General features: G+C 44.7%; 1 protein-coding gene across 2 annotated transcripts; it reads left to right on the top strand.

Moving 5' to 3' along the window:
- The first annotated feature begins 12,211 nt into the window (after positions 1 to 12,211).
- Positions 12,212 to 64,663, top strand: SYK (spleen associated tyrosine kinase). Of its 2 annotated transcripts, XM_060101271.1 has the most exons (13): positions 12,212 to 12,613; positions 14,696 to 14,856; positions 28,033 to 28,168; positions 31,576 to 31,657; positions 32,042 to 32,085; positions 33,785 to 33,853; positions 42,698 to 42,779; positions 44,193 to 44,370; positions 47,626 to 47,835; positions 48,679 to 48,868; positions 59,833 to 59,973; positions 61,697 to 61,809; positions 64,591 to 64,663. In XM_060101271.1, exons 1-13 carry the CDS (start codon positions 12,212 to 12,214, stop codon positions 64,661 to 64,663), a joined length of 1,881 nt encoding a protein of 626 aa, XP_059957254.1. The 2 variants fall into 2 exon arrangements, with proteins under 2 accessions (XP_059957254.1, XP_059957255.1); XM_060101272.1 differs by lacking the exon at positions 33,785 to 33,853 and having other exon boundaries at positions 32,042 to 32,091.
- The last annotated feature ends 7,426 nt before the right edge of the window (positions 64,664 to 72,089 follow it).

Genomic DNA, 72,089 nt, shown 5'->3' with positions numbered 1-72,089 from the left:
GTTTATGTAGGCATGATATCAGTGAGTTGTGCTAATTAGGTCGAGGGAGCAATATTAGGTGGACATAGTAAAGAGGTTCTTGAGCATCTCTCGTGTAGTCTGAATATCCAGATGTTGGTGGTTGAGATACATCAGTCTTTCCTTGATGCGTTTTCAGGACCTTCAGGGTTTTTGAAGGCAAAGCAAAAAATCTCGGTTTTGAAGGCTTGGATAATGTTTTCAAGTATTGGAACAGCCCCTGTGTTTCTAAATATTAGTGAAACATCATGTTCTTGCCAGCCTTAGACTTACTTTCTGTTTCTGAAATGTGTGTGTCTGTATCTAAGAAACTGTGCTGTACCACAAATGCAAAGCGGGGGCCACTCCACAGAAGTCACGAAGTATGTTTCTGCCTTGGAAGACCAGGTCTGCAGCAGTATGACCGGCCCAGCAGGCCTCAGGGGGCCTGGGGACAGCCCTGCAGGAGGCCAGCTGGTGTCACTCAGGAAGCCGGGTGGACGTCGGGCCAAATCAGGCTGGGTCCTTGGGTTCTGTTTCTCCGTGTTGTGGCTGCAGATGTGTTCATGAGTTTTCTTTTTTGGCAGCAAAACCCTGTTGCAGAAGGCAGCGCCCAGGGCCCTTTGCAGACTGATGGAGGGCAGTTGTCTGCAGGTGCTGTTTGGGGTGGACCTGCACCATCTGCATCTCCCTTTGCCTGGTCATTTCCTGTAACTAATCAGCCAGTCCCTGACTGACCCAGGAAGAACCCTTCTCCCTCTGGGCCGGGCTCTTTCCTCTTTCTTATGAAAATCAGTCAAACCCACAGATGAAGTTTTTCCTTTTACCAAAGTCCTGGTACTTAATTTTCTCAGCTTCTACCCGCAAAGGAAATTCCCAGGCAAATTTTATCAGGGCTGCTTTGCATTGAGGTGGCTGTGTGGCTTTGAGCATGATAAGCCAAGATATATTTTTGCATCTTCCTGATTTTGTTCCCCTATATGGTAGGGCAATGGCAGAAATTGTCCCCAGATGTTGTTTCCCCAGGTTACCATTTACTTCTTGCCACTGTCACCTCAGTCCACATTATGTGGGGAAACTGTGGCCCAGTGATGAGAAATCAGCCACCTTTAATGTGCTAAGCGCTGTTGAAATGTTCTCCACAGGAAGTAGAAAGGGCTGAATCCTGTAGTCGAGAGGACAGCACCTGCAGGAGCCATGGTTTGATGGGTCTTAAGAAAAGCAGAAGCCTTGAAGCTCAGGTCTGGGCCAGTGATAACCAGGGCAGATAGGGTTTTAAAAAAGAACTTGAAAAAGAATAGACACATGTATATGTATAACTGAGTCACTTTGCCACACACCTGAAATTAATGCAACATTGTTAATCAACTCTACTACAATATAAAATAAAAATGTATTTAAAAATATGGAGAAAAAAAGAAAAAAATGTATATAAGTAAGCAAATGATCATTTTGTAGCTGAAATTTTAGCATTCAAGTGTTGGGATTTTTATGGAATCTATGATTAAGGTATACATTATTATTCAATAAAAATATTCTACACTCTTAAAAAAATTAAAAAATTAAAATTAAAAAAATTAAGAAAAATTTTTAAAAAAAGTACAGAGACATAGGCTACCTCTTCTGGTTCCATGCCAAGTTTAAAAGCACTGAAATGAACACAGATTTAGAGAATAAGAATAATACATTTAAGAGCACGGTCTTATATTAAGGCATCATCATGTATCAGCCCACGAGGTGGGGGCTTTTTGGGGCAGGTTGGGGAGAGTGGAGGAAAGTCACTTATAGTCGATCCTCATTATTCACGGATTCCATTTTTATGAATCCACCGTCTCACTAAAATAGATTTGCAACACCCACATCAATACTCACCACACTTGTGTGGTTATTTGTGGACACACGCAGGGCAGTGAAAAACTTGAGTCGCCCAAGACGTACATTGCCCGCTGTGGTTGAATGAGGAGACACTCTGCCCTCTTGTCTCAGCTCATATGCAAACAAGGGTCCTTTCCATGGTCTGTTTAGTGCCAAGTGTGTTGTATATTTCTGTGCTTTTCTTATTTAGAAGAGCCCCAAGCATAGTGCTGAAGTGCTCTCTGGTGTTCCTAAGGGCGAGAAGGTTGTGATATGCCTTACAGAGAAAACACGTGTTAGATAAGCTTCCTTCAGGTATGAGTTATGGTGCTGTTGGCCGTGAATGCAATGTTAATAAGTCAACAATATATATGAAATAAGTTTCTTTAAACAGGAACACACCTGAAACAAGGTTATATATTGATCTGTGGACAAAATTGTCGTGGACCAGAGGCTCGCAAGAACCTAACCCAGTCTTTCCCCAGGAGCAGTGTTTCAGCATTTGGATATTCATTGTTCACAGTGCCTTTGTAGAGCCTAACTACCGCCACCAAAAATGAGAGCTGACTATGCTTTGTTTTATGCATTAGATGAACAGAGAAGAGAGGCAAGGGTAGCAATATTGACATAATGGAGAGAGGAGGAAGAAGGGAAGGAGAGGATGCTGTGTAGGTGTGTGAGTTACAGTTGTCACAGATAGGAAATTCATCTGAACTTTGGCATCTGCCTCATCCTGGTTCCCAAGCCTTGCAGGGCTTGGAGTCAGTGCCTCTGACAGTCTTCAGCGGGTAGAAATAGGGAATGAAGGAAGGTGGACTGAGATGGCAGCTCCTAAGGACACTCGCCGGGCACAGGTACTTCATTTCCCTCCCTCCTGACCTTAGGGGTTTATATCCTCCTCTTCCTCCCTTCTCAGTACCAGAAACTTTTATTTGGACTCTGCCAGAACCCAGCCTCTAATTACTTCCCTCACTCACTCCCCAGATTTGGGGGCCTTGTTTGTCAACAAATCATTCCAATATTTATGAAGCACCTTTGTTTCTCTCATGTGACCCTATTCCACATGTGGCATTAGTTATCCATTGCTCCATAACAGATTACCCTCCACTCAGTGGCTTGAAACAGCAATAATCATTTAGCATCCCTCACAGTGTCTGTGGGTCAGGAATCTGAGATGGGTTGGCCTGGCTCAGGGTCTCCTGTGAGGCTGCAATCACATGTGCTGCATAGTCTGAAGGCTCATTGGGCCTAGAGGACCCTCTTCTGAGGGTGGCAAGTCCATGCTGGCTGTTATCTGCAGGCCTCAGTCCCCCAAAGAGCTGCTTGAGCATCCTCACGACTTGGCATCCGGCTTCTCCGAGGGTGAGAGACCCAGGGACCAGGGGAAAACTGTAAAGGCCTTTACAGGCTAGGCTCAGGCAGCCCACACTCTCACTGTGCAGGCAGCCCTCAGTCAGTGTGGGAGGGACCACACGAAGGCCTGGAACCAAGAGATGAGGATCCATGGCGGCATCTAGGAGGCTGCCTGCCATGTATACATTCTATAATAATTCTCTACCGAGCTTTGCAGGGTGGAGGCCCATTCTTAGGGTAGCCTCTGTTCTAGGCAGCAGGGAACAATACAGTAAACTTACTGATCCTTATGGAGTATCTATTCTAACGGCTTTCAGGATGCAGACAAGGAAACAATAGGAGGTTATGAAGCTGAGGTGGGTGGGCATGCAGAGCCCAGCCCCCCTTCATCACGTTGACTTCACTCTGGTTGTCCTCTGCTGGGGACGAAATTTCCTTCCACCTGAGTTGTGGGTTCCAGACAGCTTTTTCAGCGACTAGCCTAGATGTGAGCAGCTGTACCTGGTCTTTCACTCAGGCTGCCCCCAGAAATGTGACTTTTGAAAAAAAAATTCGCTCAAATCTTATCTGAAACATTTTGTTTATGATGGCAAGCCTGGGCTACTCCTCTTCATCTATGAAACTGCTGTCTGATAAACTAGAACTTAGTGATATTTTCCAAGCTAAATGCATTTTAAAGGGCAAAGGTCACGCAGGCAGCCTTGGTTCTGGGACTGGGGAAGTGCACTGTGAGAGTCTAGTTGGCAGAGGAGATTGTAACATGTCAGGAAGTGCAAAAGGATACAGTACTGCTTAAATCAAACGAGGAAGACGTGAGAGTGCTAGTTGGATTCAAGGGGCTCATGGTCGGTCACAGGAATTCGTTTCTGCCGGCTCTGGGAGGGCTGCTGGTGGGGCTCCTGGGGGGTGGGGGCGGTGGGCAGCCAGAATCAAAGCCCAAGGATGATATAGGCTCTATTCTAGATGTAACTCCTCAGAGTGCATTGAATGGAGGATGAAGCCTTACCTGACTGGGCAGGATTTTAAAGTAAGAAAACATTGTCTGTGGTTCCATTCAAGCCTCCATCTTGCCTTTGTGAAGGTGTCTACTGGGGATGCGTGCACACACACACACAGACACACACACTCTCCTTTCCAGTGTGGGCTGCCCATACCTCCCCTTCACCCTTCCACCATGAACCACTCCTTCTTTCTTTTATTCGGAACTCCCACTTGTGAGGTACCAGTTGTCATGGAAACCCCTCCACACTCTCCATCATGACTGCGGTGAGTTACGGCGACTTTGGTGCCACCGTCGTCACTCTCACAGGTGAAGAACTGTGATGCTAATGTGCCCAGGTCACACAAGCTGGGATGGGACACCAGCCTGTCTGGCTCCCAGACTCTCTCTGCACCCCTAGCTCTCCTCCAGGGTCAGCGCACATTTACCTCCACGGGGCTCTGATCCTTTCCACCCCTCCCTGTCCTGTGCTCAGAGTGAGCATGGTAATAAATTCGATAGAGGGATATTCATTTATCTAATTTATTGGTGAAGGTGCTCGAGCAATGGAAGGAACACATCAGAGTTGTGGGCAGGCCAAACCGCTAACACAGTGGCTTCCAGTCAAGGGACATTTGGGGACACTGCCCCCAGGAAACATTTGGCAATGTCTGGAAATGGTTGCCATGATTGGAGAATGGGGGGAAGCTGCTGGCATTTGTGGCCAGAGGCCAGGATTGCTGCTACCCCAGCCTATAGTGGACAAGACAGCCCCCAGGGCAGAGAATGATCCAGCCCAGATGTCAAGAGTGCCAAGGTTGAGAAGCCCGGTGCTGATGTAATGAAATGTGACAGATGGAAATGGGTGAGACCAACAAAATGAGTGTGAGAGGGGCAAATGCAGCGGTCTTAGTGTGTAAATCAAGGGTGGGGGACGTGCTTTGACCACATGTGAAAAGGGCGGCTTTTCATTTGCCAGAAACCCAACGTGGATACTGGAAGCTGAGGCCACCCATGGCTGCATTTGTGGGCTACCGACAGCAGCCCAAGAGGGGCCTGTGCACTTGTGTGTTTAGATCTCAGCGGTGGTGGCATTGAAGCCAACTATACCTTTAAGAGTGTCTTGGGCAAATTGGAATTGTGTGGGTCTCGAAGGAGGTTGGACACATGTTCTCCGAGGTTCTCTGACTCTGCAACCATGCTCTTCACCTGGGCAAAGCAGCGGCTGCACAGTGAGAGTTTATATTTGTAAAGCAATGGCATTATTCACTGTAGAAACTCTAAAAAGGAGAGATCAGCAGGTTTCCATTTAATAGGTATTTTGTGAGCCCCTGGGAAGCCCCTAAGTGTTGGGGATGCAGGTCGATACTTCCAGACCTTGGACCTTACCTTGTACGAGGGCAGGCTTGTGGTGAATGTGATGCAGGAAATAAACCTTTTCAGGAGATAAAGATGAACCGGGGCATGAAGCCACCTTAGACTCGGCCATCAGCATGCGCCCCTCTGAGGAGGTGACATGAGCTGAAACCACAGGCCTGAGAAGGAGGAAACCAGCCATGGGGGAAAGTACAGCGGCTGGGACAGGAAGGAGGGTGGTGTGGCTGGATGTGGTGAGCACGGGTGAGATGGGTAAGTGGGCAGGTTGAGGAGGGGGCTCAGGCCAAACCAAGTAGGGCTTGAAGGCCAGAGGAAGAGGGTTTGGGATGTGTCTGGGAGAGGGAGATGGCTTGCTAGCATCACTCTGCCTGCTGTGTGGGGAATGGTCCACGAGGAGCGCTGCGCGGAAGGGAGAACTAACGGGTAAGACTTCCATCCATGTGAGTGAGAGATGATGGACCTTCTACCCAGGGAATGTCAAGGGAAAAAGAGAGAAGACATGGCTTTGGGATATGTTTTAGAGGAAAACTGATAAGAGATCCCTGGAGACCAGCTGGTCCAACCTCCTTTGAGATTCCCCAACCCATGATGGAGCCCATTGGTCTCTGAATGGAGCTCACTGCTTCTCAAAGGGACATGTTCCAGGGTGGCCTGGACACATCTGAAAGAAAACATGTTCTTTTCTGAGCTAGTGGATTAGACATGCATGATGAGTGAAAAGGAGGGATCCTGAAAGTCTCTAGGGTCTCGTCCTGAGCAACTGGTTAGAGTTGGTGTCATTTCCTCAGTTAGGAGGGGCTCAGGGAGGACCAAGCATGAGCCATTGAAAGTCCCACTTTAGGCACCTGAAGGTTGAGTTACCCTTTAGATGTTCAGGTGGAAACGTCAGGTAAGCAGCGTTTAGGTCAGGAACTCAGCCTGGAGAGATGGATGTGGGTTCCACGGGCACGTCGTTGGCAGTGGGGCTATGTGCCGGGAGAAGATGCAGCTGAAGACCCAACACTGGGTTGCAGATTAAACGAAGGAAGGAGCCGTGGACTGGGGAGGGGTCGGCCAAGAAGAGGGACTGACCCACTGAAGTGGGAGTGCTGGGTGGCATCCAGCACTGCTGGGAGGTCAAGCAAGATAGGGCCAGAGGAGTGGCCTTGAGTTTGGCCATTTAGAGGTTGGTGACATTGGCAAGAGCATATTCATGGAGTGTGGAGTAAAGGCCAGGCAGAGGACAGTAGGCAGAAGAGGATGCGGCAGTGCAGAGGCTTTGGCAGAAAATACAAAAGAGGCCAATAAAAGCAGCCAGGGTCCTTCCTCCATACCCACTGTCCTCTCAGACTTTCTGTCTCTTGTCTCACTCTCTCGGTATATGTTATTACATACTTGGGTACATATAACCTTTTAAAAACAAAACTAGATTGCTCTGGACACATTATTTTGAAAGCTGCTTTCACTTAATCATACTGTTACCAAGTCCAAGATCGACGTACGACAGGCCAATACATTGAGAGATGAGGTCCTGGGGCAAGGAAAAGCAACTTTATTCAGACCGAGAAGATGGCACACTACTGTCCCAAAGAACCATCTTACTGGGGTTTGGATGCTAGTTTCTTTTCTAGAGCAAAGAGGGGGAGGTGAGGAGGTAAAGTAAAAAAGGTGACACTAAGTTGTTGCAAATATTTCCTGGTTCTGACCAGACTCTGCAGGCAATGTGTTAATTTCTTCTTTTCCTGCAGCCATTCACAGGTGGGCCTTGTCAGGATATTTCCTGTGAGCTAAACGAAGGTATTTTAGCTTAACACTCAGGCATAGGAGGCAGGGTTCCCAGAGATGGGCCATTATGTGTTCTCTAAGCGATGGGCAACATCCCTTTAGTGATTAACTTGTAGCAAAAGCAATAGAATACAAAGGTTAAAGTAAGAGAAACACATCCAATATGGAGTCAGATTTGTTCTTCCCTATTACGATACCTATTAATCAACAAATATTTTTGACCACCTGCTGTGTGCCGAGACAGGGCAGTGAACAAAGGCATCCTCTTCTCACCTCTCAGAGCTGGCGCTCTGGTGCGGGGACTGAGACAAGAATCCAATTCAACAGCAAGTTACAGTGTGTTAAAGGGTTGTTACCCATGGAGGTGTGCTCTGGAGAAAAACTAAGCCAGGAAGGGAGATAGGCTGCCCAGGCATCACAACATTATTTCATGTTATAAAACATTTTTCTAGTGGGAAATCCACCTCGAACCTGTGTCATAAAAAGGCCCCAGGGCTTCCCTAGTGGCACAGTGGTTGAGAGTCTGCCTGCCGATGCAGGGGACACGTGTTCATGCCCCAGTCCGGGAAGATCCCACATGCCACGGAGCGGCTGGGTCCGTGAGCCATGGCTGCTGAGCCTGTGCGTCCGGAGCCTGTGCTCCACAACGGGAAAGGCCACAACAGTGAGAGGTCCGTGTACCGCAAAAAAAAAAAAAAAAAGGCCCCCGAAAGCAAATGATGCTGTAATGTTATTTTTTTTAATTGAAGTATAGTTGATTTACAGTGTTGTATTAGTTTCAGGTATACAGCAAAGTGATTCAGTTATACGTATATATTCTTTTTCATATTCTTTTCCATTATGGTTTATTACAGGACGTCAAATATAGTCCCCTGTGCTACACAATAGACCCTTGTTGTTTATCCATTCTATATGTAATAGTTTACATCTGCTAGTCCCAAACTCCCAATCCAACCCTCCCCAATGCTGTAGTGTTTTGAGGTGCTCACTTGGCAATAACATGAAGCCTCACCTTACTCAAGAGCTACCTGTGCACCAGCCGAGGCTGTGGGGGCATTTGGGGAGGAGTTGGGGGGCCTGGTCCATGGGGACCAACGGCCTCTTTAGTTTCTCAGTTTTGAGCTTTGGAATAAAGCTGATTTATCACAATAAAGTGATTTCACAGATGACGAAAAATAACTGGGAATGTTGAAATAGACAAAAAAAAAAAAATAATAAGTAGCAAGCTCTAGGCACTGTTGAGGAGAGTATTATCCCTGTGTGTGTTAAACAGAGTTTGAGCTCCAGACTTTCCCTGGGGTCCAAAGAAAAGGAAGATTTAAGCAGTGCCTGTGAGCAAGTGTGGACAGAGAGGGGGCCAAGTCAACGGGCGTGTGGAGGGGAGTACACAGCAGAGCGGGGAAGCTGCTGTCTGTACTTATTTACCATAGTGAGCGAGAGCTACTGTCTGAGGAACAGGGCTGAGAGCAGCAGCGCGGTGACACAGATTCTGTGGCCAGCGGCTGCAATGAAGGTGACCATCTCCCGTCACCGTGGCCTGTGTTGTGGAGAAGGCCCCGGGTGGGCAGTGGTGGGAACCGGTCCTCAGAAGGCATAAGCAGGGCATCGCAGATGTTGTTCATCCCCCAAATTAAATAGCCCAAGAATGTGCCCTAAGCTGTCCTTGCAATAAACCATATCTACTGTCAAAACCACCACCAACGGCAACGGCCCAGTGCATTTTCTCAGGCCCTCACCCAGTGTCACCTCCAGCACAGGAAATCACACCATTATAAAAGGGCTGCTTGGGCTTCCATGGTGGCGCAGTGGTTGAGAGTCCGCCTGCCGATGCAGGGCACACGGGTTCGTGCCCCGGTCCGGGAAGATCCCACATGCCGTGGAGTGGCTGGGCCCGTGAGCCATGGCCGCTGGGCCTGTGCGTCCGGAGCCTGTACTCCGCAACAGGAGAGGCCACAGCGGTGAGAGGCCCGGGTACCGCAAAAGAAAAAAAAAAATAAATAATATAATAAATAAATAAAAGGGCTGCTTGGCCAGGCACTGCTGACACTGAGGGCAGCCAGGCCTCTTCCCTCCCAGGGAAGCCAGAGAGGTACCACCTGCTTAGGGGTGAGTCTGACATGCACCATCAGAGCCATTCAGGAGCATCCCGCATGGGCCTGGAAGATGGGCCTGGCAGGCTGCCTTTCCGCCTGTCTTCTATCTTGTCACGTTGGTTCGCTTCAATGTGGGATTCACGTCAGAGGGCCAGCACCGATGTAAATCTTAGTGGCAAACGGATGAATTTTAAAAATGATAGTTGTTAAGGTTTATGTAAATTAAAAAATATTTGTAAACACTTACCATATTGTTTCTGAAGACTTACTGTTGAGGCCAATGGTGGGTGGCAGCTCTGTGAGAAGTCCCAAGCACTAGGGACAGCTGAGATCGAGGGTGCATCTGGGGCAGGTGTGCAAGATGGTGTGTCCCTCAAGCAGAGTGGGTGTGTGAGCAAGGAGATAGGAGGGAACAGCCGCGGCCTGCGGACCGAGCCTGCTAGGAATGAGGCTGATAGGCAGAGAGGGATGGGGCAAGCTGCAGGGAACTGTGAGCCTATGGGGCAGATGAAGCAGAATAAGAGGGGAGGGGATGGCAGGGCAGCGGGACATCAGTGCTTACAGCAGTGCAGCTGGGAGTGATGCATTAGAAAGGGCAGTGGTAAGAGATACAGAGGGAACGGAACACACACCACAGCCATTTGGAAAACCAGCCTGAGAGAAAGCAAGGACTCTTGAAGGACTCTGGGTTCCTGGCTCAGGGAGGGCCTGGGCTGAGGAAGGCAGGCGGGTAGTACATGGAGATCTCAGCCTCAGATACGGTCAGGGGCCCAGCATCAGCATCACCCAGATTGTTGGCACTGCAGCTCAGCTGGCCCCTGCGCTTAACAGAGTTCAGGTGATGTGTAGGCACGTGTAGGTTGGAAAAGTGCTGGCCCGCAGGGGACAGGAGTTGGAAGTGCAGGTGGGTTCACTGTGCAGACAGATAGGTGAGGCCCTGGAAGACCCACTGCAGGAACAGAGCGGAGCATGATAAAGGAGGCCAGGCCCTCACTCTTTGGGAGATGGGGCGGGGGGGGGGGGGCAGGGGCTGAAACTGTAACACAAATGGCATAGAGGGATTAGCCTGAGAAGAAGAAAGAAGCAGAAGGGAACTACTGCTCCCCAAAGACACATCTACTCACCATCTTTCCAGGGATGTCTTTTGGTTAATAGCAGATGTCTTTGCTTTAAGAGCAAATATGGATGGTACTTTTAAGAGAAAACAGGGGCTTCCCTGGTGGCGCAGGGGCTTCCCTGGTGGCGCAGTGGTTGAGAGTCCGCCAGCCGATGCAGGGGACACGGGTTCGTGCCCCCGTCCAGGAAGATCCCACATGCCGCAGAGCAGCTGGGCCCATGAGCCATGGCTGCTGGGCCTGCGAGTCCGGAGCCTGTGCTCCGCAACGGGAGAAGCCACAACAGTGAGAGGCCCGCGTACCGCAAAAAAAAAAAAGAAAGAAAGAAAACAAAACCTTGATGGAAGATGAATGTTTAGAGACTTTGACAAAGAAAAATTAATGATTGATAGTCAAATATTAAGAGAAGCAAATGAGAAAATTATTTGTACAATCAAATTATAATAAAACCCATGTCTTTTGGGGGACTCACTCAGGAATACTGATTTGGCAGTATTGCCTGGAGAAAATTCTGTTACCTCTACCAGGCAGGCACTATGTTCTACTGTCTTTTGTAAGGTGAGTCCTGTTGAGAAGAGGCTGTTTCACATAATCATGTGTGTGTGTATCTGTGTCTCTGTATGTGTGTGGTATGTGGGTCTGTGTGTGTTTCTTTGGGTGTCTCTGTGTATGTCTGTGTGTGTAACATGAAGGGGTATGTGCTTTGCTCCCTAGATGCACAGATGCAGTCATCTAGATACTTTACCATTGATGACAAGCCCCTTTTGGACTGGCAATATAGATCCTCCTCATCTACAACCACAAATGATCAAACAGTCTTCCTGTCAAATTACATTCACTGCCTTCACACTTCCCCTCTGAAGCGTGTGTCTGTTTAGTGCGAGAAGTATCTGTTTTTGGTGACAGGTGTCCTCATCACATGTGGAACCTGCACTATTTCTTCGATACTGTTCCGGCGGATGGTACAAGGCGGGTGCCAGGAAGTGGTCTGGAGGAGGGTGGGAAGGGGACAGTGTGTCTCTGAGGCCTGGGGCTCTGGGAGGAGGGCACTTTCATGCCTCAGGGCAGCCACTTGCCCGTCCTACCTCCTGGCCGGAGGTTTGACATATATAAACGTGGCCAGTGCTCAACTCTCTGGTGTCCAGCTATAGCGTGTGACACAGTAGACCCTCAATGTCCACGTAGAAGGAGTCCAGTGACGTCTTCACTGCACATAACTCTGACCAGCGTGAGTGTTCTTGACAACTCTCTGCATCTCCAGAGAACAAGGGGCTTGTCTGGGTTCTGCCCCTGTGCCCCACTGACTGTCAGAGAGCTCCTAAGCCCTGTTTTGCAAGGGGACTTCTCTTTCTAGTTTGTCTCTTAGCATTCTCTGTCCCCCCCGCCCCCCCCCCCCACACACAAAAGATTAATTTGACTGCATGGGTCCAATGCTCTGTTTCTTGGTTCAGTATTGAGAGGGTGTGTTTGGAAATGTAATGGTTATGTGGGCAGAAACGACGGGGGCACAGTTGGTTCAGGCTCTCGACCCGAGTCCCAGAGGGAAGAGCTGCCGCCGGGCAGGAGGACTTGCGTCCTTATCTGGAGGGTCAGTGCTCTAACAGCGTCCTGCCGCTCAGCTCCTGACCTCCGCCCCGTCTTTGTTTTGCCAGGTGGACACGTGAGGGGAAGGCGCAGGGATGGGCGACAGCGCTAACCACCTGCCCTTCTTCTTCGGCAACATCACCCGGGAGGAGGCAGAAGACTACCTGGTCCAGGGGGGCATGAGCGACGGGCTCTACCTGCTGCGCCAGAGCCGCAACTACCTGGGCGGCTTCGCCCTGTCGGTGGCACACGACCGGAAGGCGCATCACTACACCATTGAGCGTGAGCTGAACGGGACCTACGCCATCTCGGGCGGCAGGGCCCACGGCAGCCCCGCCGAGCTTTGCCACTACCACTCCCAGGAGCTGGATGGCCTCATCTGCCTCCTCAAGAAGCCCTTCAACCGGCCACCCGGGGTGCAGCCCAAAACCGGCCCCTTTGAGGACCTGAAGGAGAACCTCATCCGGGAGTATGTGAAACAGACATGGAACCTACAGGTGGGCAGCAGCCGGTCCCCTGGCAGCGGTGGCGGGGCACGGTGTCGTGTGCGCGCGGGCCCTGGAATGCCACACGGGCACCCAGTTGCATGAGAGGCATGCAGTGGTGCCTCAGATAAGCAACCTATTCCTTAGTCATCAGCGTGGGCCCCCAAATGCCTCGCTCCAAGAAGACAGCCTTTCCTCTTTTGCGGTCACCCTTGAGAGGGTGGGCCCCTCCTGTGCCAGCCATGTGGGTTTCTCCACCACAGGAAACCACTGTTACCCAACTCGTGCTGGGCCCTTTCAGAGAGGCATCACAGGCATATACTGGTTTTTATTTACCCAACAGGGTCATACTGAACACTGATTGGCACTTGATTTCACCCCTTCATAATATCTCTTGCAGAACTTGCCATGTTGACAGATGCACAGCTACATCAGCCTGTTACTGGCTGCCTGATGGTCCGTTCTGTGCACCATAATTTATTTTACTAGTACCTATTGATGGACACCTTCATGGTTTATAAATAACGCTGCTAGTGACATTCTCCTAATGCTTTACGCAGCATCAGCAGGATAACCCTGAACAGGTTGGATTTGCCACAGTGAAGGATTTGGACATATTGACAGGTTGTCATCCAGAAAGGTCCCAGAGGTTGTGACAACTTACATTCCTGCCACACTCTCAAGAGCACTTGATATCAGGAGCCACCAGGCTGGCTGATGGTCTCCTGCTCAGACCCACGTGTTCAACCATTTCCTTGTGTTTCCTGGATGTATGTTTCCTATATATCCATGTGGATGTATGACAGTACAGGCTTTCTGAGGATTCTATACACCGACTTCTTGACTCCTTTAATATGTTCTGCACTGAATTCAGTCTTGCAAACAGATACTATGTATTCAGTATTTTTCATCAGTATTCATTACATAAGTCTTAGACCATCTTTTTACTCTTTTCTTAAATCAGATTTATTGAGGTGTAATTTACACACCGTGAAATTCATCCTTTTTAGGTATATGGTTCTATGATTTTTTGACAATCACAGGGCATCATGTAGCCCCCCACCCCAGTCAAGACATGCAACAGTTCCATCACCCATCAAGCATCCTCATGTTCACCCCCAACCCCAGCCCCTGGCAACTCCTCATCTGATTTCTGTCCCTATAGTTTTGCCTTGTCCAGAATGCATATAAATGGACTCACACAGCATGTAGCCTTTTCAGAGCAGCTTCTTACACTCCACATAATGCATTCGTGAGTCAGCTGTGTGTCAAGGGTCCATTCTTTATTATGGCCGAGTAGTATTCCACACCCTTTTGCTTTTGCCCTCTGCTCACTTTGAATCGGATGCCTCTCTGGTACGTAACTATTACTGCTTTTGTTTTTCATTCCATCTGTGAAGCATGACAAAATTTTCAAATTCACCTTCCCTTCTGCCTTCCCTCCCCACTTCCATCTCCTCGTGTGGGTTGGTTATGTTTTTATTTTCACTTCTGATTCTTTTTATAACTTGGAATAATCAACTCAGGTTGTTTATTTACTACTGTGAAAGATATCTATTTCTCTCCCACTAAGAACAGTTGAAGAAGCGAATTTACCCAGCTGTCAGCCTTTTTCTCATTTTTGTTTTCCATGTTGTCAAGGTTTATCTCCTCTTTCTGTGATCACATCTCTTGCAGTTACAGGCAGCAACATGTGTAAGTGCTCAGAGTGAAGCCTTGTAGAGGCAGACAGATTGTTATTATGTGATCAGGGTCTAACACAGAACAATCAGTTCTAGGAGGCGACTGATTGGAAGAGGGCAGGAAGACCATTCTCTAGACCTCATGGATTATACCAGATGGTTTCTAAAGCCCAATGTGGCTTTGAAAGTGCCCACCTCTGTATCCTAAAATCTATTTTGTTAGTTATATACTTGAAGGCACTTAAATAATATATCAGATCTATTGGCTTTATTTATTGAATGAACATACAAACACATAAATAAATGTGAGTCCATTTTACCATGTCAGGACTTAGGATAGATTGGAAATGCTTTCTGCGTCTTTCTCGTCACTTTCACTTGCTATGGCTTCACTCTCTTCTCCTCGTGGCAGGGTCAAGCTCTCGAGCAGGCCATTATCAGCCAGAAACCTCAGCTGGAGAAGCTGATCGCCACCACAGCCCATGAAAAAATGCCCTGGTTCCACGGAAAAATCTCTCGGGATGAATCTGAGCAGATCGTCCTGATAGGATCAAAGACAAATGGAAAGTTTTTGTAAGTATTGTGTCTTTTCCCTTCACCCAGTAGCTCCAGGCCTGCTTGGACAGTTAGTGGTAGCTCAGCTTCCCCATCCCTGGAGTCCTGGTGACCCTGGGGTGGGGATCATGTGCTATCATCAAAACACGTGTGTTGGTTGGCTGCACAGGCATCTCAAATTGAAGCCATCTCATGGAATTCAGCATTTGTTTTGCCCAGTATGGCCCCAAAGTGAACACTTTTCTTGGGCACTGAGGGACATCATTGAAGAATATCTATTCAGCCACATATTCTGCTTTTAATGACAAACATGGGATGCGTAACACTCTCTGTGGCTATCCATCCAAGCTAAAGATACAGCACTGTGTTTGCTCACATTTGCCCCAGGATCTCAGACTTTTCTTCTCTTTTTACTTGGGGAGAAGTACCAATAGGATGGATAATAAAGAAAATTTGCTGGGAGTCGCTCATATGAAAGGTTAGTGCAGGAACTTGATCACAAGCAGGTGTGCAGACTCTGGCCTCATAATCTCAGAAATGAGGTGTGTGTCTCAAGGCCTGCTCACTCTTATCCTCAGTGCTCAGTGTACCTCAATCCTGGAGGTGCTGGAGATGCAGGCTGCCTGGGGGCAGGGTCAGTGGTCCAGAGAGGGCAAGGAGCTGTCTCGGATAGGTGTCGACCTCATTCCCCCGAGGTGCTGTGGCAGGTGGGCTTGCCAGCCAAGGCATGCTCACCTGTGTTTGTCACTGCTCAGTGACCCCTGCCCCGGACATGCTGACTGGGTGCCCCAATCTGGGCTCGGACACTTACACAGCAGTGTAGCCCCATGACCAAGGATGTGGAGTCACACCCAGCTGGCATTGTAAACTTTTCCTAGAATTGAAGTGTTTTCTCTGAGTATCCATCTATGTAAAGAATTTTCCTCAGACTTTCCCATAATCCCTATTATTTAAGAAATGATCTTAAACACAATACTCAAAAAGAAAAAAAAAAAAAGATCCTAAAAACAAGTCCAGAGCAGCCCAAGCTGGCACACAGCGTGACTGGGATGATGGCTCAGTGGATGCAGTAATGGCCGCTGGCAGAAATCATGGGACAGAGGGGTATTTTTTCCCCTCAGTGTGGCACCTCTCAGCTCATTTTCCCCTGAGGTTTGAACTTTTACCACCTTCTTAGGAATAATTTCCATCACACCTGTCATGGGACTGCATACGTGGCATCTTGGTACGTTAAGTCAGCCCCAAATTGGGTTATCCAAACAGCAAGGCCTCTGCCTTCTCACCGGTTCAGAAGCCTGCACTCAGACTCTCACCAGGGAACAGCTACGTTCAGGGAGACCGCCTGCTCCCCACTTAGACAAGGGGGTGTTGCAGGGAGCACCCACCCTGGGACAGCCCCACAGCTGTGGGGTCCTTCCAACTGGGTCTTCTCCGGCCCCATCCAGGTTTCCCTAAAGAATGTGTCTCCTGCCTACTTCCCCATCATTTAAACCGACTCGTCCATCTGTGGACCAGCATTTATCAGTGTCCACAGTTGCGTGAGGCACTGGACACCAGCTCCGTCCTGGGCATTGGAGACGGAGGCGTCTGCCTTGTGGAGCCCACATGTCACTGGCAGAAGTAGACACTGAATGATTGAACAAGAGCTGCACAGAGCATCAGAGCATTTAAGGAAGGGACTAGAGCATGCTGTGGTTGGGGGTTCTGTTTTATGCTGGATGACAAGGAAGGGCCTGACTGTGAAGGAGACATTTGTGCAGAGACCTGAAAGCAGCTGGGAGCCATCCTGATGAGGGAGCAGCATGTGCGGGTACCCAGAGGCCAGGAGTGTGCTAGGAGGGCCAGGCCACCACGAGGCCACTGTGGCTGGTGCAGAATGAGAGGGGGAGAACTGGAGGATGGGGGCCAGGTTACTGAAGGCTCTTGGGCATTGGGAGGACTTTGCTTTGGGCAAACCAGTCTGTCCAACTTCGGGAAGGTGTTAGGGAGGATCCAACTGAAGTTCAATGGGACCCGTCTGGCTGCATGTAGAAAAGAGCCAGTGCAGAGGTGCAGAAGTGAGCATGCTCACCGGCCACACTGTGCATGTTTTCTCTCCACTTGAACTATGGTGTGAAATCCATTTGCGGTAGCAGAACCCCTGAGCCAGAAGGGACCTCACTGCTAATGGTCTAAATCCCTTGATTTTCAGACAAGGACTTAGGCACAGAGGAGCTTGCCCAAGGCTTGTCAGGCAAGTAGGAGATGAGAGCTGGAATGTGGTGTCCCTGGCATGTCTGGGCTGAGAGGAAGCAGAAGCAAAAGCCACGTCCAGGGCGTCCACTGTCTCTGGCTCCACCGCTCTCCCCATGTAAGGCGTGGTGCCAGGGCATGTCACTCAGAATGCCCGCTCCCCCCCTTCTTGTCTCCTGTCCACACAGCTCGGCTGGGACTGTTCAGGAGTGGCTTTGTGAAGAGTAGCTGTCAGGGACTTTGTACCGTCCTTGGAGAATAAAGGCTCTTTACAGAGGAGATGGACAGTGTGGCCTATAGACCCTCCCATCTGTGGCATTTCTAGAGGTGGCTTTTCATCACCTGCTATGATGGGCTGAATGTTTGTGTCCCCATAGATTTGTATGTTGAAGCCCCAGCCCCCAGTGTAACAGATTTGGAGGTGGGGCCTTTGAGAGAAGATTAGGTTTAGACGAAGCCATGAAGATGGGGCCCCATGATGGGATTATCTATGAAAAGGAGGAGGCTGGACTCTGCCTACATCAGAGAGGCAAGGCCATGTACGTGAGCGTACAGCCAAATGGCGGCCGTCTACATGCCAGGAAACAGGCTTTCACCAGCATCGTGATCCGAGACTTCCAGCCTCCAGAACTGAGAGAAAGAAACGTCTGTTGTTGAAGCCCCTCAGCCTGTGGTATTCTGACTAAGGCATCTGCCTGTGTCTGGGGTCTGGCTTGGCCAGATGGGAACACCAGACAGGGACCCTCAGCCCAGGTCCTGTGGGTCGGGGCCGGAGCTGTGCCTCATTCGTGACATCAGGGACCGAGGCAGAGTGGACAGGCTGTGTTGGGGATGAGTCCCCTCAGCTCTCTGAGGCCTCACATGACAGCACATTTTGCCATTTTGAGAAATTAGCCACAGCTCAGGCGTGACTACAAAATGGATTTGTCAGGAAAGAGAAACAAAGCTTACTTTCCGAAAATGTTGTACCCTCTCCCCCAAAGGAAGGATCCAGAATTGGTGGGGTCCAAAGCATATATAATTTGGAGACCCTCTTTAAGAAAGAACACAAAATTAGGTACAAAATACAGCATATTTTAGAGTGAGAAAAAAAGTCACAATGATTTGCAATTTTTAAAAAACGAATCAATCCCTTAAACATACAAAATTTAGAAAAAGCAATATTTTTATTTTTACTTAAGTTCCTGACACATGTCTATAGCACCTTTTATTTTCTACATATTTTGACGGCATAGTGTTTGCCTCTTCATTTGACAATAATTTGGTAGTATTTTCTTCATTTTGAAAAAAGAAAACTCAGTCCTTCCTCTAGGTTCACAGCTCATTCTGAGTAACGCACATCCATTTTTAGGATCATTGTCAACTCTGGGAAAAGAAGTTGGAGTGGAAGAAAGAGTGGTCTTCTCTGGCTGTGATTAAATATCTTTTACAAATCATATAAAACTCTAAGGCCATATGGTCCCACTGCTGGGCCCTGCTTGGGCCAAACGAGGCCGTGGGACGGGCTGTGGTCAATGGTTCTCTGACTGTCCAGTTCAGAAATATCTCACCATGTGGTTCGTGCAGGACAGCTCAGAGCTCACATTCACAAGTGCTGCTCCAAGAACACATCCCATCTGCTGAAATGTAATGTGCTAGTCCCTTTGTGTCATCGTGTAAGGGATCTCAGAACGAAAACACTCTAAAATTTCCATGTTCTGCAAACGAAAGACAATGGAATTATCACTTGCTGTGTGTTTAGTACCCAGGAAAACATTTTATTGTTTCTGGCTAAAAGTCCTTGCAAGTCTTACAGAGTCAAGAGTGAGTTCTAGGTGACCTTTAAAATACACAGATGGCAGCTCTCCAAATGGCTGAATTAACATGGCACAGAAAAGATAGTATCTCAGATTTGTCAAAGGAGTCATCAAACCAGTAAGTCGCCAATGCCATTTTCACTGTAGTTCTTATTTTCTGACTTCAGAAGTATGCTGTTCAAAAAAAAAAAAAAAAAGCTGCAAAAATAGCCTTGCATTCCACCAGATGTGTGCCAGGCATTGTGATAGGACTGTGACAAACAACATAGACTTTAGTCCCTGCCTGCACCGTGCTTACAGCCTAGGGGAAGATGTTAAATTCAGAAACACATAACTACAGAGTGTGTGACGTGTGACTACATGTCCCACTCCATCCATCACGGTCGTCCCACCTAATGACACCGTTGGTATCTTTATTTCTGTTCACTTGTTTGTTGTCCGTCAGTCCCACTTGTTCTGCATGCCCAAGTGCAGGGACCGGCCTCCATCTTCACGGGTGGAGCCCCAGTGCTCAGAACAGGTCTCAGTGGTAGGAATCTTTTTCTGGGGAAAGGGACATTTCAGATGTGCTCTGAGCAGTGAGGAGAAGAGAATCAGTAGAGAAAGAAAAGAAAAGGGTCCTGGGCAGGGGGAAGTGTCAGTGCAGAGTCTTAGGGGGTAACACTGCCACCTGAGCGTGGCCTGGCCCAGGAGCAGGGCAGGAGTGACAAGCTGTGTGAAGGAAAGGCAGTCCAACCAGACAGGAAGTCCCTCCTGACCCTAAGGGGTGGACCAGGGAATGGATTGTCCACTCAGGGAGAGTGAAAGGGGGCCGATAACATGATGGGAGGGGGTATAGCAGGGGTCCACAGGGCTGTCTCAGGCCAGATGGGGTCATCCTATTACCACACCAACTGTAATATTTGCCAAATGATCCTTAAACTGGCCGATTCAATTTAGCTGATGTTGGGGTGGTACTAAGGCATTTCTGGACTCCATCGGGAGGGAGGAAGAGCCACAGCAGGATGAGTGCTGGGGCGGCTGTGCCCAGAGCCGCTGGGTGAGGATGGTGGAAGGCAAGAGGTGCTGACTGCAGGCCTTATTTTGGAAATGGTTGGTGAACGCCAGGCCAGCGTTGCCATGGGACTAAGAGGTGGACGGGATTGAAGAAGATCCCAGGAGAGCAGGTGGGGATGAGGAGCTGCCAGGTCGAGTCTCCTGGGCCAAACCAGTGGTGCAGTCAGGTGTGGGAGACTTGTGAGGTCCTGAGGAAGACCCTGACCTCTGGGCTGGGCCCCTGGATTGTGAAGAGAGGGGAATGAGGGTTCTGCAGGGGGAGAGATGGCAGAGAGTCAGGTCTTCGACCAGGAATGTAGTTTGCAGAAGTCAAGAGCGAGTGTTGCCCATGCCATAGCTGAGTAGTGTGGGCAGGGCAGGAAGGTGAGAACAAAGGCCTAGAGGAAGCCCAGGAGAGTTGGAGTCCGAGGGTCTGAGAGGCACATGTGCTGGGGAGTGTACGAGCTGTGGCCTGTGGGCTTTGCGGGTCCTGAGGTCGTAGAGCGTTACATCCCCCTGCAGTTGAGGGTGGTCCTCAGCACCCTGCGCTGGCCTGTGGCTGTTGCATATGATAGGTGGGACTCCTCGACCCGTGCTTTTCTCATGACAGCTCTTTAATATGTTACAGTCATCCCAGGTAGCCTGGGGCCCTGTATGCAGAGAAACAAGACAGTGCAGAGGCCTCTGAGCAGGTACCACGTAGTGGTGCCGTTTATCCTTGCATGCCCTCCACAGTCAGCCGCCTTTCCAGCCCTGCAGAACAGTTGAGTTCCCTGTGTGATGTGCTCTTATGTGCTCTGCCTCTGAAATCCAGGTACCCCAGACCTTCCCTCCCCTGTCCCTTTCAAGGAGAAATAAACACTTTAATCTTTGAGTCATCCCTTCTTCATTGGCCATTTTCTAGATGGTGTATGACATTCTCATTGTTTTCTCCCCTACTCCCTTCTCTTCCCTTCCCTTCCCCACCATATCCTTCTCCATTATAGCCTGATGCCCCTCACACCCTCTCCTCCTTTACACACATGTATGCATCCACACACACACACACACACACACACATTCACTTATTCATGCCTCTAGTGTTCGGGGCCCTGTAGGAGGCCTTCCAGGAGAACCTACGGGTAAGACAATGAGCAACATGCACAGATGGTCCAATGAGGGCATACACCATTCAGTACACAACTGGGTGCTAGAAGATTTGGTGACAGTGGCTTTCTAAGGAAAAGGGTTGTGTCCACCCAGAATCAGGAATGTGCTAAACCATGTGGTCCTTGTCCAGGTTGGACCTGGCTTGGGGACACTGGGTGACATACCGGCCATCTTGAATATGAGAACAATACCTTTCACCAGTGCCCTCCCCCTCCCTCTCCCCCTTCCCCATCAGGTATACTGGGTGGCAGGTGGATGCCTCTCTTTGGAAATCGCTATTAGTAATCTTTTTCAGTGCAAGTACAACTCAGTGTAAGGTAACCAAGATAAACTGTATTCAGAATATGCTACGTTGTTTCAGAGACCTTGAGATAGCTTGTAAGACTATACACTTGTATTCCCCATGAGCAAGGAACAAATGTAAACTGGGAGAAAGGATGAAGAATGAAAACAGTACCTTCAGTGGGGTTCCACAGGATGGGTACAAAGTCCAGAGCAGATGATGTAAGCAGTGATTCTCAACCTTCTGTGTGTGTGCACACCACCTGGATGCTGGTTAAAGCACAGATTGCTGGGTCAAACCACACACCCCCACCCCCCAGTTTTTAACTCACTAGGCCTGAGTTATATCTCAGGAATTTGGATTTCTAATAAGTTCTCAAGTGATGCTGGTCTGAGGACCACATTTGAGCCTGCTCAAGATGCTGGATGCCTACCTAAGCTACGTTAAGAATAGTGATTTGAGATTTTCCAAGTTCACTGGAGGGTCTTTAACCATATGTGCAGTAGGGAATGTTCCTGTATTATTGGACTGGTTGAGACAGAGGTAACCTTGAAACTGCTTCTATTTGTAGAAACTTAAGTTCAGGCAAGCACAGCCACTTAATAGCTCTGTGATTTAGATAGCTTAATTCATCTCTCTGACCTCAGCTTACTGAATGATAAAAAGGGGAAACTACTGTGTTACCTGAGTTGTTACAGAGATGAACAAGGTAATATGTTTAAAGCTAAGCCAGTGGTTGTCCTGTATCTGTGCTTCCTACAACCATGGATTCTTTCATCAGTTCTGGAAAATAGTCATCTATTTTTTTCAAGTATTATCATCCTTCTTTCTTATTATTTCTTCCTTCAGAGGCTCCTATTAAACATGTTTTAGACCTTCTTAATTCATCCTCTATTCTTTCTTAGTTTCTATTTCCTTTTTCTCTTTGCACTGAACTATGTAATGTTCTTGGATTTTTCTTCCAGTTCATTAATTTTCACCTCATCTGTATCTAATCTACTTTAAACTCATCCACTGTTTTTTTTCATCAGTTATATTTTTTAAAAATTTCTAGAAATTCCATTTGTTTTTGTTGTTTCTCAAATACTCCTATATATTTTTGAGAGTATCTTATTGCTTGCTAGTTTTTGTGATTTCATCTTTTGTCTCTTTGAATATTTCATGTATAGTTAGCTTATTTTCTGTATCTGATGATTCCAATACAGAAAGTCCTTAGGTGTATAAATCTCTGTCTCTCCTGCTCTTTTTCCCTCCCTGACCTCTTTCTTACAACTCCTGTTTCCTTATGTTTTGGGTGATCTTTTTGAGCTCGTATTTGATTGATATTCATCTGTGGGACTCCTGAGTGTTCTATGCTGGGAACACTGTTCTCCGGAGTTGAAGAGGTTTCCTTCTTCACCGTCCTTGCTTTAATGGGGGAATCTCAGGTTCAGGTGCCCACCTTGCTGCTGGCCCGGGATGTTCTCCCCCTGTCCACTGCAGCACTGATATTGGTATTTGTCCTTAGGCAAATCTCAGTTTTTTTTTTTTTTTTTTTTTTTTTTTTTTTGCGGTACGTGGGCCTCTCACTGCTGTGGCCTCTCCCATTGTGGAGCACAGGCTCCGGACGTGCAGGCTCAGCGGCCATGGCTCACGGGCCCAGCCGCTCCGTGGCATGTGGGATCTTCCCGGACCGGGGCACGAACCCATGTCCCCTGCATCGACAGGCGGACTCTCAACCACTGCGCCACCAGGGAAGCCCTCACTTTTTTTTTTTTTTTTTTTTTTGCTCTTATTTGCCACTCACTTTTCCCCGCTTAAGTTATAACTCACTTTTTGTTATATATTTAAATTTCAAAAGTGATCTCTGGGTTTAGAAAAAACCTTATTCATAGATGAATGAGACTGTGTGACCTTCATATGCCACAAAAAAGGTGAATTCGGTGAGCGCTCTTAGGTGTTGCCATCATGGATCAAAATGTGCCATTTTATTTGACACGTGTGGTTCTGCAGCCGCAGGTCAGCATAAAGTGTCATGGCCTGTCTGAAGTGAAAAGTTTAAAGGGGGTTGTGGACTAACATCAGTATCACTTCATTGGTCTGATCAAGGTCCCCATGAAGCTGGAGGAGAAGCAGCATGACCTAGTTTCACCTCATAAACTAGAGCAGAGGGAGAGAGAGGGGAATTGATAAAACTTTTTAAAAGGCAGACGTGTGAAAGAATAGCTTGGCATGGCCCCATATTTACACCTGTGTTCCACACTGATCCTGCTTTCATTGCATGTATGGTGTGCTCATGTGCCTAAATGTTGCTATAGTGCAAAGCAAAGGCACCCAGAAGTTTCATTTCCTTTTGTCTTCCGTGGATCATTAGGTCTGATACCTCTCCTGAGTCTGGGGATGCTCTCAGCGTTATACGGGCAAGCATACTACTGGGCATTGCCACTCCCATATACTCTCCTTCCTTACTCCTCATCTGCTGTCTTGAAGCCACGGTTGGGCCCCATGCCACAGTATCTGACCACCCGATACAGCGTCAGCCCTGGAAGTGAGCCCCTCCCTGTCTCTTTGTACAGCCCATCCCGGCCATGGGCACACAGCTTATCCCAGGCGCCCCCTTTCCCCTCCATCCAGCCACACTCTACTCTGCCCATGGGAAAACAAACGCACAGGACAGTGAGAATGCCTGGTGGGCTAGGATGTGCCCCAGCTGTCCTGTTCTGTCTGCAGTAGATGCAATGCACTGTCCCCAGACCTTGCTGGGTGGAGGTCACCTTGAGGGTCCCACCACCTCCCAGTCTTCACTTCCCTGTCAGTCTCTGGGCATCATTACCACATGTTTTCTCTGATCCAGGAGGTCGTAGGAGGGTGGAAAAGGGCTTCAGCCCCCCCAGGCTGTGCCTGGCAGAACAAACACTCTCCCCACCTCAGCTTTGCCAAGTGCTTGGTGTCTGTGAGGTGCAAGCCTTGCTCATCGCAGAGCCTGAGACCATCCACCCGCAGAGGCAAGGTGGCTCTCCTGCCCTCTCACCAAGGACCTCAAAACGGTCTTAAGGCCAGTTAGGACAACTTTGCAGTTCAAAAACGCTGAAGTCCCACACCCTGTCGTAGCAAAACACAAATCTGTCATGAGCCTGCTTCTTCCAAGAGACTCACTGGGAAAAAATACAGTATTCTGGGGCTTCCAGGAATATGCCTGAAGATAGTTGACCTGGAGGGTGGAGGCCAGCAACCCCAAGAAAAGGTGCAAGACTAGTCTTTGCTCTTTCCCCTTTGGGTGTCCATGTGACAAATCTGGCGGGTGTCCCAGGGCAGAGGGGTGCTTTCTGAGGAACAGGAGGGGGCCAGGAGGAGGAGATACTTCAGCTTCCAAACCAGTATTTTCCATATGTTAGATTAAAAATAGCCCAGCCCAGGATCCGCCTGCAGCCAGCAGACACCTCACAGTTACTGGCCGTTAGTGTCACCAAGCCTCTGGGCTTTGCCACCTACAGATGTTGGGCCTGTGGGTTTCCCTTCTCTGCCCTCGTTTCCTGCCAGCTGCCTCGGGGGCTGCTCGGGCTGCGTGTCCACAGCCTGTCCCTGTGCCTCCCAGTCCTTAGATTGTGCTCACCAGGTAGCTGTCACCGCTGGCATCCCGGGAGCTGAAACAGGTTGCCTGGCTGGAGCTCTGGGAGAGAAACTCCTCTGGGACCTGTTCTCAGGGGGAGCCCCAAGGAAGCGTGTGCCTTTGCAGAAGTCACTGCCCAAAAGCAAGAGATGCTCAATTTCTGCCTACAGTCAGCTCTCTTTTAATGCTGTTTTTCTTATGAAATACTAAACACACAGAAGAGTGAGTCACTCTGTAAGTGCAGCTTAATGGATAATTCTAAAGCAAACACCACTGGAGTCAAGAACTAAAACACAAGCAGCATCGCAGAAAGCCGCTCACTCACACCCACCCGTTACAGGACACCACTTCCTGCACCCTTGTGTCCAGCATGCCCTGGCTGTTTTCTTCTTTTTTCTTTCTCGTCACCACCTAGGACCTAGGTGTACATCAAAACTGTTTGCATTTGCCTGTCTGGCAACTTCATGCATGTGGAAGCACAGTATATGTTTTATACTTGTGAGAGTCATCTGTGCTTTGTATCACTGCCATTTGTTTGTTTTATTCTATGACATTCTGTGGTATGAATACCCCACAACCTACTTACTCTGCACTTAGGCTGCTTACGGTTTTTTTTTTGTTTTGTTTTTTTACAAAATTTTGGCAAAGTATGCTATTTTGTTTTACATCTTTATTGGAGTATAGTTGCTTTACAATGGTGTGTTAGTTTCTGCTTTATAACAAAGTGAATCAGTTATACATATACATATGTCCCCATATCTCTTCCCTCTTGCGTCTCCCTCCCTCCCACCCTTACGGTTTTTGATAATCGCAGATAAAGCTGTTATAAGCATCCCCACATACTTTATAGGTGCAGAATGCACACATTTTGTATATCTTGGAGTGTTTTGCTGACTCGGAGGGGAGAAATAGGTTCAATTTCAGTAGAGAATTCCAAACTGTTTACCAAAATGATTGAACTGATTCATGCTCCCACAGGCAGTATACGAGGGTCCCTATTGCCCTCATTCTCAGAAATATTTAGCATTTTTGGTCTTTTTAATTTTTGCCAGTCTGAAGGGCGTGTAATGGTATTTCCACTGTGGTCTTAATTTGCATTTCCCAATTTCTGATGAGGTGATTGAACCATCTCTCCAGACATTCTGTGATCCTCCATCTCAGTTTTAACCACAAAAGGTCAATCAGGGCATAAGGCAAGGTGGAATGGTTGGACATTGGACATGGATCTGGAAAACCAGAGTTCAGATCCAGTTCATTGATTCCAGGGCCCTGAGGTCCAAGATGCAAAGGACTTTAAATCAAAGAGAGTGGTATTTTGGAATGGCCTATGAGCATCAGTATCCCAAGGTCACCATTTATATGCACATATGTAAATTGATATTGCTTCATATTAAGAATTTGTATAGTTCTTTGTACCTCCAAACTATCCTATTTGTTTGCCACGGATGCTTATAAAATTAACAAAGCAGGTGTGAGTAGCCCCACATTATAAAATAGCTTCCCTACAAGATAGACTCAGTTATCCCTCATATAAAAATATGTTTTTCCTTTTCTGTGTGGTGGTTTTTCAGTTTGACAGCAACCAACTGGCCTTCATGGGCCATGTAACCGTGAAAGGGAGCTTACACTTTGGGGTGCCGGTGACCTGGTTGGGTTGGGAGGAAGGGATGTTTTCACAGAGCAGAAGGTTTCAGAAGCGGCCCCTACCGAGGCCGAGGCGGGTCTGGGCCTTTCCCGCCACCCACACCAGCTGCCCTGAGCACTGGTGCATGGAGGGAACCAGTTCGTCATGCACAGCCAGGCACGACTTAAACTTATTTTTAAAACAAGGTTCCAACGACACAGCTCATATCTCAAGTCCTGGGTTAGCTTTTTGAGGTGAACCTACAAGGCCAAGGGTGACCACGTCAGCTTCCAAAGTGCGTCTTGTGGATGTGGCCTCGTACAACCCAAAGGAGGCATCAGAAATTTCCCCTCAACATGGAAATCCGACGGCAGCTTGGCATATTTGTACTCTTCCCAAAATACAGTGCATTGGGCACATTACTTAACATTTGGGGACCTCAGTTTCCTCATTTTAGAAAATGCCAAGTCCAGAGAGGCTTTCTGGGACCTCTGGGACCTCAGTGACTCACCCTCTCGCAGATCTTGTGATCCCAAGGGCTTGAGTTGCTGGGAGGGGAAGATGGGCTGAGGATGGCGATGACTAAGGAATTCAGCTGGGGAGAGGCTTCACCTCCATTCTGTGCCTTTGCAGCCCCACCTAGCCTGCGCCCTCCCCAAGTCCCACAGGCCCTCCCCGTGGGCGGCAGGTCCCCCTGCATCACAGCGGGTGCCTCTCTGCTCGGTATCAGACTCACAAGTCTCATTTCCTGGATAAGGGAAGGGGGTGGGGTCCAGGAGCACCCACTGGGACCAGGAGGCAGAGCCTGGGCGCCCAGCACAGCCAGCGCAGACCTGGCTCTGCTTGCTGCTCCCCACCCCACGCTGGAGGACATTTTCTTCTGGCAACGTCATCTGACCGCATCACGTGGAACATTTTAAATCCCGGTCCTGGTCCCGCCCTCTCCTCCCTGCAAAGGGGAGAGCGAGCTTGAAGGAGTGAAGAGAGCTTTCAGCCCCCTCCATCTGGGGTCCAGAAGGTTCCTAGTTAAAATGCCCACCAAACACCACCCCCCTCCACGCCCACCCTTGGCTAGACAGGGGAGCTGCACTCCCTGGAATCTGATCCAAATGCAGACCTCACTGAAGAGAGGAGGTGAGTGAAGAGGACTCCCCAGCTGCGGAATGCTGAGGGTCCCACTTACTGGTACCCTGAGCAGTGTTGCTGCTCCAGGCAAACAGAGGACTTGCCCCCAGAGCCCAGGCTTCTCCTGATGCCCACCCAACGTTCCCCAGCCTGCTGGGCTTGGCTGTGGCCTGTCCCCGACCATAGCATTTCCTTGTCTGGAGCTTGCGGTGTCACTGAGCTGTGGGCTGGGCCTCCCTGGGTACAAAGTCCTTGACTCCTTGTTCCCAAGGTTGGGATGCTGTTGCAGGCTGCCTCCCCAGGGTGCTTCTCCCTTCCAGGTGATAGGAGTGATAGTGATGCGCTATCTCCTCTCTTCCAGGATCAGGTCCAGGGACAACGGGTCTTACGCCCTGTGCCTGCTGCACGAGGGGAAGGTGCTGCACTACCGCATTGATAAGGACAAAACGGGGAAGCTCTCCATCCCTGGTGGGAAGAATTTTGACACACTCTGGCAGGTATACATCATCCTTAGAAAAGAGAGGAACCGGGACCTGGACCTTGTTAGAATATGCCACCTGGGTCCTTGCCCAATCAGAGTCTGCTTTTCAGCCTTCAGGTTCCTGGATGACTGGTCTAGGGTCATCATGTCAGGTGATAGAGGCTCCCATAGCTTATCCAGGGCCCCTCAGCTCTTGGCACTAGGAAGTGGTACCCGCTCAAGACTGTGCTTAGTTTAACCAGAGACCCTGGCTTGGGGCACTAGAGGCATTTCTTTCTAAGACGTTCTGTCTGGAACCCAGAACAGCCTATCAGACAAATACACACAATAGAAAGGTTTGGATGGCTGGGAAGGGAGGCCTAGAAGTGGCTAATCAGACTGTTCTTTGAGTTGTGAGAGGCCAAATTTAATATAAAATGCCAGGTGCCATTCTCACTGCAAAGTGAATCTTGCTGCAAAATTAGGGCAACCTAGCAGTTGAACCTGCGCTTCAGGCCACCACTTGTATAGGATTGTTCAGCCCTGGTCAAAAAAGGGGTTCTTCTTGACCTACCTGATAGTAAACCAGAAAACAGAGCGTACTTTGGGAGTTTCTTAGGCACTAATGAGCCCTAATCTGGTGTTCATCCCTGCTTTCCATTGGGCATGAATGACTTGGCTTCATTCTAAATCACAGCTCCATGAGGAAATGGCAAAGCATCCTATAAACTGTAGTGGGTCCAGAGACAGAGAAAACCAAGGGACTCTGCCATCCCAAGAGCGACAGCTACGTTGAGCTTTTGTAGGTGCAGGACGTCATCAGGGATGGGTTCAAATGTCCACACCAGGCCCCGCCAGGAACCTCATGTGTGGTTACAGCAGGAAAGGACCTGACTCAAAATCTTGCCTTTTTAAAAACTGTGATCAGGGATGCCCATTACCTTCAAAGCACTTAGAGTAACCACCACACAGTGTATTTTGGTTCCTAACGCTGTAGTTGGGGACAAAATCTTCTTCTTGTTTTTTTTTTTTTTTTTTTTTTTTTTTGCTGTACACGGGCCTCTCACTGTTGTGGCCTCTCCCGTTGCAGAGCACAGGCTCCGAACGCACAGGCTCAGCGGCCATGGCTCACAGGCCTAGCCGCTCCTTAGCATGTGGGATCTGCCCGGACCGGGGTATGAACCCATGTCCCCTGCATTGGTAGGTGGACTCTTAACCACTGCGCCACCAGGGAAGCCCTAATCTTCTTCTTTGAATGCTGGGTATTTTAATATTTATTCATATTAGTCATAATGCTGACATTGTCTTTTGGTTTGTAGATCATTAACATGTAGCTTATTATCAACCACAGACTTTGTTTTAATGGCATCGCTTTGAAAGAGTATTTAACCTATTAGGTACTAATGCCCAGTGCAAATCAGAGAGATGAGTAGGGAATGTTGCCTTCTGGTATTAATTTCCCATCAGAATCTCTCACTTCCTACAAGAATTGTTGATGGTGTGCAGTTAAAGGCACTGGAGTCCATCTGTCAGCCCAGTGCTTGAAGGTCCTGGGCTCCATCACTGGTACACAGCCATTACACTTCTCCTGAATGACCATTTTCTCTGTTTGAGCCCACTCACAGTTTCCAAGTCTGCATGCTGACTATAATGTTAAACATCTTTAATTGTTGGAAAGTTCCTTCCCAAGACTCTTTCCCATATTTACTCTTTCCCATTTACTGATTCCTCCAGCATCTCACAGTATTTAGCCTTAATTAAATCTTTCCCCTTGTATATATGTTTAAGAAACAGCATAAAAATGCCAGTAGTACCTTCCATTTTTACAAGTGTGATTTCATTGGTTTTTCTTGACACCAACGTAAGGTACCTCTTTGCCCTTCCCCCACCCAGGAGTCTGAGAGTTGGTAACTGCTACACTACTCTAGTATTCCTTTCTTTAGAGCTAGAGTCAACACATCCGTGGACCAGATCTGCCTCTGGTCTGCTTTTGTGTAGTACTTGAAGACAATGTTTTTTATACATTAAAGGGTGGTTTTAAAAAATAAAGAAAGAAAGAACTGTGTGACAGAGATGCCATGTGGAGTGAAAAAGCCTAAAATATCACTATCTGGCCCTTTACAGAAAAAGTTTGCAGACCCCTGCCCAAGAGGGAAATCCTTACATGTATGCCCACCTCCCAGACACCCTCGTGGCATAGATTACCTGAAAACATAAGCTTGTAAAGAGATATTTGAATGACATTGGAGAAATGTGTGATATTTCAGCTGTTGTAGGGACCTCAATACTATTAGTCTTAGAACACACTATTGCATTTAACAGAATAGAGAGAACTTTGATGTCCATCTCAGTAGCATGTTACGGCTGGTCAGATTGAAACATTTATTAAGAAGATGGATCTCATGTTGTGTTCTTTCCACAATAAAATAAAATTTAAAAAACAGAATGCTCCCTGGAAGGATAAAATATATTCATTCGACAAACATTCACCTAAATAGGTAAGTTTTGAGAGGAAAGAAGATTCAGAAGCCACAAGTCCTTAACTGGAAAAGGCACCAATAAACAGATAAGGAAGAAATGTCAGATAGGAAGATTTTAGCTTGTCTGAAGAGGAAATATCTGTATGAGAAAAGTAAATGTGAAAACTAAGACTGTCTTCCTATTGCATAATTTTGATTAGATATAAATAAATCTATGTGCCACTCATTTATTTTTTAATGTAGCAATCAGGCATCATGATTCATAGTTTTCTGGGAGCCATTAGCCAAGGCTGTCCATATCCTGTCAACATAAGGCCATTTGCCAAAGGGTCAGCTTTCCCCATGTCCCAGCTCTTACATCACCTGTGCTGTGATGTCTTCTCTCTGAAACTTTTGGGCTGAATTGTTTGATCCTTCCAAAGCCTTTGCCCACAGCACTATTACACCATTAATCACTTTACATTGTTCATTTATATCTCTCTCCACCAAGAAAGTACCTCAACTGTAGGATGATTCACCATAGTTTACCCTTTGTCCTATCTCAGGACCTAGCACACAGCAGAATGTTTGTTTAATGACTGAATAAATGAATGAACATTAGCGTGCTGAATTCATTGTTATAATATCACACAGATATGGGAGAATATAAACAAATAAATGCAACTTGCTACCCCCCCCCCAAAAAAAAGAAGAAGAAGAAGAAGAAGAAAGAGAGAAAGAGGGTAAGCCAAGAGCAGAGTCCAAAAGGGAAGGTGGCATGTGAACTTCTGTCCAGAAGTCTGAGGGTGGCAGGAGAGAGGCATGGGAAGGGATCAGGAATACCACCAAGGAAGCACCTTCTGTTGTTAAGCGCTGTCCTTGAATCACTTTTAAAGTCCAAAGGGGAGTCAGCTGCTCCAGGTCAGGATTTCTCCATTGCCTGCCTCCATTATTTATTATACTTTCTTACTTTCTTCTTTTTCAGCTTGTCGAGCATTATTCTTATAAGTCAGATGGTTTGTTAAGAGTTCTTACAGTTCCATGTCAAAAATTTGACGGGCAAGTGGGTGAGTAGCCAAGACATTGGAGTCTCACTCTTTCAGATGTTGATAATAATCAGCCTCGTTTTAGATCTGGTCTGTTGCAAATTCAAACAAGATGGGGTGAGGCTTTTGTTTTTACTGATTGATTAAAATGATGTCAGATTGCTCCAGTTTTATAGATATCATTCATCAAAAAATAGCTGATAACTTTAACTTTAAAAAACAAACTCATTTTAATTGCTTATGTGAGAAAGCTGAAAGAGGGTATCAAGAAATGTATGCAGAAAATGTATCTACTCCTCAAGCAGTAATATTTTACAGTCACATTGATTGATCTGCAGTGGGGGAGGGGATAAATAGTTGGTTTTCACTAACATAGCAGTAACTGTCCATGTTCTTTCTAACCAGGAAATATTAATTTCCGTCCACAACTTCCAAGTTCCCATCCTGTGGTAAGTGTTACTTAGCCATGCTGTTAAAAGTGAAACAGTTGTATATTAGCATGATGAAAAGCATGTTTAGATAACAGGAGTCATGGTAATTGTTTTCATCACACTTGATAAACTGAGATTGCGGGTGTCAGCTAGAATCAGCCTATTTTCAGATCCGAGCTAGCCAACTTAACTTCTTAGCTAGGTTAAAATTCCTCCATTTTCTAAAAGTATACAAAATGACCATGCAACCCAGTGTTAAATCAGAAATATGCCTCCTGGCAGATTTGGGAAATGTAGCATATTGTTCAGGTTCAGTCCTGATCCGTCCATGTGGAGGCATGTGCATGATCCATGTGACCACGTGCATGATGGTGCGGTGAGCCAGGTGTGTAAGACATCTCACTGAGGTAGACCGCCCGACTCTTTTGGTTACATCAACCAAGACATTGTTATCAGAAAAATCACCCTTTCCAGGAAAGCTGCTTTGGCCATACCTTGGTGGAGGAAGGCTTGGGATGGGGATGTTCTGTGCCATCACATGAGAGAAGCCCTTAGAGAAGGATGGAGTCAGGGGCTTGGCCAGAACCCACATCTCCCTCCTTGTCAATAGGAGGTGAGAATGTGGTTTGTCCACACTTCTCCACGTGGGTTTGCCCAACACATGCCTGATACTCCCAAAAAGAGAAAATTCCAGCTCTTTCCTCCCTCCAGACTGTTATGAGTTGACACACAGATTTACACTCCAAGCAGGAATGATGTCCTGCTACTTTAAGGGGGATCTCACTGTGGACATTTGATGCCCTTTAATGCCATCTGTGAGGAATGAAAATTACCCCATCGTGAGCTGTGCACTCTATACCTCACTTTCTGCCTGTTAACACTTAAAATCTGCAAAAGGCGGAATGCCCACTCTGCCCTCCAAGGGGGCTATTGACTTGCTCAGAAGCTGCAGCTACGCTGAACCAGGCAGGTTCTCCAGGCACAGCCCCTGTCCCCAGACTGGGGGAACTGGAGCTTGCTAAAATACCAATGAACTTTGGGATCAACCTCTAAAATATAGCACCTTAATGGAGTCATCATTTTATTTTGCCCTTTATACAGCTCTTGGACCTGGCGAGTCAACTTTAAGGTTGTACCCGTCATGAGACAGGTCCATTTTCCTCTAAGAGGCATGAGGGCTTAGGGCTGAGTACTCTTAAAAGAATATTAAGCCCTCTATTTAACCTTGCATCACCTAATGGCCTCAAGGAGTTGGACATTTTGGAAAAACTTTTTATTGACTAGTGAAAAACATATAGGAAAAAAATGCACGTTCCCTAAGGGCCAAACTCAGTGAATTTCCGCAAACATCATGGAACCAGCACCCACAAGAAATAACAAAATTGGGCATTCAAAATTAGTTTCTTTAGGATGATTTGTCTTGAGTTTGTGACTTAATAATTCTGTATGAAAAGTCGGCTATTGAATGTAAAAGCTCAAATTTATAGCCTTCTATGGAAAATATTGCCCAAGTATTTTTCCAGATCCTTCTGCTCAAGTGGTCAGCTTTTCCTGAAGCCTTTCTAATGCTCATGTGTTGCCCCTAGTGCATCTCATCAACAGAATCTGGAAGGCGTTAGTGTAATTATAGAACAGGTTAAAATAGCATGTCATGTAAGGTAGCCTGTATTTGTTTTCTGACACATTTTTTGTTCCTCTTTGCCGTTATGGTTTCTAGACTTGGTCAGCGGGTGGAATAATCTCAAGAATCAAATCATACTCCTTCCCAAAGCCTGGCCACAGAAAGGTGCTCAAACGTCCCCTGCTTGCTGTCCCTGACTAAGTGGTAGGACAGACCCGCACTCAGCACCCACACTCTGCCTTGTGGCTGCCCACTCCGTGTGCCCTGCTGCCAACCCTCCTGCTGTTCTGGTCTCATGTCCCTGCCATATGTAGCCGTCTTGGGCAGCCCACGCCCTGCTTTCTGTGTGGTCCGAGTCCCTTTCCTGCAAAGTCCATCACCGTGAGTGTGCTCTCTCCGCTACAATGTGCTCTTGGAACTCATTTCAGTCCATGCAATAGGTGGGAGGGAATTCTCATATGGGAAAGTCTTTTCAAAGTGAGCCAGAATCACATGCTGCAGCGTTATGGTAATTGACTAGATAAATTACATGTTGGTGGAAGGAACAGCCAAGGTTGTGTGGATCCTGCCCAGGGACTACACAAGGTCATTGGATTTATAAATATCAAGTGCCACAGTCACTTCATTGTGGCTGTACAGTTCCAACACAAAACTTTATATATAACATGTATAAAGACAAGGTGGAATTTGAGAATTAGAAATGCCATTTTTATTTATGAGAGAGTGAAGCTGACATATAATGCATTTTCATAGTTTGCTATATGATTGAATTATGAAAGAAATAAAAAGAAGTTCCTTTTTTAAAGATTTTCATTTATAATGAATCACCTCCCTCAAAAAATGTATTTATAACTTGTATATGGATTGCTTTTCTTTTTTTACTTTTTAGTTTTATCATTGGGGTTAAAATTGATTATTTTATTAATAAGTCTTTCCATTTTCATATCGGTTGGTATTTTTCCAAACATTTCAGCATATAATTGAGTGTCATTTCATGAAGCAGATTGCCTAAAGTACTAAGTAGAAACAACGGAAATAAAAAGCATAAAAGCCCTGAGATTTTCTTTCCAAGTGGCAGTCATATTCTAGACGTTCTCAATCGTGTTGACCACAGAACAGAGAAGTGAGTTTAGTGTGGTGTTTGAGGGGAAAAGTTATGTGATAAACCTGAATGGAATAACTGTCTGTTTTGATATCATGCTCCCAGTCAGTGTGGATCAGCTCGTGGGAAACATCAGCCATGAGGGGTCATCCCTTTTGGCAGGGGTGTGTGTGTGTGTGTGTGTGTGACAGTGAGGGCTACCCATGCCAATGTGGCATGTTAGGAGTTGAGGACCAGGTTGTCAAGACAATACATGCTCTATGTTGGTGTCCCTTTTGCCCCATGACTTGGTGTTTGATTCAGGCCACCAGGGCCAGTACGTGATTGAGGCTTTGACCTTGAAGAGGTCAGCATTCCCCATGATCAAAGGCGAAACTCATGGAGAGTTTCCACGGTGGCCACCTTCTGGCCCACATGGCTCTCGACCCTTGTTGGCATTCGCCCCTTCTCCTTGGACAGGGCTCACGTGGTTGCCAGGATGGCATCTCACAGGACCATTGTCTGGGGGAAATAGGTCAGATGGTACCCCATCAACTGAGGTGATTCAAAATGTGTTCTGGTTCAAGGTGCCTTCCAATCATGAGTCATCTTTTCAGGAGTCCTGATCAAATGCTGCATTGACGAAGCTTCATAGCACAACTCAGGGAGGGACACTGAGTTGCCCATGCATGGTGCCCCATCAGCAGGCCCAGAACCTTTCGCTCACCTGGCTTCCTTGGCCCCTCCACACACCAGGTCTAACTGGCAGCCATGGAGGAGCCCCCATGGGCGTGGGCCACACCCCTGGCTCCCACCGCTTGTTTCTTCATCGTTCTCTTTATCATGGCCCATAGCTGGTGTGCCAACACATAGCCCTTCACCCTGCACAGTCCCAGAAATGAGCAGTTTCACTGCAGACAGAGTAGACACAGCAATCCACATTTATCTTGATTCTGTGGTTTCCAAGGGCATCATTCAGGGTTCAACCAGGGAAGCATGACCAGTCAGAGATTGATGCGTGAGAGACACACAGCACACTCATGCACATACACACACATGTACATATTTATACATACACACATCTGTATACATGTACACACACACAGATATACAGACTTATCACTAGAACTTGCCTTACGCAACTGTAGGGGCAAGTTCAATGTCCATACAGCAGATCATCAGGAAGGGAGGATGAGCAGGGTGGAAGCACTCAGGGAAGAGCCAAAGCTGTCATTCACAGCCAGCCAAGGGTCAGTCACCCCTCTCCCCTTGGTGCGCTTTCTCTCTCAGGAAAGCCTCAATCTCTCCTAAGGACTCTTGACTGATTAAGCCAGGCCCATCTAGGATAATCTCCTTAAATTAAATCAGCAAATTAAGGATTTTAATTACCTCTTCAAAATCCCTCCACAGCAGTACCAAGATCACAGTTTGATTCATTAACACAGGAATATCATTCAGGCTAGCCAGGTTGACACATCAAAATGCCATCACCCCAGGAAACAGTAACCCAGGTCTGTGAGGAGACAGGCCCCACTCCCACCCCTGTCCTTGTCCCAAGCAGGCTGAAGCCAGCTCAGGGCACCCACAGTGACTAAAGAAATATACAGAAAATAAGTTTTAGTAGATCTTTAAATTAAAGAAGAACATGTCTAAGGAAAGTTGAAGAAAATATCAGTAAGACTGCCTAAAAATAAAATATGTGTGGATAAGAACCATAACATCATCAAAAGAAACATAATAAACTTGGAATAATTATTAGTAATGATGATACATATATAAGGTTAATATCTTTAATATGTAAGGAGTTTCTATAAATCAATAAAAGTTTTAACTAACAGATTAATGGGCAATAGTTTATAGTAAAGCAAACATAAATAGCTCTTAAACATAGGAAAAGCTGTTCCATTTCATATAAGAGAAATGCAAGTTAAAACTGTGGGGCTCCCTTATGTCTGCCTGTGAAACTGATCCAAATAAACAAGCTTGGTGACACCACACAACAAGGCTGTGGTAAGCACAGCTGTAATTTATTGGAGAAGTGTAAAATGGTACAATCTCTAAGAAAGGCAATCTCACAACATCCATCAAAATTGAGAGTACATATAACCTCTTAACTACAATTTTACTTCTAAGTATTTATCATACAGATATTCTTGCATTTATGTGTAATCGTGTATATATGAAAATGTTTATTCTAATGTATCATTGAAAAAATCTGGAAATAATTTAAAAGTCAAGCAATGAGAAATAAATGAAATCAGCTACAATAAAATTCATACTGTGATGGGTAGCTGAGATCTAGAATTGTTTCCAAAATACAATGTTAATTGAAGACAACAAAGTCATGCACATATATATGTGCTGATATAGTGTAGAATGTTCCAGAAGAATACAGAAAATACTGATAACACTAGTTGCCTTGGGAGTAGGAAATGAGGTGTCAAGCAGACCCACTTTTCATAGTTGTGCCTTTTAAAATTTGCCCCTCCTAAATTATTTAATCAATTTTAAAGGATAATTAAATATTAGAAACTAATCTGATTAATACTGTGGAAATACTTTTCTGGCTAAAAGAGGACTGTTGTCTATTTATTTTTAAAGCATGCTACTGCTGTTTCTTTTTTTAATTTATTATTTATTTATTTATTTATTTTAATTTTTTGGCTGCATCGGGTCTTAGTTGCGGCACGTGAGCTCTTTGTTGAGGCATGCAGGATCTTTCATTGCGGTGCGCAGGCTCTCGTTGTGGTGCATGATCTTCTCTCTAGTTGTGGCACGGGGGTTTTCTCTTCTCTAGTTGTGGCGCGCAAGCTCCAGAGCACGTGGGCTCTGTAGTTTGTGGCACGCAGGCTCTGTAGTTGAGGCGTGTGAGCTCAGTAGTTGTGGTGCACGGGCTTAGTTGTCCCAAGGCATGTGGGATCTTAGTTCCCTGACCAGGACTGAACCTGCGTCCCCTGCACTGTAAGGTGGATTCTTTACCACTTCCCGGGACCACCAAGGAAGTCCCTATGTAAATTTATAACAATTTTGAAGTATGCATTGAATTTTCATAAATATCAAAGATATCAAGAGTTAATTGATAAAGGAAGGATTGTGTGATTTAAGCAATGGATTAAAAATATTTTAATTGCTCACCAGAAATATTTTAGGAGAACTAATACTTATGTTTTCACAAATAGAAGGGGAATTTTCCATTATTTAACCAGTCATGAGAAAAGACTGTGGGAATTATGTCAGATATCCCATTTGTTAAGCTAAGGTGTAAATAATTTTCTTGAATTTGTTAATTTGATCAATATAAATAGTTGTTTTTAATAATTCAGACACAAAATGGACATGTTAGAACTTGACTTAACTCTAGCATGTAGGTAGTTAATGACAAGTGTTTTTTGATTTGCAGAATATTATTAATCAGATAATTTGAAAGTCCATAATAAAAACTTTAGGGCAGGTGTATTTTTCTTCTCTTTAGAGATCAGTACGTTTTAACACTTAAAAATATAAGTGGATTTAACTGAAAAATAAAAGTATAAGTCACCTTCTCCTTACCCCTTGCCATCACTTACTCTAAGGACTTGTAGTCCTTACAGGAATAAAATTTCTCCTGTTACTAGCCTTGGAATATTTTTCTTTGCTACTTTAAGTGCATAAACCTATCCTATTAAGGATGATTGGCAGAGTTGGAGCAACAGCAGCCTTAGAGACTGTGCTTCTGTTTCACAGTTCAAAGGCACAGTCTCTAACATGAGACATAGCATTCACATTTATCTTAGTTGTGGAAAAGGGTTCCAGAATTTCAAGTTAAAACCCATTTTACATGTTTTATTCCAACACATACATTGCTGGTTGGAATATTTTAAGACATTTTCATACACGATTCACTAGTGTTCAGCTGGGAGAGAGAAAGAAGTTCTTAAGTCATACCCATTTACTTGGTAATGTGGGAGCAGTGGACCAGACCCCTGAGAAAATATTTTCACATCATTATAAAGGGCCAGATTTTAGATCTTTGCTTCTAAGGTGAGGGAAGATTAATTATGAAGGTGAAGTGTTTATTTTCATGGATCTGAAGCAAACCTAAGATTATCTCATACCCTGGCCAAGAAGAGTCTGCCTTCACCTGTGGAACCTTAGTCCCCATTGGGACCACGGTCATTTCACCAGAGACCAGAACCATGTCTGGTTTGGGCAGCCAATATTTCTGAAGCCTACTGGCTCTTTTTGTCACTTCAATTGTGACAAATATGTTGTCATCTTTATTACTGCTGTTGCCTGATTTGAAAATGTCTTTTAAGAAGTCTAAAAATTAAAGTCTATAAATGGCCATCAGAACACCTAGCAATACTCCCCAATCAGGAAACTCTGAATTAACCTACCAGCTCCATAAGGGCAATATTTTTTTCTCTCTTTTGTTCACTTCTGAATGTGCACTTCTTAGAAACCGGCATGGAAAGAATATTTGTCAAATATATATCCTACTTGCAGTTAAGCCTGGTCAGTCAGAGATCACAAATCATAATTTATAACTGAAACAAATATTCTTTTTATTGTTGTGGAGTGATCTGTTTTTACCTGCATTTGCAAAACTTAAAGAAAAATCGCAAATTGCACTTTGGAAGGTGGAAAGCTAAGGTAGCTAGTGCCATCTAGTGGTGTCCTGCAGCTTGGACTTCTGTTTCGAATACCAGCAAAAATGGGGAAAAAAGCAACAGTCAACATTTCATTTATACCTTGTTCTCTGTGTAGAAAAGGGGATGCTATTGATTAGGGCAGAATAAGTTATCAAATACAAAGAAGAAAGAATAATGACAAGTGATAGACTGGAACAGCAAACTGGACCAGCAGTATGTTTTTCATTAAATTAAAATTTCTTTAAATTCTAAGTATTAACAATTCTTTGATAATTTATCATTTTGCCTTAGAGCTCGTTCTTTACAAAGTCCTCAAGTTCTTCTTTTCAACTGAGCATTTGATTCCAGAGGGCTTTTGTCATTGTTTTACTAATGGCATATTCACCGAGTACTCTGGGAAGGATGAAACTTGTATTTTCTATCGTCATCTTCATATAAAGTCAATACTACCCTTTTAACAGACACAGCAGAAAACCTCCCACTTCTTCCAAAGAACAGTCTCTCAAGTGTACTTCCATCCTTTGTCCCAGTCAGGGCAGGGAGGGCCTAGGGGTCCACACAGGGAGCTAATGTGGTTATTGAGAGAAATTCAAGGCTCAGGCTGCAAAGGCTCATAGTCAAGGGGTGGTCCATGTGGGCAGCGTTGAAATGAAGTCCTGAACCACCACAGCTTAAAAGATGGGACCCAACCTTTCAAAGAAGACCCCTAACCCGTTTCCTTATCCATAGCCAAGACAGATGAGGGGTGAGCACCACACAGCTAATCAGAGTGTACATTACTCTGTCCAGGGCTTTAGGCAAACTGTGTCCGTCCCAACTGATTCTTACTCCTCATGTCTTAGTATCCTTTTCAGTACTTTTTACACCCCGACCTCTGTTTTTAAATTCTCCCCCATAGGATTCATATGACAGGTAATTGCATTTTGAGTTCATTGTAACAGCCTTTATGAAGTCCTCCTGCTCTGGAGAACATTCCATCAGGGTGGAGAGGCTGTAGCCCCAGGATACATCTCTAAATGAACAAAGGGTGGGAGGTCTTCCAGTCAAGAGAAGGGGTGCTGGTGCCCTCTCTTTGTCCCTGATGGTTGGTCCTGGTGTCTTAAAGTTTTGTCTCTTTGGATTCAGAACCTCCCTACCTCGAGGGGAAATCAGAGAAATTGAAATGATAGTCAGTGTGAACCTAAAAGAGATCTTTTTTTAAAATTTGAAAACTATTTCCATCTTGGAGTTTGATTGCCAGAGGGAACTGAGCAGAGCAGGAGGATGGCAAGCGTTGGGAATTACCTAGTTTCTCCTAGGACAGTTCTGTTGAGACAGGATAATTCTTTTATAAATGAGACGTGAGCTCACAGCACGTCCGATAATCTTGTAATTATATGTAAATTTTTAAAAGTGGTATATTGTCATTTGGAATTATCTACACCTATTCTTTGTTAATATAAGAACTTGAGAGAGAATTCACTTTTAAATCACATTAGTTTACACTTCACATCTCCCAGTTTGAAGGGTATCTCCATTCATTCATTCATTCATCATGTGTTTGTTGAACCCATTTTTGTTTAGCATCAGTGGTGGGTTGAGAGAACCAAATTTAGTAGAAAAGCTCTAATTCAGTGAATAAATGACTATGCCCCCTGTAACTTATATTCTGTTTTCATTCTTGATATATCATAGCTACTTCTATTAAACAGTTTGATAAGAATGCTGAGACAGTCGTCAGAAAATGGATCCAATGACATCCCATTGACACATAAGAGCGAATGTCCTGTAGGCTGTCAAAAGGGCCTTTGCCCAGTGAGCAGTGGCTCTGTAGAGCTCGGTAGGCAGCAGGAAGGCTTGGAGACAAGTGGACACGTGGCAGCAGTGATGTATTGTGACCTTGTTACTGTACTTTTGGTTCCCGAGCTTGGGATATCAGGAAGACAGCAGAAGATTCAGTGTGTGCCGGGAGATAAGTGACTGTGTAAGATTAAGCTTACTGTCTCTGTTTCTTTAAATTTCTCCAAAATCTGGCAGTATCTCATTCCTTCGTGGCCAGTGTTTGGGCACTGCTAAGGTAAATAGATATATAAAATTTCCACTCACTCATGCCAAAAAAATAGTTTGAATCGTGGTTTTCCCATGAACCAAATTCAGTAGCAATACCCTTGTTTTAAGTTGGGGTGAAGGTGGATCAGACAGACTTTGAGATAGAGACTTTCAGAAGGGAAAGGATATAGGAATGTAACAGTGGATTTTCCCCCCATTATTTCATGCTGCAAACTGTTGCAAATTGAATAAATAATAGGGAAGGTTGCCATTAATAATGGCCAGCAAGGCTTTGTCTCCATATGCTCCAGTTACCTGCTCTGGCTACAAGGAAGAATTACTTTCCTTCTGGCTAGCAAAAAGAGGCTTCCCCAGGCTTCCCTGGTGGCGCGGTGGTTGAGAGTCCGCCTGCCGATGCAGGGGACATGGGTTCGTGCCCCGGTCCGGGAAGATCCCACATGCCGCGGAGCGGCTGGGCCCGTGAGCCATGGCCGCTGAGCCTGCAGGTCCGGAGCCTGTGCTCCGCAACGGGAGAGGCCACAGCAGTGAGAGGCCTGCCTACCGCAAAAAAAAAAAAAAAAAAAAAGAGGCTTCCCTATCTCACAGGGTCCATGATCATGATGATGATTATGACAATGATGAAGATCAACAGCAGGGGCAGTGGACCCTGGGCTGCTGGCAACCGCTTCCTCTTGGGACCTCTAGCTTACTGACCAGTGCTACCCTCTGGCATCTACCCAAAAGTTGCTACATCTCCATGGATGATAAAGAGATAAGAGGTTACTAGGAAGGCATAGATATTTGGAGTTGGGGAGTGGGTGAGCGCAGCTGGTGGATACCTAATGTTTCTTTTTAAATCACTTCCCTACAATATAAAATTAAAGAGAAAGAAGTAATGGAGGAAAACAAATCCAAAGGGTTGAGAATCTTCAGCATCTTTTAGCAAGTGGAAGTAGGATTTGAAAGGGCATGTAAGTAGGAAGGAATACCACCCAAACAGTTATGATTAATTCTCTCACAATGGGACCCCTGCCTGCCCCTTTCTTTGTGGGAGCAAGAGCTTTATTTTACCCTCACAGCATCCCATCAGTTGCCCGAAGAATGAGATAAGCCATGTCGTTGTTTTCCTATCTCTTTTCCTAGTTCCTTCCTTTGTCTTCCCTGCTTAAGTTAAAATGTGATTATTTGGAAATAAAAATAATTATGCAGATCAACTCAACAGTGTTAATCCCTGAAGAAAAGTGAGCTGTTATCATTTGTGTGCCTCAGGGCTCCTCATCCCAAAAGCCAGAAAGTTCGGTGACGTTCAACCCTTATGAGCCAGACCGAGGGCCCTGGGCCAACGAAAGAGGTGAGAGACGCACCTTTAGTCCCTGGGTGTTACAGAACTGTCTCCCACAGTCCCTTGCCAATTGCAGGGTGGGCTCACCCCACTGTCAGCAGCTGTAACATAGCACTGGTTAGCAGCAAGTGGTCCTGTCATCTAGTGGCAGGGGACAGATGCCACGTGTCTGTGAGCAGTGCTGTCTGTTGGATGAAATGGTCTGTACAGCTTCCCTCACAATAAATTGGCCACGTTGAAAATATCCTTCAATCCTGCTGCTTCAGGATTTCTCACCTCTTGCAACAATAACTGATACTACTCAGAGTTTCCATTTCTAAGATCCTGTTCTTGGAAAAATGTCTGTGTTCAGGAATACGTTTCAGCAAGAGGTGCAGATATAAATGGGTGACTGGTAAAAACTGAAGGAATGTCTGAGTTGTTGGAATTCAACACAGTTCAGGGAATTGTAGTGGTTCTGTGAGGCCAGGAGAGGATAGGATTCAGGGAGGCACCCCCTCAAACTCAATAGGCCTCTACTAGACTGATCAGAAATGGGGCCTCTGGGTGACCTTCTTAGGTTTTCTAGGTGGCCCCAGGTTTTTTTTAATTGGTGAACTTGGTCTGTTTAATGCTACAAAAAAAAAGCACCCCCAAACTTAGTAGCTTAAATCAACAACAATCATTTAATTATCTCATGCAGATCATGAATCTGGACAAGGCTGAGCTGGTCTGTGGTGGCTCAGGGCCTCTTAAAGGGAGATTGGGGGTGGAGCTGGGCGAGCAGTGGGTGGAGACCGTGGTGAGACTGGGGCCGGGGCTCCGGTGGGTGACCAGCATCTCCTTGTCTCCACAGAGCCTCGGAGGCTCTCAGTCTGGTCTCTTCGCCTGGGCTGGCTGGAACATTCTCACAGCATAGAAGGGGTCAGGGCAGTTGGACAATTGCATAGCATCTGAAGCTTCAAGAGGCAGATTTCTAGCAACCCAGGCAGAAGGTGCATGACCTTTTAGGACCTTGCCTGAGTATATCACAGACATCACTTCTGCTATACTCTATTGGTTGACATGATTACAAAAGCCACTGAGGTGAGGTGACATAGATTCCACCTCTCAGTGAAGGAGGGTCACAATTTTCAGACATAGTTTAAAGCCACCATGGCCCATTAGGAGGGCCCCATCTGTCTTTGCCTCTGGCAGGAAGACCCTTTCTCGATGTTCATTAGTGCAAGAACAGGGGTCAAGTACAACAGGGATGAAGAGCTTTTTCCTACCCTGCTACCAGCTGCCTTGAGTGCCTTGAGCGCTCACAGACACCATAACTGCCCAAGGTAACCAAGGTCTTAAAAGGCAAGCTGTGAGCCCAGGAGGTAGAGGTGGGGGGGACGATGGCAGTTTCATGGGGGATCCAGCCCCAGGGTTGTGCATTTCTTGACTGCGTTGCAGAAGCCCAGAGAGAAGCCTTGCCCATGGACACCGAGGTCTATGAAAGCCCCTATGCAGACCCCGAGGAGATCAGACCCAAAGAGGTCTACCTGGACCGGAAGCTGCTGACCCTGGAGGACAAGGAACTGGGCTCTGGGAACTTTGGAACGGTGAAGAGGGGCTACTACCAGATGAAAAAGTAAGTCAAAGCTGTGCCCCGTCACAGCACACTCATTCTCATGTGAGCTTACATTCTAGAAACTACCACATATACATGTATTGTGTTTATTTAATCTCAAATGCAAAATTTAACCTGGCATGGCTAAATCCTTTGTTATCAGCAGTGTAGTTTTTGTTCATTTCTGGTACAATTGAAGTGAAATCATCCATTATATATATTAACTGTGTATGTAATAATTATATACATATTAGTTTAGATGTATTATGTGTCCCTTCCAGAGGATTAGAAAATAGAAACAAGCAAAATATAAGAAAATAAAAACATCCTATTTTACCACTCAAACACCACTACTGTTAACAAACGTGTCTATATGTTTTTGGATCTTTATATGTACACACATGCACATATGTACTAATTAATTAAAATGCAATCATTCAATGATAACCCAGTGTTTTCACTTATTTTCTTTGATTTTTAAAAATTGTGTCTCATTTCCCTTAACCAGAAAATTCTTGATTACAAATATCCTTAGCATAATTATTTGCTTTATCCTGTAATTTCAAATAATAGTATATATTACATAACACTTAGAATTGCTAAATTACTAAAAATCTCTTTGTACTTCATTTGGTCTTTAGAAGGCATCCAACAGGGAATGTTCAGTAAAAGTACTGGTTCCTAAGTACTTTGAAAAATACTGGTTTCTAAAGTCCTTTGAAACAAATCTTCTCTGAAAATCTGTTTGATAGGAATATAATTGGGTTTGGTTGTTTGATGCTATTTTAAATTTAAGGAATTTGTGAAAATTTTTTTTCTTGACCCTTGAATCATGTAAATGACTCAAGGGTCAAAAATATAGACAAAAGTATGCACAGAAACTTATGCTTTTAATCCTGCCCCTTCCACCATATGTGTGTGTGGATACATGTGTGTGTGTATATATATATATATATATGTGTGTGTGTGTGTGTGTGTGTATGTGTGTATGTATATATATATATGTGACGGCTATGCTTATTTTAAAATATATGTGTATACATATATATATCACAGTTATTTTGTAAAATGAATATAAATTATCCTGTATTAAGGTATAAATTTTCTCAACTAGTTTGTGATACTCAAATTCCTTGCTTAATTAAATATATAAATTAACATAGATATAACTATAGATACATAATTTCAGCCAGAGATTTGGGGAGAGGAGAGGCCATATAGGTGAATTGGGGGCAAAATGATGTCTTTACAATACTGAGTCTTCCAATCCATAACAGTGACCCATCCTTCCATTTACTTGGGTCTTTTATTTCTCTGAGCAGAGTTGTTTAGTTTTTTTGTGTAGAGGTCTTGTACAACTTGTTTGTTGGATTCATTCATAGGTATTTAGTATTTTTGATGTTAATATATGTGGTATAATTTAAAATTTTTTACTTGTTATTCCTTGGCATTGCTTGAATGCAGGAATATGACTGGTTTAGTCTGTTGGCCTTATACCCAGCAACTTTGCTTAAAGTCCCCTATTATTTCTCACTTATTATTTCCAGTAGTTTATCTATGTATTCTTTGACCCAGAAATAGATCAGCTATAAATAACAACAGTTTTATTTCATCCTGTCCAATCCTTATATTTTTATATTTCTTCCTTGCCTTATTGTACTAACTAGGAACTGTGGTTCAGTGTTGAATAAAAGTGGCAGTAGCCTCATTCCTCCTTCCTGATTTCAGGGGGAAAACTTTCCACATTTCACCATTAGGTTTATAGCTACTGTTTGTCAGATTATGAAAGTTTCCTTCTATTCTACTTTTCTGAGGGATTTGTTTTTAATCCTAAATGTGTATTACATTCTTTGTGTGTACTTTTTCTCCTCTGCTGCTAGGACCACAGGCTTTTTCTCCTTTATTGTGTTCATGTGGTGAATTATACTGATTGACTTTCAGATGTTCAACCCACCTTGCATTCCTGGAATAAACCCATCTTGTTCATGAATTATATATTCATCATATCTTTTTCATAAATCACTGAATTTAATTTATTAATATTTCCCTTTGAATTTTTACATCTACATTTGTGAGGGATATCAGTAAATTATTTTCTTGTAATTTCTCTTTTTTTTTATGAGGTTAATGTCATCCTCATAAAATGAGTTGAGAAGTTCCCTTCCTCTTTTTGTTTCTGGAAGAGTTTGTGGGTGTTCTTGCTTCCTTAAACATTGGGAAGAATCAAGAGGTTGTTGCTTGTTAATTTTTACCCCTACCTCACACCATACATGAAACCAGTTCCAGGTGGATGGCAGACTGAAATGTGAAAGGTAAAACAATAAACTATCTAGAGATAGCATAGGATAATATTTCCTTGGTCTCAGGAAGAGGATGCAGGGGGCTCCTAGGGTGCTGGTGATGCTGTGTATCTCTATCTGTGTAGGAGCTATAGCATGTGTCCAGTGTGTAAACACTCTTCTGAGTTCTGCACTGAAGTTGTATATTCTTTTCTGAATGTATGTCAGACTTAGTCTGTTACTCTGTTATTTTACCTATTTTATGGGATAGTTCTGTTTTTATTCTCCCATTTCAGAGTTCAACAAAAGAGGTATATTTCTTGTATTTGTGGGAACTGTATCATGGAGAGGTGCAGTTTCTCAAATCATATGTACTTAAGTTCCATTCATTTATTTAAGTCCCACTATATCAGAATATTTTCAAGAGTTGAAACATGACCCAGGTGATGTTTTTATTAGAAAATGGAAAGTAATTAGTTTTTTTAAACTTGTTGAAGTGTGCTTAAAATTAGCAAAGCTCAGTTTTTAAAAGTGTTTTATATATTATGAGCTTTAACAGTATATGTTTTTTAATTCTCCAGCTAGAAATTCATTGTAACATATATTAAAGGCATGTTGTATTTACATACATTACACATAATCTGAGTTGAAAAATCTCAAGATGTTACTGGAATTCATGTATGTTATAGTTTGTAAAGTTTGTTAGAAAGTTATTTAAATATTCTGCAATGTGTTGGCTTTCTGCTTGGTTGGGGCATTCTTCAGCACTCTCCCATTATTTTTAACCAATTGGGTGTTACTCTCTTTGTCTATAAAATGAGAGAACATGATTGGAAAATTACTCATGTATAACATGCCTTCTTAAGACGCATTTCCATTCTGTGGCAGATATTTCTATAACATCATTTCTAGCATAGGAATTATGCTTCATGAAAGATAGTTACCTACATGTGAGCCACTTTGAAAAGTTTCTTATGTGTTGTGCTTTCTTTTGCAGAGTTGTGAAAACAGTGGCTGTGAAGATCCTGAAAAACGAGGCCAATGACCCCGCTCTTAAAGATGAGTTATTATCAGAAGCAAACGTCATGCAGCAACTTGACAACCCTTACATTGTGCGCATGATTGGGATATGCGAAGCCGAGTCCTGGATGCTGGTTATGGAGATGGCGGAACTTGGTCCACTCAACAAATATTTACAGCAGAACAGGTATCCTTAGGTACCCAAGAAGCTCATACTGTGAGGGGCAGGGCCCACCTGCCCAGTGCACATCATAGCCTGATTTCTACAGGAAGCCTTGTCTCCTCCCACACCTTCCCAGGGTTGGTCCACACTCAGGGAGACAAGAGAGCTGTAGTCTTTGGATCAAGTGCTCTTTAGTTCTTAATGTGTAAAGAAAATCTCTAATCCAACAATTTGCTCTCCTTTGCTCACTCTGTACTGGCCTGGTGATAGAATCAGCCTTAGACTATCTTGGCAAGCAGTCTCCCCTCACCAAGCAGAACAAACATGCTCTTTTAAAAGAAATATTTAAATAAACATTTTATAAAAGAAAACAGTGATATTTTACTTGTCTGGCTGACCTCTACATTCCCTTGAGTAATTACTTCTGAAAACATCCATTGCTATTAGTTGATTACAACCATCGATGGAGTAATCATTCTGTGCTCATCTCCAGCCATGGTTGAGATGGAGGAACTCACGTGGCATAAGTCATAATAATAGCCACTGATTACTTTATCCCATTTGCTACATTATGTTTATACTTAACTGAGACTCAGGGTTGGCTTTGCTAGCTGTCCAATATTGGAAGAGGGATTCCAACTGAAGCCTGGCTCTTGGTGAGCCAGGTCTGACCACCCCATTATACTGCTTTTCATGCAATTCAAAGCATACCTTGAAAATTCTACCAGCTGAACACCAGTCACCACCATTTGTGACTCTTGCTTAAGAAGAATAGGAAGTGAGTGGGTTCATATTCTGTGTGCATGGTTGGTTGTTCTAAAATGGACTCTTGTTCACTATCACTAATAACACATTTGTGACTTTCAGGCATGTCAAGGATAAGAACATCATAGAGCTGGTTCATCAGGTGGCTATGGGAATGAAGTATTTGGAAGAGTGCAATTTTGTGCACAGAGATCTGGCTGCAAGAAATGTATTGCTGGTTACTCAACATTATGCCAAGATCAGTGATTTTGGACTTTCCAAAGCACTTCGTGCTGATGAAAACTACTACAAGGTAGGAACAACTTAGCCAGTATTCAGAGCATCAGGTAGTAGAAATCAGAAATGCAAATGTATGTTTTCTTAATTTATTATGGTAGGGTTTCAAGAAGCAATTTCCCTATTTAAAAATAACTATGTAAGAAATTTTCTTCTTAAGCTTTGATTCTATTGTTTAAAGAAATGGAAATACTCTAATATGTCACAACTTGGGATTTACTCAGAATAGTATCTTCCAAACTATGTTCCTTGGAGCAATAGGGAATCAAGGTATTAATGATGATTCATTTGGAAAAAGACAAGAATAGAATTCCTTTGTTAAATTGTTTTGGAAAATATGCGTTGAACAAGTTGACTCTTGCAGGACTTTTCAAAGCTCCTCTCTGAACCCTCAAATGAACTAATAGCAACTAAAAGAAGGGAAAAAAATAAGAAAGTGCCGTCCTCATATGAATTCAATCACAGTCTGTATGTAGAGTCTATGTTGATCAATTAGAAGATGTACTAGGATTGAGACCAGGTGGTGGAAGAGGGTACCAAGGATAGATTCCCACCTCTTCAGGTCCCTAGGAATGTCCAGCCACCTCAGAAATAGACAGCATACCCTGAAGATCTAACTAGTGAATGGCAGGATGGGATCTGTGGGGTTGTCCTGTGTGCCACACCCTGGAGTGGCTGGAGAAATATGCCTAAGTATCCACACCTACCCACCCACCCTTTCTCTGAGAGCCAGGTGTGGGTATGACAGGTAGCAGCAAATAGCAGCTCTTGGTCAGCTAAGGGTCAGCACAAAGGTACGAGCAACAGTAGCAGAGCTCCCATCACAGCTCCTCACTCCATTCTTCATAGAGAAGCTGGCCCCAAAGCAAAGCTGCTTCAGAAATGAGCCATCATGAGAAAAGTATCAAGTGAGCCCTTTGCAGGGACTGCTGGGAGATGGAGCAAAGGGAACAATAGCCTAGAATAACAACCACACATGCACACCAGAAAAAAATAGATTTTATGTTGAAGACACTTTGTAACACGCACTTCATCAAGATAATGAGAGAGAAGAAAATATAGACTAAAACAAGGACTCAAAGAGGAGACGAAGAAGTTGAGATAACAAATAATCCCAAAACTTAGTGCATTAAAACAATGCCAAGCATTTATTTACACACAGTTCTACACTGTAGGCAGAGCTTGGTGGAAATGGTGCATCTCTGCTCCACACAGTGTCTCAGGAGGTGGTTCCAAGGGGGCAGAGGATTTATTTCCACTCTGCTCACTCACACAGCTAATAACTGATTTGACATGGGCTGTGGTCTGGGACCTCCACTGGGCTGTACCCATTAAACAAAAACTTAACTACATGTGGCCTCTCCATGTGCCCCTGAGCTTACTCACAGCATGGCAGCTGGGTCCTAAGAGCAAGTTACTCAAGAGGCAGGAAGTGGAGGCTGCCAGGCTCCTAAGTTCAGGGCCCAGGAACTGACTCAGAGTCATGTCCACTTATTCTATTGGTCAGAGCAGCCACAGACCACCCCTATTCAAGGGAGTGGGGAGGAATGTCAAAGAACACGAGGGCCAATTTTTTCAACTGCCACAGATATTAAACAACATACCATTGAAAGTAAACCAGTGAAACTCTGAAAATCAGTGGGGAAGAAAATATAGAAGGCAGTATAGAAGTAAAAGGCAAAGGATCAGCAACAAGACGATGGAGTAGGAGACCCCAGCTGCTGTCCCCCAACAAAGATCAACAGTTAGACAGCGATCCATGAATGAAACAGCTCTGGGAGAATGCTGGAGTCCACTTAAGAAGCTTTAGCAGCACAGAGGAACGAAAAATCTGAGAATAACTACATAAAAAGGGAAGGAACAGTAGCTTAATTTTGCTTGCATCATCCCATCCCTCAGGTCAGCACTGCTCAGTGGAGGCAAGAATCCAGCTAGAAAGAGTTCTCTTCACCAGGAAGGGGAAAGCAGGGTGAGCAACCAGCTTCCCCAGCCTTTTGGAGCAGTGCACGAAGGACCTGCTTCAGTGTCACCCAACCCAGAGGCCAGCAAAGCTGAGCTGTCTAGAGACAGCTAGGAACAAGGAAGAAGGGAGAAGAGTGGGGGCTACCACTATCAGCTACACAGCAGGAGTGAGCATGGTTCCTGGTGACCTACTCTGCCAAGGGACCCCAGCAGCCTTCACTACTGAGGGCTTCAACCGCCCTTGCAGATGCTGCAGCTCCCCCCAGCTTTGATCACGCAGGATCTCATCATGGACTCCCCACAGATTTCACTGCTGAGGGTTTTTGCCCTACAGGTTTTCTAATTCACCAGCCACCTGAGTCCCTCCCTACTCCCCCCACCTCACCCAGTGGGGAGCAGGATCCATGCCAGCAGCCCGCTCCAGCTGCTGCAGCTGCTTGCTTGCAAAGTGGCAGCCTGGACCCCAATGGCTGATCCCCACCAGCATGTGTGCACTCATGGCTATCTTCTGTAGCTGTGCACCTACACACTGCCAGCTCAAATCCCATTACTGGCCTCCACTGCTGTGCATGTACCTGGGATGAGCCTGTGCAGCTGCAGGAGTGCACTCTGACAGCCAAGGTCCCTATGGCATCTTGTGGGCTTGGATATGGCCCTGTCTCCTGTCACTGGCCTGCACCACTGGGCTCACCAGCAGCTGTGTACTTACACACCGTCAGCCCAACTCCCATCACCTTTAGTGCCATGCATGTACCCACGGCAAGTCTCTGCAGCCACAAAAGGGCATGTCTGTAGCCCAGGGTCACTGCAGCTGCTAGTGCACCCACAGTTGGCCTCAACCTATGCTGCTAGGCCCAGCCCTTGCCACTATGTGTTTTGCAGCCAGCCCCAGTCACTACAGAGGCAGCTGCAGCCAGCCCCCACAGCTGAGTATATGCACACCACTGGCTCTGGCCACTGCCGATACCTGCCTGGCCCCTAGCTGCTGGGCCTGGAGGTACCACTGAGGACCCCAACAGCCCTTGCAGCCACTGCAGATCCCCTGTAGCTATTGCCAAGGAGCACGCAGTTGTTGTTTTGAACCACAGAGATGTAAGCAAGTGAGACATCAAGCCCTACCCCCAGACCTGGAGCCATCACATACACTTGCACTTGATGTCCTGTACCATAGACCAGCAGTCCCCAACCTTTTTGGCACCAAGGACCAGTTTCATGGAAGACAGTTTTTCCACACACCAGGGGTGGAGATGGTTTGGGGATGATTCAAGCACATTACATGTATTGTGCACTTTATTTCTATTATTACTACGTTGTAATATATAATGAAATAATTATACAACTCACCATAATGCAGAATCAGTGGGAGCCCGGAGCTTGTTTTCACTTGCCACTCATTGATAGGGTTTTGATATGAGTCTGCAAGCATTGATTTATTATGGGCTCTGTGCAGTCAAACCTCTCTGCTAATGATAATCTGTATTTGCAGCCACTCCCCAGAGCTAGCATCACTACCTCAGCTCCACCTGAGATCATCAGGCATTAGATTCTCATACGGAACATGCAACGTAGATCCCTTGCATATGCCGTTCACAGCAGGGTTGTGCTCCTATGAGAATCTATGCCGCCATTGATCTGACAGGAGGCAGAGCTCAGGCGGTAATGCGAGCCATGGGGAGCGGTTGTAAATACAGATGAAGCTTTGCTCGCTTGCCTGCTGCTCACCTCCTGCTGTTTAGCCCAGTACTGGTCTTTGGCCCAGGGGTTGGAGACCCATGCCCTAGACCCAGGGTCAAAGTGTGCTCCAGCATGCTCCCACCCACAGGTGAAAGTCTTTCCTTACTGAAGTCAGCCCATACAGTCTGGAAGAGGTGGCTGCATCTTCAAATGTACATATGACTACACAAGGCTTCAAGGATCATGAAGAATCAGGGAAACATGACACAACCAAAAGAACATGGTAAACTTCCAATAACTGAACCAAAAAAAATGGAGATACACAGATTGTCTAACAAATAATTCAGAATAATTCTTCTGCTCAGAGAGCTACAAAAGAACACAGATAAACAATTTAATAAAAATCAGAAAAACAGTACAAAAACAAAATAAGTTCAACAAAAACATAGAGAACATAAAAGAGTAGCAAACCGAACTTTTGGAGTTGTACAATAAAAAGACTGAACTGAAGAATTCAATGAGAGTTTCAACCACAAACTGGACCAAGCAGAAGAAAGAATCAGTGAAGTCAAAGACAGATCATTTGCAATTAGCTAGTCAGAGGAGCAAAAAGGAAAAAAGAATAAAAATAAGTGAGGAAAGCCTACGGGACTTATGGGACACCATTAAGAGAAACAAGTTATATATTTCTTAAGTCCAAGAAGAAGAGAGGGTGAAAGAGGCAGAGAACTTATTTTTTTAAATAATGGCTGAGACTTCCCAAATCTGAGGAGAGATTTGGACATCCAGGTTCATGAAGCTCATAGGTCCCCAGATAAATTCAATTCAAATAGATCTTCTCCAAGACACAGAATAATAAAATTGTCAAAAATCAGACAAAGAGAGAATCTTAAAAGCAGCAAGAGGAAAAAAAGCTTGTCCCTTACAAGGGAGCTCCCCATAAGGCTACCACCAGATTTCTCAGCAAAAACCTACAGGCCAGGAGAGAGTGGAATGATACATTCAAAGTTCTGAAAGAAAAACATTGCCAACCAAGAATACTTTATGTCCCAAAACTGTCCTTCAGAAAGGAAGGTGAGATAAAGACTTTCTCAGGCAAACAAAAGCTGAGAGAGTTTATCACCACTAGATCTTCCTTACAAGAAATTCTGAGTTCTTCAAGCTGAAATAAAAGGAAGCTAATTAGTAACATGGAAGCATATGAAAATATAAAACATACTGATAAAGGTAAGTATATAGTCAAATTCAGCATACCCCATTACTATAATATGGTGTTGTGTTAATCACTTAATGCTGATATAAAGATTAAAGGACAGAAGTATTAAAAATAGCTATAGCTACAATAATTTGTTAATGGATACACGATATAAAAAGACATAAATTGTGATATCAAAAACATAACATGGGCTTCCCTGGGGGCGCAGTGGTTGAGAGTCTGCCTGCCGATGCAGGGGACACGGGTTCATGCCCCGGTCTGGGAAGATCCCACATGCCGTGGAGCAGCTGGGCCCATGAGCCATGGCCACTGAGCCCGCGCGTCCAGAGCCTGTGCTCTGCAATGGGAGAGGCCACAACAGTGAGAGGCCCACATACCACAAAAAAAAAAAAAAAAAAAAAAAAACATAATATGTGGGGAGGAGTACAAGGGTAGAGTTTCTGCATACAATCGAAGTTAAGCTGTTATCACCTTAAAATAGACATATTTATAAGATGTTTTATGTAAGCCTCAGGGTAACCACAAGGCAAAAACTTGCCATAGATACATACAAGATAGAGAAAAGGGAAGCAAAGTATACCACTATGGAAATTCATCAAATCAAAAAAGAAGACAGTAAGAGAGGAAGAAAGGAGCAAAATAACTTTAAAACATCCAGAAAACCGTAATACGGTATTAGTAAGTCTTTACCTATGAATAATTACTTTAATTGTAAATGGATGAAATTTTCCAATCAAAAAGCATAGAGTGACTGAATGGACAAAAAAAAAAAAAAAGTCAACTATATGCTGCCTAAAAGAGACTCATTTCAACTTTAAGGACACAGAAAAACTCAAAGTGAAGGGATAGAAAAATATATTCCATGCAAATGTAAACCAAAAAGTAGCGGGTATACCTATGTTTATATAAGACAAAACAGACTTTAATCCAGAAACTGATGCAAGAGACAAAGGAGGTCGGTCATCTTATAATGGTAAAGGGGTGAATTCATTAAGAAGATAAAATAATTGTAAATATACATGTATCCAACATTGGAAAACCTGAATATATTAATCAAATATTAACATATCTGAAGGGAGAAATAGATAACGATATAATAATAGTAGCAGTCTTCAATACCCCACTTTTAACAATGGATAAGTCACAGAGACAGAAAATCAATAAGGAAACATTGGACTTGACCTGTGCTTTAGACCAAATGGACCTAACAACACCAGTCCTTCTCAAACTATTCCCAAAAATGGAAGAGGAGGAAATACTCTCAAATTCATTTTTCAAGGCCAACATTATCCTGATACAAAAGCCAGATAAAAGGAAAGAAAACTATAGGCCAATATCCCTGATGAACATAGATGCAAAAATTCTCAACAAAATACTAGCAAACTAAATTTAACAACACGTTAAAAAGATCATACACCATGGTCAAGTGGGATTTATTCTTGAATTCAAGGATAGTTCAATATACTCAAATCAATAAATGTGATACCCCACATTAATAGAGTGAAAGATAAAAATCATATGGCCATCTTATTAGGTACAGAAAAAGCATTTGACATAATTCACATCATTTCAAGGTAAACAGTCTCAAAAAAGTCAGTATAGAAGGAACATACCTCAACACAATAAGGGCCGTGTATGGCAAGCCTACAGCTAACATCAGACTCAGTGGAGAAAGGTTGAAAGTTTTTCATCTAAGATAAGGAATAAGACAAGGGTGCCCACTCACACCACTGATTAAACAGTACTGGAAATCCTAGCCAGAGCAATTAGGCAAAAAAAAAAAAAAAAAAAAAGAAAGAAAGAAAGAAAAGAAGAGAAATAAAAGGCTTATAAACCAAAATTACCTCATCTCTATTTGCAGATGACATGATCTTATACAGTTGACCCTTGAACAACACAGATTTGAACTGTGCAGGTCCACTTACACATGGATTTCTTTCACTAGTATGTACTATAGTACTACACAATCCACTATTGGTTGAATCCATGGATGCAGAACCGTGGATACAGAGGGCCAACTGTAAGGTTATATATGGATTTTTGACTGTGTGAAGTGTCGGCACCCCCAACCCCTACATTGTTCAAGGGTCAACTGTATATAGAAAACCCTAAAGACTCCCTCAAAAAACTGAAAACTAATCAACAAATTCAGTAAAATAGCAAGATACAAAATCAACACACAAAAAGCAGTTGCATTTCTATACACTAATAGTGAACTATCCAAAAAAGAAATAAAGGAAAAAAAATCTCATTTACAATTGCATCAAAGTAATAGAATACTTAGGGATAAATTTAACCTAGAAAGTGAAAGATCTACATACCAAAAATAAGACATTGATGAAAAAAATTGAAGAAATGGAAAGATAACCTGCGTTCATGGATCAGAAGAGTTAATATTGTTAAAATGACTACACTACCCAAAGCCATCTATAGATTCAATACAAATCCCTACTAGAATTCCAGTGGAATTTTTCACAAAAATAGAAAAATAATCCTAAAATTCATATGGAACCCAAAAAAACCCTGAACAGCCAAAGCAATCTTGAGAAAGAACAAAGCTGAAGGCATTATGCTTCCTGATTTCAAATTATGCTACAAAACTGTTGTAATCAAAACAGTGTGGTACTGACGTAAAAACAGACACATAGATCAATGGAAGAGAATCAAGAAACTAGAAATAAACCCATGCATATATAGTCAACTAATATTTGACAAGAGAGTCAAGAATGTTAAATGGGGAAAAAATAGTCTCTTCAATAAATAGTGTTGAAAAAACTGGATATTCACATGCAAAAGAATGAAATTGGACTTCTATATTATAACATTCACAAAAATTAACTCAAAATGGATTAAGGACTTGATTGTAAGACTTGAAACCATAAAACTCCTAGAAGAAAACATATGGGAAAAGCTCCTCAGTGTTGGTCTTGGCAATGATTTTTTGGATATGACACCAAATGCACAAGCAACAAAAGCAGAAATCAACAAATGGGACTACGTCAAACTAAAAAGTTTCTGTACAACAAAAGAAACATCAACAGGATGAAAGGTCAACTACAGAATGGGAGAAAATATTTGCAAACCATCTATCTGATAACTGGTAATTATCCAAAATATATAAGTAACTCATACAACTCAATAGTAAAGCCCCCCAGATAATCAGATTTTTAAATGGGCAAAGGACCTGAGTAGAAGTATTCTATTTTTTTCTATATTTCTATGACAAAAGAAGACATTCAAATGGCCAACAAATACATGTAAGGGTATTTGAAATCACTAAGCATTGGAGAAATGCAAATCAGAGCCACAATGAGATGTCTCTTCATACCTGTTAAAATGGCGATCACCAAAAAGATAAGAGATAACGAGTGTTGCTGAGGATATGGAGAAAGGGGAATCCTTGTACACTGTTGATGGGAATGTAAATTGGTGCAGCCACTGTGGAAAGCAGTATGGAGTTTCCTCAAAAATTAAGAATAGAACTACCATATCATCTGGCAATCCCACTTCTGTATATATATCCAAAGGTAATGAAATCACTATCTAGTAAAGATATCTTTACCCCTATGTTCATTGCAGCATTATTTACAATAGCCAAGACATGGAAACAACCTAATATCCATCAATAGATGAATGGATAAAGAAAATATGATACGTGTTATGTGTGTGTGTGCATGTGTGTGTGTATGTGTGTGTTGGCTTAAAACTGTAGACAAATATATGGGATATATTCAGACTTAAAAAAAGAAGGAAATCTTGCCATTTGCAATAACATAGATGGACCTTGAGGGCATTTTGCTGAATGAAATAAGTCAGAGAAAGACAAATACTGTATGATATCATTTATATGTGGAATTTTAAAAAGCCAAACTCATAGAAACAGAGAGTAGATTTTGGTTGCCAGGGTTTGGGAGGTGGGGGAAATGAGAAGATGTTGGTCAAAGGGTACAAAGTTCTAGTTATAAGAGGAATAAATTCTGGGAATCTAATCTGCAGCTCGGTGCCTAGAGTTAAAAGTACTACATTGTATATTACTTGGAAGTTACTGAGAAAGTAGATCTTAAGTGTTCTCACCATTACAACAGCGACAAGAAAAATCAGCAGTTTTGTCAGGTGAAGGATGTGTTAACTTACCTTATGTTGTAAACATTTTGCAATATATACGTGTCTCAATCATCATACTGTACAAAAAAAAAGAAGCCATGTTAGAAGCAGCTAAAAGAGACTGAACACACATGAAAAGATGGGAACATGGAGAATTTCTTTAAGAAAACAAAGTAAAATGGAAAACATTAAAGAGTTAAGCAAGATTAAAGAGAAATGATAGTGATGAAAGCAAATTAGCTCAGTGCTCAGAGAACTGTGCATGACAGCGTGAATTTGTGCAGCAGGACTGTAAATGCAAATGCCCTTTAATCCAGCAACTCCTTACAAGTACTCTACACACAGGGCAGATACACACTGTCAGTAATGTTCATTCTAGCATGATGTGTAGTAGCAAAAATCAGGAAATGACTTAATGACCTCTCAGTAGGAGGCTGGTTAAATCTGTTGTAGCAGATTTATGTGAAGCATACAATTAACTCTCCTAAAAGTGACTTTCTTTGCATGTGCTGACATAGACATATATCTATGACACATGGTTAAGTAGAAAAATTAAAAAGTGCAAAATGTATATACCTATAGCTTGATTACCCCTCAAGAAAGCATATATTACCAGTTTATACTTATATGTAGATTTTTCTGGAAGGATTCAAGAAAAACGATCAAATGTCTCTCTTGGTGAGGATTTGGAGTTTGTGGTGGAGAGAGATTCCCTTTTCATCATATTTAGGATTTGTCAAAGGTTTATCTTGTGATCGGCTTAAAATTCAGAATAAACTTGAAATAACACACATGACTAGATTGTTCACAACTTTTGAAATCAAAATCTAAAAATAATACATAACATGAATGAGACAGACGTATAAGCAGTGTGTCATTTAGAGAAGTGCCCTAGCACCTGTGGTCTCAGATTGATATCCCCGAGTTGTCTCCTCTGGCCACTGTAGGGCAACTCACCTCCCTCCCTCCACTTCAAGAGATGTCACCCAGGTTAGAGTGACTTCCATGGGAGGTATCAAGACTTCACTACACCACGCTGAACCCTAAGCCCCAAAGAAAGAGTTTTGCTAGGCAAGATTTTTATCTCTTTACTAGCACTTGCTTTTTTAAATTAGAAAGTTTACAACTTTGTTTTAAATGATACTAGCAAACCGTCTCCCCCAAAATAGTGTTGGCTTAAAGCTGTAGAAAAATGTACAGTAATAGTTAAATATATTATGAACAACCTAGTATTTCTTGGAGCAAAACCATGAAGTAATATTCAGGCCTTACTCTTGCATTGCCACGCCAAGTTCCAAGAAGCTGTGAGTAGACAAAGGAAGAGGTAAGAGAAAGAGACTAAAAAATATAAAAAATTCAGTCTGAACCTTAAAAATATGTATTTAAATGTTAAAAATTTAAGATGTTAAGATTTAGCATATTTTAAAGATTCAGACCAGATATATACACACAGGCATTTTGTGAGTCATGATTTTATTTTTTTTTAATTATGGTAAAATGCACATAACATAAATTTTACCATCTTAACTCTCTTTAAGGGTACAGTTTAGTAATGTTCAGTACATTCACTTTGCTCACAACCAATCTCTAGAATTCTTTTCATCTTCCCAAACCGAAACTCTGTACCCATTAAACAGCTACTCTCCATCCCACCCTCTCTCCACAGCCCCAGGCAACCATTATTCTACTTTCTGTCTCTATGAATGGGACTACTCCAGGGGCATCAGATGGGTGGAATCATTCAATATTTGTCCTTTAGTGACTTGACTGGCCTACTTCACTGAGCATAATAAAAGGTAACCACATGGTTCATCCATGTCGTGGCATGTATCAGAGTTCCCTTCCTTCCTAAGGCTGAATGATACTCCACTGTATCAATATACCCCATTTTGTTTATCCATTCATTTGTCGATGGACATTTGGGTTGCTTCCATCTTTGGCTGTTGTGAATAGTGCTGCTATGAACAAATATGGTGTCCACCATTTTATTCTTAATGAAACATCTCTATGTGCTTGGTTTTCAGGCCCAGACCCACGGGAAGTGGCCCGTGAAGTGGTACGCTCCGGAATGCATCAACTACTACAAGTTCTCCAGCAAGAGTGACGTCTGGAGCTTTGGAGTGTTAATGTGGGAAGCATTTTCCTACGGGCAGAAGCCGTATCGGGTGAGCTACATTTGTTTCATTTCCTAATTAACAGACCATCAAAACAGATCAGCCCCAGATTATCTTTAAAGGACCCTGAAAATCATCAAATCTGGACACCCTTTCTGAGTCTTTATCTTTTGAGAGTGGGGGGTTAATATGATCTCACTTTATTCTAAACTGAAAGAAATATTTGAAGCTATCTGGACAGTCTGTGGGGTTTTTTTATTGTGTATTACACATGTAAATATGCATAAAATATGTCAACGAAAATTCAATTCACTATCAAGTTAAGAAGGGTAAAAGGGAATTTTATTTGAGCGAAACTGAGGATTATAACCCAGGAAGCAGATTCCCGGAAAGCTCTGAGAACTGTTCCACCATTAGAAGTCGAAGGCACAGTCATATATATTTTTGAGACAAAGGGTCATACATCAAAATGACATACTGATATTTTACATAAAGGTCACTAGGGATACATAGTCCAGGTAAACGTGTACAAAGGGAGCAGCAAGTCACCATGACCTACAGAGCTAGGAAAGAGCACTATTTTTTTAAAGAAGTTACAGTGTTAGTGTCAGAAGAAAGGAAAAAAAAGTGATCTTTATAGCCAAGCAGGCACTCCCATCTTTGAGGAGCTCTGGTTAATGTGTGATGCAGATGCAGACTGCACAGTAGGGAGGGAGGGAGAATGTCCAAACAAACACAGAATTTTATGTTTAATTTTTTTCTTGTCCTGCCTTAAAATATAAATTTTATTTCATCAAATATATACCCAAATCACCATTTATTAGATTTGAAATAGAAATAATGGCTATTCCCATTATCAAATTTGCATCTGTTGCCTTTTTTTAGATATTTTTCATCAATATATATACTGAAAAGTGCACAAATCCTAGGACACAGCTTGATGGATTTTCACAATTGGGACACACCCATGAAGCCAGCCCCCAAATGAAGAAACAGAACAGAAGCCCCCCTTTCCCCCTGCACACACAAAACTTACCCCAAGGGTAACCCATCTGACTTCTAGCATCATAGACTAGGTGCTCCTGGTACTTCCCTGGTGGTCCAGTGGTTAAGACTCCACGCTTCCAATGCAGGGGGCCCAGGTTCAGTCCCTGGTCAGAGAACTAGATCCCACATGCTACAGCTAAAAAGATCCCACATGCCACAACTAAAGATCTTGCACGTGACAATGAAGATCCCTTGTGCTGCAACTAAAACCCAGAGCAGCCAAATAAATAAATAAATATTAAGAAAAATAGATTAGGTGCTCCTATTTTTTTTTTAAGTTTTCTACATACAACAGCTTTATTTTATTAATTAATTTATTTATTTTTGCTGTGTTGGTCTTCGTTTCTGTGAGAGGACTATCTCTAGTTATGGCAAGCAGGGGCCACTCTTCATCGCGGTGCACGGGCCTCTCACTGTCGTGGCCTCTCTTGTTGTGGAGCACAAGCTCCAGACGTGCAGGCTCAGTAGTTGTGGCTCACGGGCCTAGTTGCTCCGCGACATGTGGGATCCTCCCAGACCAGGGCTCGAACCCATGTCCCCTGCATTGGCAGGCAGATTCTCAACCACTGCGCCACCAGGGAAGCCCGGTGCTCCTATTTTTTGTACTTTATATAGTTGAAATCACACAGCATGTACTCTTTTGTTTCTTTTGTGGGGGTAGGATGTATTTGTTTTGTTTTGCTGCATGCTATGTTTAAAAAGCTCAAGAATATTTTGCATGTATTAGGGAATGAAAGGCAGTGAAGTTTCTGCTATGCTGGAGAAAGGAGAGAGGATGGAGTGCCCTCCAGGGTGTCCAAGAGAGATGTACGAGCTGATGACCCTGTGCTGGACCTACGAGTGAGTACCAGCCCTTTTGCCATTTAGCCCAATGCTCTGGAGGCAGAAAGAATTGCCAAGCACTAAAAAGGAGCATGAATTCTGTCTTTTCATGAATCAGGGATGGGCTCCTTTCTAAACAAACAATGGGGGGAGAGGTCTTGCTTCCTGGACCACACACTTATATTCTTTAGTCTAAAGAGTATAGACAATTACTCTAATTCGGGGTATCAACATTTAAACGTAGATAATATTGGCCAAAGGGTGGAGGGGTGGTCAAAGTAAAAAAATATTCTTAAGGGTCTGGTCTGGTGACACGTGCTATTTTGGCATGAGTGGATGGCAGGGGTACTTAGCAGGGGGATGTCATACTTCCTAATTCCTGATCACCTTTCAGAGTGAGGCATGACCACGGATGGTGACCAGCTCACAGATGGATTGGCCAAGGTAGCACTTCCCGAGAAGCAACTCAGAACTTGGAACAGTGGCCCTAGAGTCTGCACTGAGGGGCCTCACGTGGCCTGCCTGGTAGAGCTCGTGTGACATTGTAGGCAGGTGATGTCCAGGGCAGCTCAGCTGGCAAGGGAAACACACTGCACCTAAGAATCAGGGACGTGGCCTTTGACCTTGCCTGGGTTTGGCAGCCTGGACATGCATCATCGGGAAACCTCCAAGCCATGGTCTCTGTCCCTCTGACACTGAAGTGTGCGTATAGCGCCCTCGCAACTTGACAATGATGCAGGTCTGTAATCCGGGGGAGCTCATATATCTGCCAGTAGATTTGATACTTCGAGGGCCAGGTTTGTTCTCAGATATGACAGCTGATACTGCAAGAGTATCTTCAGGATGGTGGATATTTCAGGTGCTTTCAGATGCCACCTGGGATTCTGCAACGCCCCGGGAAGCATCTTCCACAACTGTAGCTGGGAGTGGAAGTGAAGAATCTCATTATTGTCTAGAAGTGACCCAGGGTCAGCAAGGGAGAGGGCAGTTATTTCCCTGCCACTTTCCTCATGGAGGTTACAATTCTGGGCTAGGCAAACAGGAAACAAATTAACCCCGACATAAACGCCTGATTATGTATTGTGATGGGAGCTATAGAGAAAGCTACAGGGAGCTTTGAATGAGAGTAGAGAGTTTTGGGGGGAGGGTCATACTTCCATTGGAGAGTCCATATTGGCCTCTTTTAGGGAGGGGCATTCCAACCGAGAACTGCAGGTTGAGGAGCTTGAGTGCCGGAAATGCCCCCACTGGGCACGAGGGTCAGAGCGGAAAAAGCACCCCAGACCCAGGTAGTCGGAAGTGACCAGGACGCCGGCACACACACAGGACACTTGGCCACCCTCCTCTGCGGAAGCTCAGTGATGTCCTAGAGGCAGCCTCACCCATGGTATAAAGGAGAGATTCCCTGGGAAACCTGACCAGGTGTCTTTGCTGAGGGCCAGTCTGTACTCCTGTTTCCCTACACTAGTTTGTTCGCTTGGTGCTAGGCTGCTGCGTGGATGAAACTCTCATAGCAAGACTCAAAGGGACTCTTTGTGCATTCGGATCCCCATGTAGGAGTAGAACATCCTGTTTGGCAAAGATGTTGAAGTTGTGTTCTTTGGCTTGAAGTTGAGTAGCAGGAGGGAGGCTTTCCTGCTGTTTGGACACAGGTTTCCACACATGGTCCTACATCCCAGGCTTGGCCATCACGTCCCCTCCTGCAACACAGTTTAGTGACCAGAGGCATCTTCCCACAGTGAGTGTGGTCTATAGACGTGACCACAGATGGCTGATATTTTTACGTAGTTTTATTGCCTGCTCTTGAAAGCTGTAGGTGCAACCGTTTGTTTGATGCCATTTGACAAGACAACCTATTTTGGTTCTGTAGAAGCCACCCTGCCCTTATCACAGTAAATGATTCTTGGTTCCCATGTGTGGTCCCTGGCTGTTCTCTTATAACTAGACTGAACCATATGAAATCACAGTTGTTGTAGGTCAAAAAGGTTGAATGTGGACAGTTCATGCAGTTTAACCTCAAGTTCTATGTCACTTTTTGGGCAGTTTTACCCACTTGCCATAGAGCCCAAAATCTTGCAAAATAAAATTAACTTCCAAGCAAGGATAGACTCTCCGAATTTTAAGAAATACTTGCTTCCAACTGATTCTGTTCAGTATGCCCATGTTAGAGAAAGCAGAGATGTCTATAGAAGTTTGTTTAGAGGTTGCAAGTTGTTAAGAAAACTTTTACCCATGGTTTATATACATCATCACCTCACCTGTCAACAGTGACACAAGTAAGGCCTTGCCACGTTAAGGTTTAGAAGAGCAGCATCTTTTCAGGAAATCCAGAGCCACCTGATTGGGGTGTGGGGAGGGGAAGTTTAAATTGTGTCCACATTTTTTTTAAAAAAAAAGATTGAGTCAAACGTTAAATATATATCTGCAGCACACTGACCAACTAAGTATTTTCAGACACGTTCTGTTTTGCTAGATCGTAAGGAGACAGTCTCTGAACCTGCGGTTAAAAGATCCTGACTTTGAGAACAGAACTTTCCCACCTTTAAGGTGGACAGGAGTCACCTGGGGACCTTGTTGAATGCAGATTGGGTTCTTTAGGTCTGGGGTGGGCCTAACACCGTATTCCCCAGAGGCTTCTGGTCAGCCACACTTAGAGCAGGGGTACAGTGTGACCTCAGGATCATGAGGAAGCGGGGCGCTGCCACTCCACTAGCCCTTGGCCTGCAAAAGCCCCTGCTGTGACCAGCACTTTTTCACGAGCATTGATAACAAACAACAATGCCTCTCTTCCCTTTGCAGCGTGGAGAACAGGCCCGGATTTGTAGCAGTGGAACTGCGGCTGCGCAATTACTACTACGATGTGGTCAACTAACGGCTCCCGCGCCCATCTGTGGCTGCCTTTGAGCAAATGAGCAGTCGAGGGAAGACGATTCCAGTGCTTTGATTTTGAGTCTCTATCTTCCTCCGCCCGGGAGAGCCGGCTCAGGTGGAACGTTCCACTGACTGTCGTTCCCCAAAGCCTGTCCTGGAGCACGCCCTCCACAAAGCAACCCGTCCCAGAGGAGCGATGGGAAGACAGACGGACACCAGGACCAAGGGTCCCATGGATTCGTGTGTGTTTCTTGTCTGAGTGGCAGGTTATTTGCAGGATTTGTTTCCAAATGTCCTTCTGTCTTTTCAGTTCTCGGGCTCCTGGGCTGCATTTGAATACCCAGCATCACCATGGGGTGCTGAACCCTCTTGCCCATTTCGGCTGCATTTTCAGTGACCAGAGGGTGCCCTTGGCTTGTGATGCCTGCTGTGGAGGGAAGGAAGGGAGAGGAGAAGAGGTTTGACGGCCTCCAGGACATGGTTCCTACAGGTCCCAAGATTGAGCCCTGCCACTGAAAAACGTGCCCCGATAAAAGTGTTTTGAGGCTTAAAAAATCAGGCTGGACCACTGCAATTTCTAAGCCTGTAGCCTAGTTACGGGAAAATAAAAAGTCTGGATACTGCTTTTGCTCTGTGTGTCCTCAGGCAGAAGACTCACATCTATATGAAAAATGGAGCCTGTTGGAATGAATTGGCTTGGCTTACTTTCCCCCCAAAAGCCTCTCTGAAGACTGTACTTGACTGGAGACTAATAAATTAAGTTCTTCATGGAGACCCAGTAGGGAAGAGGATGTCTGTCATCTCAGGTCTGACCTAGGACAGACAGCAGGGTACAACGGGCTGCCGTCTGCTTAGTGTGGTCCAAGCTTGCTCTCCCTTAGAGAGGGGATGCAGCCAGAATTCCCTGACGTTTTCTGTATTCATAGTGAGGGACAACCTGGTGGCCAAGGTCATGTAAAGAGGAGTTTCTAAGGCAAGTATTAATTCACAATAAAGCCACAGAGCCTGACCCTCTCCACAAGTAAACCTCATTAAGTGTGACTTTGGGTTGAAGATACAAGACCCAAGAAATTTTTTCTAGTCCCTGAGTCTTAGTTAATCCTTGGCTAGTGTTTGATCTCATGCAGATCATCAGCCCATTGATATCAGATTTGCTGTAGCTATCCTTCTTAGGTCAGTCGAGACACATAAACTCAGACCATCTTGTCTTCAGCGGTACCTAAGACATCTTAAAGTGTACATCCAGCCTGTGGCCAGAGAGGAGGCCCCACTCATGACAGGGGAGCCAGGCATGGAGAAAGGCAGCAGTCAGCACCCCAGCCTAGCCAGCAGAAGACATGAGTCCACTGGTAGAGCTTGTGTTAAGAAACTTTCAGAAGCCACCCATGTTTTTTTGCCACAGGGTAGTTTAATCATCGTGTTAAAGAGAGGATCACTGTGTGCTGAGCAGATACTCAAAACAATGGCAATGCACATTTAGAGTCCCTGAGATTATAAAGATGAGTGACACAATCTCTGTGGTCAGGTTGTTTGTAGAATCATCACAGAAAGGGCTGGATAAAGCAGTAATGGCATCTGAGAAAGAGACCATCCATACACACTGCTGAATTCCCAGGGTCCTTCTACCTGCAACGTGTGTCTGTAGCAAGGCCACACACTTACAGGAATAGAGGGCATGCATGTCATACACATGTAGAGCTCTTGCCTTCTTTCCAGTGGGATTTTCCACACTGTCTAGCAGCTCAACACCCTTCCCAGGAGTCTGGGGATGAAGAACATCTAGAATGTGAGTGGGCAAGAGATGCCCTGCCCAGGAGGCAGCCAGCACTCCCCTCCGCTCTGGCCTCCGCTTCTCCCCCTAATGGAAAGAGGCCTGTGTGTAGAATTTTCACTGTGGCCACTCGCCCAAGTCTTGTCTAGTGAAAATTGTGTCCTGCGTTAGGGATAACTGTCCTTTTCCCTGGGGTCACAGAGGAAGGCACATAGGGAAAGGCACCTTTGTGGAAGGACTTATGATGTAAATGAGCAAAATTTGCAAGCTTAGGGCTTACTGCAGGGCTGGGCTTTCCCATGCATGTCGCCCTTCTGATGGGTCTAACCACGTCTTTACCTGGGTCTGGGCCCACTCCGTGTGCCTTCACCTTTTGGTCCATGTTTAGCAGGAACCAAAGGACAGCACATCAGACACACGGCGCTGGCCAGTACCAATTGTCTGCTGATGCCACAAACACTGTGTCACCTCAGTGGGACCAAAAGTTTTAGTAACACAAATGTAGTTCATTCTGTGGTTAAAATAATTACAAGTGCTTTTCGTTTGAGCGTGTCCTTCCCCTGCGCTTGCTGGTACCAGCCTTGCCTTTGTCCTTTGCGTGGTGACTTCACATTTACCCCAGCCCAATGACTGCAATCCCCCCTGGGTTTTCACATGTAGGGGTGACCGCCAGTTTATCAGGCCCCCAGACTCCCAAAGAGCACACTCGACCTGTCAATCCGGGCATCATATTCTCCATTCATTTCAGAAGAGCCATCTTTTGTCACTGGACTTTTTTTCAACTGTGATTTTTAATAAAACTTTTAAATGAGCTTTGTGATGATTTTCATGGATGTGATTGAAGTATGATAGGTTATACTGTCAAATACACTGTGCCAAACAGCATTGTCCAATGTGCAACATGTATTTTAAAAAATGGTAAGTCCCCAGCCACATCCTAAAAAGATGGATGTATGCAGGCTGGTCAGAGCAGATCTGGAAACTTCTGCCATGCACAGAAGGAAAAGGCCTGTTAAGGAGGACCCTGGCCCGCCATGATCCTCTGTTCATGGGCAGGGGATCTGCCCAGCAAGAGCTTCACAGCTCACATCGTACACTAATGCGAGGTGGGCTAACAAGACAGAAATCCCAAAAGAGGCTAGAGCAGCCTTGTGGCTTGTGAACTTTCCCTTTCTCTGTACAGATAGCTTAGGGAGCATGGGGAGTGTCAAGGAAAGATATCCAGAGGCCCCATCCCCTGTTTTAAAGGAGGTTACACACATGCATGGACATCGCATACATACACATACATACACACACACCATGCACATACACACACTGCAATAAGCACACATGCACACTGAAGCTTATTCCGAATGACCACTTCAATGCCACTGTGGGACAGACATCCTGCCTCAGAATACATGTTAGTGGGTCTAGTCATCTCTCTTCTACCTGCTCTGGGCCTGGGTCAAGTACCAGAGTCTCTCCTGGCCATCAACCTCCCTCCCAGCCCCACTAGAAGTCCTCCAGCTCCTGGAAGGCAGAGGTTTGGAGGAGACCTGGGTTGGCTGGCCTCACACTCCATTGGTGGGCCCTGAGACCAGGAGGGCCCCAGAAGGGGGATGACTGCCAAAAAGCCCTTTGGCTGGTTTCCCTGGAAGCAGGGCACAACAGGTGGTCTCCAGCACTGACCTTGGGCGAGTCATACAAACTCAACCTCTGATGTGCATAACTGCAGCTGAGGGTTACCCATTGACCTACGATGACACATGTAAGTGCTGGCCACAGAGGCCAGGAGCCATATTCTAAAAATGCCAGCGGGCCCCACAGCCTGTGCCCCCAAGAGCAATGGGTGACCTGGTCGATGGGGATTCTGCAGGCCAGCAGGTGGCACTGTGTGACAGCTCAGGAAGTGACTTCTTCAACCCCAGGGAGGGTGCAGAACCCAGGTAATCACTTGTTTGTGATCCTTGGAAGCAGGGATGTGAGATGGCTTTGTCACCAAAGTGAGCTCAGGCGGAGAGAGATTTTAAGACCTGCCTTTCTTTCCAAGGGGAGGAGGGGACTTCAGAACCAATCAATAAACACTTTCTCTTTTTAGAAAAAAGTACCCATTAGACCTTGTCCCGAGCTGCTGTTAAGATGAGAGCTGCTGGGGCCCGAAGGAAAGGGGGGTGGCAGAGAACAGCTGACTTCCTGTAAGCTTGGGTGACTTCTTGTCCACTCAAGAGTTCCATTTCATTGAAATCGGCCCATTCTGGTAGTGTTTACTGGAGGAAGAGAATGTGTTTTTCCCATCCCACCCACACAGGCCAAACCTAGGAGTCTGAAAACTAACCCCCCATATGAGGGGGTCCTATGAATGACATTGCTATGAAGAAACATATCAAATGACCACCTGATACATGGAAGTGACAACTCATTGTGTGACCCTGAACTGCCTATCAATTTGTAGAACACCTAAGGCCAGGAGCATCAGTGGCTCCCAGCTTCTGAAACATAAAGCTGATTTTCAGAAAAATGAAAATAATTTGAAAGAGCCAGAAAGAGATTCTAGTTCAGGACAAACGATGCTGGCATTTCCCACTTTAGGCAGCAGTTGCTTCCTTCTAGACACTGGCTTGCGGCCTCAGGGTGGAATTTGTCCCTGCTTCAGGGAAAGCAAGTCCTCCTGAATCATGGCCTTTCTCAGGTATTGGGAGCCCAGCAGAGGCAAAGCACAGTCAGGCCCCCAGGCCCTACACCTTTTCCTTCTCCCTGCTGTCCATCCAAAGAGAAACCGGAGAAACAGCTCACAGGTGTCTTCCTGCAAACATGAGTCTGGAAGACAGAGCTGTGCTCTGCACCCAGCAGTTCCCTGATCAAATAACACGGCTGAGTGCATTCCCACGTAAGGACTCTGGTGCCCCATTAGCCCAAAGTTCAAGGAATAAAGTGCAACAAAGACCTTTTCACACATTTTTTTCTAGCTCATCACTTTCCCGGCTTCTTTGACCACAGAAGCACTATTGTGCTCAGTGCCTACTAGCAAGACCAAGCTGGTGTTCCTCACACACTTTAGGAAATGCCAGACTTACCACGCAGGAGGGAGGGGTTTCTACAGTGGGATACTGTGCACTTGTGGGAATGTAATTCTGTCCCTGAAATCAGCCAAGGAAACAGTTACCCTGTTCTTATTAGCTGAAAAACCAGCCCTGTCCTGTTCTCAAATGTGGGTTATTTATACATCATGTTCCCTCTCTCTCTTTCCTTCTCTCTCTCTCTCTTTCTCCCTCTCTCTCTCTCTCTCTCTCACACACACACACACACACACACACAAACACACACAAACACACACACACACAACACTGGGACACACATAATCAATCTTTCCTTCCAAGAAAAAGAAATAAAATGATAGCATTTTGATACAGAAAGAGGGACCAGGGCACATAACTTGATGTTTCATTACATAGAGTTCTTTTTAAGACCACTTATTTATTATTTTGTAGTTTTACAAAATTAACCTACATTAAGAAAGTACACATTTCCAGAGCCACCACCACCAAATGCAGCAAAAATCCACCTGGACGCCCAGCACATCCTGAGTTGATTCAAACTGTCCTGTGCCTGTTTAAACTCATGATCTCACCAGCTGGGCACTGCCAGTCACTGCCCCCTTATGGGGCATTAGCTGACCAAGTGATGCTCTCAGCCCACATGTTACTCAGCTGAGGACATTTCCAGGAGCTATTTCTCAGCGAGGCGTTATTTTACCCAAGTCATGATTCATGAGACTTTATGCCTTTGCAGTCTTTGAGGTCTTCAAATGACTCCGTTTTCCATGACAACCATTCAACAGTGAGTGGAAATTGTATGTTGTTCACAAACAACTCTTCCTCATTCATAAAAGTAAAAAGCCAGTGTCTAGTACTGTTTATTCTCCATAGCGCATCTGAAATGACACCATGAATTTCTATAAACCACCAAGGATGTCAAAGCTCTTTGGAAGACAGCACTGTTAATACTCACGGTTTGTGAACAGTTGCTCTGAGTCCCTCCTCCCCCGACATGGGGGAAGAGGTGACGCCTCAGCTTCACAGACAATGAACAGGAAAGGAAAGGTAGGAAAGATCATTGATCAAGAAAACCATCTGGAAAAAAAAAAAAAAAAACATTTGGGAGACCTTCAAGACGGCGGAGGAGTAACATGTGGAGATAACCTTCCTCCCACAAATATATCAAAAATGCATCTATATGTGGAACAACTCCTACAGAACACCTACTGAATGCTGGCAGAAGACCTCAGACATCCAAAAGGCAAGAAAATCCCCACGTACCTGGCTGTGTGGCTGACAGGGTCTTGGTGGCCCGGCCTGGTGTCAGGCCTAAGCTTCTGAGGTGGGAGAGCTGAGTTCAGGACACTGTACACCAGAGACCTCCCAGCCCCACGTAATATCAGTCGGCAACAGCTCTCCCAGAGATCTCCATCCCAATGCTAAGGGCCAGCTCCACCCAACGGCCAGCAAGCTCCAGTGTTGAATCCCCCATGACAAACAACTAGCAAGACAAGAACACAACCCCACACATTAGCAGAGAGGCTGCCTAAAATCATAATAAGTTCACAGACACCACAAAACACACCACCAGACGTAGCCCTGCCCACCAGAAAGACAAGATCGAGCCCCACCCACCAGAACACAAGCACCAGTTCCCTCCACCAGGAAGCCTACATAAGCCATGAACCAACCTTAACCACTGCGGGCAGACATCAAAAACAACGGGAACGGGGCTTCCCTGGTGGCGCAGTGGTTGAGAGCCTGCCTGCCGATGCAGGGGACACGGGTTCGTGCCCCGGAACGGGAAGATCCCACATGCCACAGAGCGGCTGGGCCCGTGAGCCATGGCCGCTGAGCCTGCGTGTCCGGAGCCTGTGCTCCGCAACGGGAGAGGCCACAACAGTGAGAAGCCCGCATACCACAAAAAAAAAAAAAAAATGGGAACTATGAACCTGCAGCATGCAAAAATAAGACACTAAACACAGCAAGTTAAGCAAAATGGGAAGACAGAGAAATATGCAGCAGATGAAGGAGCAAGGTAAGAACACACCAGACCAAACAAATGAAGAGGAAATAGGCAGTCTACCTGAAAAAGAATTCAGAGTAATGACAGTAATGATGATCCAAAATCTTGGAAATAGAATAGAGAAAATACAAGAAACATTTAACAAGGACCTAGAAGAACTAAAGAGCAAACAAACAATGATGAACAACACAATAAATGAAATTAAAAATTCTCTAGAAAGAATCAACGGTAGAATAACTGAGGAAGAAGGACGGATAAGACAGCTGGAAGATAAAATAGTGGAAATAACTGCCAGGGAGCAGAATAAAGAAAAAAGAATGAAAAGAATTGAAGACAGTCTCAGAGACCTCTAGGACAACATTAAACACACCAACATTCAACCTACAGGGGTCCCAGAAAAAAGAAGAGAAAAAGAAAGGGTCTGAGAAAATATTGAAGAGATTATAGTTGAAAACTTCCCTAACATGGGAAAGGAAATAGTCACTCAAGTCCAGGAAGCGCAGAGAATCTCATACAGGATAAATCCAAGGAGAAAGACACATATTAATCAAACTATCAAAAATTAAATACAAAGAAAAAAATATTAACAGCAGCAAGGGAAAAGCAACAA

This window comes from Mesoplodon densirostris, chromosome 6 (assembly GCF_025265405.1).
Source record: "Mesoplodon densirostris isolate mMesDen1 chromosome 6, mMesDen1 primary haplotype, whole genome shotgun sequence".
Taxonomy (NCBI): domain Eukaryota; kingdom Metazoa; phylum Chordata; class Mammalia; order Artiodactyla; family Ziphiidae; genus Mesoplodon; species Mesoplodon densirostris.
The sequence above is the reverse complement of the archived record's forward strand: the minus strand, read 5'-3'. Positions and strand labels throughout refer to the sequence as shown.

What these genes read in the sequence shown, in the direction of transcription:
- SYK (XM_060101271.1), top strand. Translation starts at nt 12,212, where the DNA reads ATGGGCGACAGCGCTAACCACCTGCCCTTCTTCTTCGGCAACATCACC. An exon ending in GCCCTGGGCCAACGAAAGAG is followed by an intron (nt 42,780 to 44,192) that starts GTGAGAGACGCA and finishes ACTGCGTTGCAG; the next exon opens with AAGCCCAGAGAGAAGCCTTG. An exon ending in ACCCTGTGCTGGACCTACGA is followed by an intron (nt 61,810 to 64,590) that starts GTGAGTACCAGC and finishes TTCCCTTTGCAG; the next exon opens with CGTGGAGAACAGGCCCGGAT.